This window comes from Maylandia zebra, linkage group LG7 (genome assembly GCF_041146795.1).
Source record: "Maylandia zebra isolate NMK-2024a linkage group LG7, Mzebra_GT3a, whole genome shotgun sequence".
In the NCBI taxonomy this organism is placed as follows: domain Eukaryota; kingdom Metazoa; phylum Chordata; class Actinopteri; order Cichliformes; family Cichlidae; genus Maylandia; species Maylandia zebra.
The window spans coordinates 28,619,371-28,680,318 of record NC_135173.1 but is presented as its reverse complement, the minus strand read 5'-3'; the positions used below and the strand labels follow the sequence as shown (position 1 = coordinate 28,680,318).

At 40.2% G+C, this 60,948-nt stretch overlaps 2 protein-coding genes across 5 annotated transcripts; one reads left to right on the top strand and one right to left on the bottom strand.

The window, feature by feature from the left end:
* The first annotated feature begins 22,251 nt into the window (after positions 1 to 22,251).
* Positions 22,252 to 36,318, top strand: dnaaf4 (dynein axonemal assembly factor 4). 2 transcript variants are annotated; one of them, XM_004556197.3, is made up of 9 exons: positions 22,252 to 22,507; positions 26,807 to 26,954; positions 28,898 to 29,028; positions 29,118 to 29,334; positions 29,909 to 30,054; positions 32,885 to 32,994; positions 33,447 to 33,600; positions 35,492 to 35,597; positions 35,825 to 36,318. In XM_004556197.3, exons 1-9 carry the CDS (start codon positions 22,385 to 22,387, stop codon positions 35,947 to 35,949), a joined length of 1,260 nt encoding a protein of 419 aa, XP_004556254.2. In that variant the 5' UTR covers positions 22,252 to 22,384; the 3' UTR covers positions 35,950 to 36,318. The 2 variants fall into 2 exon arrangements, with proteins under 2 accessions (XP_004556254.2, XP_076742302.1); XM_076886187.1 differs by lacking the exons at positions 28,898 to 29,028; positions 29,118 to 29,334.
* Positions 36,319 to 38,635: 2,317 nt separating this feature from the next.
* LOC101484524 (homeobox protein DBX1-B-like) lies at positions 38,636 to 48,503 on the bottom strand. Of its 3 annotated transcripts, XM_076886186.1 has the most exons (5): positions 47,836 to 48,503; positions 47,195 to 47,278; positions 42,435 to 42,637; positions 41,800 to 41,939; positions 39,335 to 39,457 (listed from the first exon to the last, which is right to left on the bottom strand). In XM_076886186.1, exons 1-5 carry the CDS (start codon positions 48,188 to 48,190, stop codon positions 39,454 to 39,456), a joined length of 786 nt encoding a protein of 261 aa, XP_076742301.1. In that variant the 5' UTR covers positions 48,191 to 48,503; the 3' UTR covers positions 39,335 to 39,453. The 3 variants fall into 3 exon arrangements, with proteins under 3 accessions (XP_004556255.2, XP_076742301.1, XP_076742300.1); XM_004556198.2 differs by lacking the exon at positions 41,800 to 41,939 and having other exon boundaries at positions 38,636 to 39,457; XM_076886185.1 differs by lacking the exon at positions 39,335 to 39,457 and having other exon boundaries at positions 41,594 to 41,939.
* Positions 48,504 to 60,948: the final 12,445 nt, after the last annotated feature.

Here is a 60,948-nt window from a genome sequence, read left to right as displayed (position 1 = left end):
AACTGGAAAAATCCAGGAGAAATTGCTGCAGAGAACCACCGTCGGCAATAATAACACTCAAAGTCAGCAGAAGGAGCAACATCTGTGTAGAGATGAACGTCATTGGTGTGGGGTAGCTGATCATCATACAAGAAAGTGATCCCATTCAGTCGGTGATGAGAAGTTGTCAAAGCTACAGTTCAGAGCAACTGTCTTTTAGAACAAGAGGGAGCAAGGAGAATGTTTTGAAGGAGAGGATTAATGTGATTGAGATTTTTGATGGGCAGTGAAGCTTGGAACTGCATGGTAGCAAGGGTTATGCCAAAGACCTCCAGGGATGTAGAAGGGCGCTCTGTTTTCTCTTATATCAAAATGGACACCAGGTTCATTGAAAACTGACTTCATGGTAGATAACCTGGGAGTCGGAGGTGATGTGGGAGGAGATGTGACCAGAAAATCATCAAGAAGATGGACCAGTCAGATGGGCAGTCAATGGTTATTGGAGAGAGCTCAACACAAGGCTTCAGAGAGTGAGTCAAACAGTTTAGGGCTGCTTGTGCAATCAAAAGTTAGCCAAAATGCAAAATAATAGGCATCCTTCTACTTGACTCCAAACAAGCACCAGAAGTCAGGGTGACTTAGCAGGACTTTGAAAGCACTTCTAATGTCAGCTTTTGAAAGCCAGGCACCTCTGCCAGTGAGTTTTACAAAGGAAATGGCATGGTTTACTGTGGAGTTTTTAGGAGAAAACCATCACTGGAAATAAGGTCGGTATATGGCTGCCATGAAATGCTGATCAATCTATGATGACAATGATGAGTGTCTGAGGTAAATTATCTATAAGGAGGGATGAATAAATGCTGGGTTCTGGAAAAATCTAAACCCTTGCCCAATTTAAATTTGACTAATCTCATGATCAAAATCATCTAGCTGTGCATTTCTGGGTCCTTTTCGTTCTGACTGTTAGTCCAATTATATCTGTCGTATTCCTGCCTTTGTAATGTGTACTGTGTCACCTCCAGTGTGTGAAAATGGTGATCCTTCAACTTGATGTTCATTTTTGGCTAAGATAACTCCTCAATTAATATATAACCTTGGGGGAAGATTTCATTGTGCACTACCACTGGAGATGAAAGAGAGCGGACCCAAATGCAGACACACAAAACGGAACTGTTTTGTGTGTCTCTGCTGTTTAACAAAACGTGAGCCTTTATTGTTGGAGCTTAAGTATCGGAATTTCAGGAGCGGGTCCACTCCTCCAAACACGCTCCTTCCAGTTCTCATCTATATAGCTTCCCCCAGTCCTACAAGCTGTTCATTCTCACTTACGTGCCCCACCCTCCCTCCCCTTTTCAATTCTTTAACTTCTATTTAGTGCATGGGGATCTGCCAGGCCTGGGAGTCATCGCCAGTCTCCTTCGAGGCCTTCCCCAAACTGCAGCTCAATTCATGTCCAAGCCATTCACCTTTAACCTAACCCTACTAAAACGCTGTCTAACATAAAATGAGGATGTGGGCCCAGCTAGTGAATTGGCTGCACAAACACTACAAAACAAGAGGCAAACGGGGAATTGAAAAATACCAAGACAAACCTCACCTGGAAAAGCTAAACACAAAACCTGAAACCTGAGAGCAAGAACTAGAAAAACCTGAAACCTGCAAACATGGGTAGAGAAGCGCAGGGGGAGATTCACAGGGGTTGATGAACACACAATCTGACAACAAACAGAGGAATACCACGGTTAGCAAAACGATCCAGCAAAGAATCAGGCCTTAAGTAGGACAAAAGTAATCACACGTGATGGATGGCAGGTGAGTGATGCTGCACAGGTGAGGACTGAGGCGAGGACGAGACTCTGACTGTGCCCTGGTGGCGAGGAGTGAGAAAAGACAGCAAAAATACCCAGAAAAACCTTGGACCATGACAGGAAGCCTGGTAGCTCCATGGCTGGTAACTAGCTTTATCACACACTGCTGTGGAATCGCATACAATTTTTCATCAAGTAACCAAGTGTGGCTGTGTTGGTCACACTGGCATGAACAGCATGCCCAAACTGATCCTACAAGGAGTTTGGTCCCAGACCAAACCAAGTATCTCGAGATTGCCACTGGTTTGCAGAATGTCATCTTAAGATCTCTCTGTACTGAGATTACCTCCAATGATGACAAGCCTTGTTTTTCAAGTGAGTGAGATCCGACCCCACACCATCATACTGCCTCCACCAAAAGCTGTTACTCTACTGTTGCAGCAATTACCATGATGTGTCGTCTCCTGTGTAACCAAAAGCTCAAAGGAAGATTCATAGGATAATAAACTTTTTAGCATCAGCAGAAAAGGTATAATATGTTTTTCATGGGGACAACCCACTCTTTTTTTGTAAAAGGTAATCCTCCATTAAACGCAAGCTCATTAATCTAAAATGTATTTTTAACACTGAAATATAATTATTGATGCTATCCATGAATTCTCTTTTACAATACAATTGAGTTCTCTTTTACAGAAAGGCAGAAAAAAATGTAACATACATCCAACCTTTGGATAATTCTTTGATTAAGATGTCAAATTACAGTTATTGACTTGTATTCTGAATAGAAAATTTTTGTTTCAGTGATTAAATATTATCCTTGAATATTTTTTTTATATCTCAGAGATGCCCAGTGTGCCACCTGAAATTTGGGTATATAAAATGCAACATTCACCAGTAAAGAGAAATCTTGACCACCAGGGGGTGACTGTGATTTCATGTCCTTCAGTTTTCAGTATGACAGAATGATTTTTCAAAGCTGTTTCTAAACAAAACTTCCCAATGGTGAAAATGGAGCTATGTGTTGGCATGTTTGAGCACAACAGAGCCACCTGACAGGACTGCCAGCCAGTAGAACTTCACCTCAGTGCTTTCAGAAAGTTGCTTTATGTGTGTTCTGCAGGCAACCAAGAAGGAGAGTGTAGAAAGGCCCTAAAGAAAAAGAGTCTGCAAAGTGGAACTCCAAGCTGTAACTCAGAGTTTCCTAGCAACATGCTCTGCAAGATGAAGCTGAACCAAACTTTCTTGATCTTTGTTTTTCACTCCTGTTTTGTTGTGTTTTTACTGAAGCTTGATTTTATTAGGTGAACATCATAGTATAATCACTTGAAATTCGCATCCTGCAACATAATTTTCTTTCTCACTGAATTTTCAACTGAAGCATTTGAAGCACAGTTTGCATGTGTAATTTCTTCACTGTAAGCTCTCTCAGACTCAGACCTGTTGAATGTTAAACCTTACAGCGCCCCTATTCTGGTCTCCCAAAGGAAAAAAAAAGAATGAAGACAAAAGCATGAATGCATAATTAATATAGTGAAGCATTTTTAATTGTTGCTGGTCTTCAAAGTTTTCTGGTGGTATTGTCTCTTGGTTATGGGCCGGCTGCTTCCAATGGCAAAGATTCATTCAGATCCTTTCAGGGCCTGAGCGCTGCAGAAGCACCAGCAGACAACAGCTCCAAGCTCGCCTTTTTCCCAGAGTGTCTGCCCACACAATAGACTTCCTTAGCCTGCACACAAAAGAGGCTGGTGCATGAAAAAACACCCAAATTCAATGGCATTCTTGTCCACAATTCACTCTGAGAATACGTGCCTCCCCTCTTTCCCTCTTTTTCTTTCAGTGATGTATTAAGATGAAATGTGAGGACCAGGAAGTGATTTAAAAAAACAAAAACAAAATTGTATAAATCTAGACTGTATGTAAAAAATTAGCAGCCTGAAAAGTGAGACCAGTGTAGAAATGCCTTGCCCTCCTTTCATTCTCATGCCAAGTAAAAAGGAACCTTTATAACATCAAAACACAACAACAGTCAATTCAAGGCATTTTATGTTGTAAGGTAAAGACCCTACGATAATACAGAAAGCACTTAGCAACAGTGGGAAGGAAATGCTCCATTTTAACCGGAAGAATTCTTCAGCAGAATCAGGCTCAGGGAGGGGCAGCCCTCTGTCATGACTGACTGATGGTGAGGGGAGGAAGAGAGGACAAAAGACACACTGTGAAAGAGAGCCAGCGATTAATTATAACTAATGATTATGTTATGTGATAAGAAGGATTTAAAATTTGAGTCTGGAGAATCAAATCTAGAGATCCAATCAAGAAAAGCCAATACGGGAGAAATATATGCTCTTTTTCAGTTTTCAGTTTTATTTGTCATATGCAAGTTAGCACAGGGTCAACATTGCAATGAAATGTGTTTCTAGTCCCTGTCAGTACTATTGCTGCAGCATTTGGGATCAGCTGAAGCTTTTTCAGTAAGTTAAGTTTCTTGATTGGATACTCTATTGAAAAATTACACTACTGCTCACTTGATTATTGACATCAGAAAAGACTTGTTACTGATTTTGCGGTTTTAGTCAATTTAAGTCTAAAAGAATGATATTAATTTAATAAAAAATAGTTGTACTTAAACAAAAACAGATGATAAAGCAGAGTATAATTTAAGTTGTGGTTGTTGTATTGCTGGCCTACAGCCTGTGGTCATAAAAAATATATAGCTATTTATGATATTACCACATTTGCCATATTAACAATATGGTGTATAAAAAGTGTTAAAAAAAAATCAAGCACCTAGGCATGCAGACTGCTTCTACAAAAAGCTTTTGGGAGCTAAGGGAATTCCAGCATGATAGAATGCCACCTGTGCAAAAGTCATATAATTTCCTCAGTACTAAATATTCCACAGTCCATTCTTACTGACATTATAACAAATCAGAATCAGAATCAGAATACTTTATTGATCCCTGGGGGAAATTATTTTTTGTTACAGTGCTCCATTTTAAACCAACATTAAGACAAGACAGACAATACGCTAACTAAGAATAGTACAATATATACATATATATACATACATACATACATACATACATACATACATACATAAGTCACTTATAAATAAATATTTGGAAAAGAAACATGTGTAGTTGTAGCAGCAAACAGTGTGTTAAGTGGATGCGTTGTACAGGGAGATGGCCACAGGCAGGAATGATTTCCTGTGTCGTTCAGTGGTGCTTTTCGGTAATCTCAGTCTCTCACTGAACGAGCTCCTGTGACTGACCAGCATGTCATGGAGTGGGTGGGAGGTGTTATCCAACATTGTCTTTATCTTGGACAGCATCCGCCTCTCCGACACCACCTTGAGGGAGTCCAGCTCCATCCCCACAACATTGCTGGCCTTACGGATCAGTTTATTAAGTCTGTTGGCATCTGCGACCCTGTGGAAACAACTGGGAATGACAGCAACTCAACCATTTAGTGGTAGACCACGTAAAATCACAGAGCAGGGTCAGTGGATGCTAAGGCAGAGGTTAAAAGCTTTTGGCAGATTCAGTCACTACAGACTTCATGTGGCCTTCAGATTACCTCAAGAACAGCATGTAGAAAGCTTTATGAAATGGGTCTCCACAGCCAAGCAGCTGCGTCCAAACCTTGCATCATCAGGCTGAATGCAAAGTGCTGGATGCAGTGGCGTAAAGCACATTGGCACTAGAATGAGCAGTGAAGATGTCTTCTTTGAAGTGACGACTGACGCTTGTGCGTCTGGCAGTTTGATGGATGAGTCTGGGTTTGATGGTTGCCAAGAAAACCATCCTTGTCTGACTGCACTGTGTTGTAAACTGTTCCTATTCATTGCTTTTCCAAGGAATACCCTTTTCCAAGGGTATTTTTGTCCAAGGGCGAGTGTCTGCTGGCTGGGCTTTAGTCCATGGGGCCTGGCCGGGCACAGCCCGAAAAAGGAACATGGGCCCATCCTCCTGTAGGCCCACAACCTGCAGGAGGCGCTCTGGTGCAGTGTTTGTCAGGTGGCAGCTTGGAGCGGAGGCCCTGGAGGATGGATCCCTGGCTACCAAGACCTGTGTGGCGGGGTGTCCGCAGTCATGCCCTGCAGACTTAAGTATTGCACTGGGTCCTGTGGTTTGGGTTGTTGTTGGTCTGTAGAGCTGGCAGTGGGAGAGCTGCAGCTCTCTGACCGTGTGTATTAATAAAGCTCATCAAAATGTGTCCAGGTCTGTCGTGGTCATTCACAGTGGTGCCGAAACCCAGGAGGGAAGACAAGGCAGAACCAGGACTGGGCCAGCAAAGGTAGGAGCTGGCGCAAATGTTGGATGAGCTGGCAGCCACGCAGTGGCAGCAGGCGGGAGTGTGGCTCCATGGCCTGGAAGAGCTGCAGGACCAGACTGAGGACCACCTGCAGATGACCACCTGGCGGCTCTAATCCAGTCCTGGCCAACACCGCCGCCACCCCCACTGGCGTTCCCTGACGGCGCTGGGTTGGAGGAGATCCCGACTGTTCCGGCGCCCGTGCCGGCCCCCAGGTTGCGACCAGCTGGGTGGGAGCAGCTCTGCCCGGTGGGGGCTTGCGCCCATCCCTGCTCCCCAGAGGAGGGCTGTGGAGCAACTGCTGGGCTCTCCACCAGCTCACCCACCTGCTCAGCCGGGGCCGGAGGTCAGCACACGGAGAGTGTGGGAGGAACCTGCGAAGCTGTCGCTGGAGGTGTGCGATGGGCTGTTCCAGCCGGTGGTGAAGGAGGCACGTGAAGCTCCGTGCTTTGTATCCTCATTAGTTCATTTCCCTTGTGTCCAGCAATAAAGCTGCTTTGATTTACTTTTCTTACCAGGGGACAAGCTGTTTGTGTGTCTCAGTTATATGTTTAGATTGTGGGACGATGTGTTGCTTGAGATCTTTTAGCCTGCTTCACTTAGAAGCTAAAACTCAAGTAATAAGAAAACCTGTACACTAGGAAACTTGGAGACACAAGGAGGGATTGCAGACGCACCAGCAAGGGACAAGGGGAAACTGACACAATACACACGGGTGATTAGGGAAGAGGAAACAAATGGGAACACAGCTGGGAAAAATTAGACCTGACGGAACAGGGAAGAAAAAAACAAGCACACTGAACATGGGATTAAAGACTGCCAAAGTAAAACAGAAAGTACACAAACACACGACCTTGACAGAGAAACAGGGATAAACAGGGAGACAAAAGGTGAAACACAAGGAGATTGATAAGAAAATATAATCGATGAAATTATACTAGAAAATAGGCCTCTGTCTGAGAGGCCCATGTAGAAATGACTTTGAAGGCTCTGTGTGAGGAAGGATATGAGTGAGTGAGCTTACTTTTTAAATGTATGAGTTAATGAAAGAAAGGCATTCATGGAGTAAAAGAGATGTTCATGTGAGGATGGCCTGAGGAGAAATTTAATTGAGAGACTGCATAAAGTGAATAAAAAATGAAGTGAAGTATATAATATGTATCGCGCCTCTTGCCCTATGACAGCTATGATAGACTCCAGACCTTGAACTGGATAAGGGGGGAAAATAAACTGATGGACCTCATAGAGTGTAGAGCCCCGTTGTTCTCACACGATTGTGGCCCCACTGACACACATTCTGACCAACAACACCAAGATGGTTATCTGAGTGGCATTACATACTCTATGTGTTGAGTTACAGAGAGTGAGGATGAGTGAATTGTGGGACTTGCTCGACCATTGTTGGGGTACACGTTGAGGCCAGCTGGCACTCTGACCAACAGCTTACCACCCCGAGGCTGCTAGGAGCTACATGGGGCCACAACTGAAGACGAGTGAAGCTGGACAATATAGCCAAAGCCTGCAGCCTAATCCTTCTGCTCAGACATCTGCAGCAGTCTTATTTCAAAAGCTAGGCCCCCTGGCCCTGTTTTTTCACTAAATCCCCCCTCCTCTCTTCATGTCCCACCTCTTCTTTTCTCTGTGTTATTCTGCAGCAGGAAAAAAGGCTGGCTTTTAAAGTGGCCCGTAGTATCACCCAGATACAAGACCTGAGGCTGCCAGTCATCAAATGGAAGCTCTCTGGGCCTTTCATAGTGCTCACTTTGCTCTTGTCCACTCAAGGACAAGCGGAAACTCTTATTTTATCATGTGAAATGGCTCCAGACAAGGAACAGAAGGCCAGCTGTTAAAATCAGACCTAGCTGATTTTGAAAGCAGGGGACCAGTGTTTGTCTTGATATTAGCATCATCTTTACAAGAAAGAGACTGAATAAATTAAATGAGTCAGCACGTTTCACAAGGCTTCACAAGATAAACTTACTCTGGTAATCCTCTCAGATCCTACTAGAGAAATTGAGACATAGAAAAGTGAAAAGTAAAATGGCCATTATTTGCTACTGCAGTCAGTCATCAACATGAACCAATTAGCTTTCAGAAATAATGCAAAAAATGGCTATATATAAAATTCTGATTTCAGTGGAAGAAATAAGTCTGTTTTGGGTTTATACAAGTAACGTTCTTTGTCTTAGGTTTAATGTCAGAAAACGCAAGATCTATCTTCCATTCTACAGAGCAATGTCCTAAATCTCTCTCAAGTAATTATCGATAAAAATTAATAACTAAATAAAAGGGTTCCTATGAATTTGTGCTACAAACATTCACACTATTCATTAAACCAGTGGTTCCCAAACTTTCTTTGCAAGGCCCCCTTTTGTTTTACAAGAAAAATGTTCCCCCCCTGCGCGCACACGGACGCGCACAAATACATCCTTTAACCACACACACATATTTTGCTCCACTGCGATTCATTTCACACCTCAAACATTTAGTAAACAATTAGGCAAATACACGTAATCTGCAATAAATTACAGGTAGTAAGGAAATAAACTACTAACTCTTTTACGAGATGTCCACACCTACATGGGTATTTTTGAAAACGCAGCTGTTTCGTCCACATGTAAACGGCGTTTCGAATCACCGAAAACTGAGACTTTTTTAAAACTCGTTTTTTGCGTTTACATGTGGACGAGAAATACAGAGTTCGTCATGCAACGTCAGAGGTATGTGCCTTTTTTCACGTCACGCTGTGCGCCAAGTTATTGTTTACATGAGAGGAATTGCAGAATGGCAGATAGTCAGATTAACAGTGACGGTATTTTGTCTCTATCTTCAGGTTTTACACGCTTACATATAAACACGCAGTTACTGTCCCTCCATTTAGAAAGGCAGAGGCGTTACGGTGTGATTATTTTACATGTAGTTGTGTTTTTTCCTGTGTAATAATATTCAACATTGCTATCAATACATTTTTCAAAAAATGCCTCTCTGTGCAAAATGGGTTTAAAAACATAAACAGCTGTGGGATACTGTCTGTCTCTGATTTAGGCAGGGGGAACAAATTGTGGCAGGATCAGCCTGATATTATTTGTATCCAGCTGTAACTTTACTGTATAAAGAGCTAACATCTGCAAAATGTCACAACAAGTAATGAACTAAAAATCAAGAATGTGGGATACTGTTTGTCCCCCAGCGCTGCTCCCGACGAAGGGAAAACCAATTCTGCAGGGGAGACCTACCTCGGCACTTGTGCAGGTGAAGCCAAAGGTAAGATTTGCTTCACCATATTTTCTAGTCTTTGGCATAGAATGAAGTTGGTTTGGAAACATATTCAGCAATGCTTCATCTCCTGCTTTGCGTTTGTTCTAGCAGTGTCCAAGTGTTTTTTTCCCCCTTTTTCATACCGCGCCCCCCCTGCAATGGCTTTGCGCCCCTCCTAGGGGGCGGGCCCCACACTTTGGGAAGGTTTGCATTAAACTAACACAACAATTGCCTATCTTCCAACCACAGTTTAAGAGGTCAGCCACTTTGACAAACTTTACAAAAATATCTTAATATCTTAAATATCTTAAGTCTTTAACTTAAATTTAAAGACAACCACAGTTGATGCTTGCCTGAGGTAACCTGGTAAGTGTCATGGCACTGGGTCTGTACAGTGTTCATATGTTTTTGGATTTTGTTAACATTCTCAGACTTAGTATCATCATTCGTGATTTTGGTTTTCTTAATTGTTTTCTGCTCATGTTATATTTATAATTTCTGGTCTTTAGTTTTCTTACCTATGTTCCACATTTCTCCTTTAGTTACTCTCTTTTTTTCTTTTCTTTTCTTTTTTTTTTACTCTCATCTCCCAGCCTTGCGTGCCTTAGTCCTCATCTGTCAATGTCCTGGGTTGGTGACCCAGTGTTTTGGTTTCTGTATTATTATTGATCTTTGTTGTTATCTGATTCCTATTGTGATGGTTTCTGTTTTTGTTTCTCTAGTTCTTAGGTTTTGGTTCTCGTACTCCATCTCGCCTGTGTAGTTTCCAGTTGGTGTTACCTCAGGAAATCACATGATGGGGTGGGGCTAGGTTTCACAATGAACTCATGCAAAACTTTGGCTGATTGTGACCTACACCAGTTTTCACACCTTGGCTCATGTGATTAGGTAGAGGATCATCAGGGGTCCACTGTCCCTCTTGGGGGGATACTCCCACAGGGCTTAAATCTGGGACTTCTCGGATGAGAGGTGAAACGTCTTCAAGCAACTTGAAGTCCAGGAAGTCCAAGAAGTCCAGACACTTTTCTTTCCAAGCTCCTTAGACTACGATCACCTGGATGACTGAGAACCTTCACAGGCATTTTGTAGTGTTTCTTTTCAGTCACAAATAAAGGCTCGTTTTCAGTTTGAAACATTCTCTCCTGCATCATTGTCTACGCCTGAGTCCATCCCTCTCAATCTTCACTCTGTTTGTCTTGCAAACCATGACAGTACCCTCTGACAATAACATGGACCCAGCAGACCGCAGGCTGTACGAGCGGCAGGAGGCAGCCATCGCCCAGCTGGAGGAGGAGCGCCACTTGAGGCCATGGCGCACTCTAGAGGAACTCGACTGGCTCTTGGCGGCCCCCAGAGTGGTCCCCCGGAGCTACCGAAAGCCCCCACCAAGCTGTGGGAATTCTCCGCCTTTCTTCGGATGTTCACGCTCCAGCCTCAGTGTCACCATTCTGCGCGCCAGAGGCTCAGCTGTTTACCCTGCTTCCACTTCCCGGAGAAAGCAGCGTTCATGCCGTCGCCATATGGACTCTGCTGAGCAACTCCTGGTGGTGGGTGATTATGACTGTTTTTCACACTCTGCTGCTGAGTCCACAAACAAAACAAGCAATAGACTCAGCACAGATAGGTTTGGTGTTTCTCTGCTGGATGATGATGTGGACTGGGAAAACCTTTTTGCTCCCTCTGAGCAGGGAAGGATAAAAGACCATTATCACTCTCCAAAAAAGTCAAAGGCAAAGACTGTTGGTTCAAGTTCTGTCCGTTCAGGTTTAGTCAATTTTGGTACTGTCATTCCTAGGGATGGGTATTGATAAGATTTTCACGATTCTGATTCCATTTTCGATTCTGTTTAACAATTCGATTCTTTATCGATTCTCTTATCGATTCTTTTTTTTTTTTTTTTTTTTAAAGGACAACACTAAGGTAGATTAGCTTAGAACTTTGTTTTATATCTTCTCTTTGAACAAGATAGAAATTTAGGAGAAGCATGGCCTTACAAACCCAGCAGTGAGATCTTATGAGATCCTTAAGAGATCCAGCCTATGGCTCTTCAATGGGATGTCACAGGGTCCCCGGGGGAAAAAATTGTAAATGTAAAATAATAAAATAAATATTCTTCTGTAGCAATAACAAAGTATAACATAAATTATTCTGTAGCAATTACACAAGAATATCCAGAAATGTCCCTGCCTACAATTAAACACATTCACTTACCGACAATCGAGGGCATCTGCTGTGGCAAATGGGTGCAAGCCTTTTACCACAAACTTAGTCACTGCTCGGTGACATTCGTCTATCCTGGACTAAAAGGTAGACTGCAGCGAGAACTGCCAGCATCTGAGCCAGACTCTGTCTGTCTCTCTCATCATGGTCACCTAAATGCACAGTAATGGCAGGTTTTGTAATAAGGCAGATCGCACTAACATAATATGCACTGTTAGTTGATTATTTACCTGCCGCATTAACGGGAGAGGACGTGCAAACGTTACCGCTGCTGCTGGGTTGAGATTCACGAGTCCGGAGCAGAATTAAAAACACAACATTCATTTACAGTTTTTTACAGACGCTAGGACACATATATCAATACTTAGGTCACTTTTGCAAAACTCTTCACACAATCCTCCTAACTGACCGTCAGCTTGGCAAAGCAGTTCATTTCACATTCAAAATGCACTACAACTACCAAAACACTTCATTCAGGTCTCAAATAAACTCATTCTTCCAGAACACTAGCAAAGGTTGACAGCCGACAAACACACTTTGTCACCCACAAAACAATGACCTAAAAAACACTAACAACATGTAGCATTACACAGTGTTTTCTTGTGTAAAACAAGGACACATCTCTGTTTATAATTTCAATATATGTTACTGGAATGAATCAGACATCATGCAGAATTCGTTAATATTTGTTTATGTATTTTTTATTTTTTTGCACTAAGTAATCCCAAAATACAAGAATTTGTATACACACCATCCACTGATACACATACAATAGTAATGCTAATCTACTCGGTCTCCTCCATTTGGCCACAGGTTCTCATCCACATCACATCTTATGCCATCTAGGCCAATACACCTAGGAAAGAATCTTCTGGCTGCCAGAATTGAAGGAGTTGAAAAATTGAAGGAGTAACACCTGTGTAGATGTTCATCTACAATGAGAATCAGCTGTGGCTGGTTAAACTGCATTTTTAGATTTAAAATATGTTTCAATAAAATATTGCTGTTGGATTTTGCTGTCTTTTCAAGTTTTGCATTGTGTTATTGTTTTGGCCATAAGTTTAACAGTTTTGAAAACAGTATGTAAGCACATGCAAAATGTCCTGTACGTACAAAGATTTTTGGCAGTTGTTGTGTCTGAGTGAGAAGATAATTCATGAAATTTGAGAGATGTAGTCATTGAATGCATTTTGTGCCAAAACAATGATAACTGGTCCTCAGTTTAGCCCACATAGACTTCTGTTGTGCTCACTGTGTGAGGAGTTTTGCAAACGTGACCTAAGTATTGAGAAATGTGTCCTAGCGTCTGTAAAAAACTGTAAGGTCATCGCGTGTTTTGTGAGCAAATGCTTTTGCATATTCATAGTGTTTCCTCCCTTAAATGAAAGATCTACTATGCAAGTATTGCAAGTTGCCCTGTTGTCATCCGTTCTCGTAAAGTATGACCAAACTTTTGAGCGTTTGAGCCGCTTGTTTCCTGCGAGGTAAATGACGCTCCGCAACGTGGTGATGTCATTCAGGGCGACTGGAATCGATAAGGGAATCGTTGCGAAAATGGCAAACAATTCCAAGGAATTGAAACAGTGGGAACCGGTTCTCAACAAGAACCGGTTTTCGATACCCATCCCTAGTCATTCCTGAGTTGAATAACTCTGAGACTGTGTCTCCAAAGATTGTTAAATCAGAGACTGTTTTTTCAAAGACTGTTAATCTTGGTGGTAAAAATGCAAAACCCACTTTGGATAAGTCTTTGTTTGCCTTCTCCTTTGCCTCTCTGTGTTCCTGCAAAGGAAAAGAGGCAAAGGAAAAGCACCCTCCAGCACCCGTACCTACTCCTCAGGTGGGAGTGGCTGGTGTCCAGTCTGCCCCGGCACCCGTGCTGGTCCCCAGGGTGAGGTCAGCCACGACACAGCTTACTTCTGCACCCATACCTACTCCTCGGGTGGGAGTGGCTAGTGTCCGGCAGGTGCCTGCACCTGTTCCTGTTTTCTGCTGGAGGCTCTGGCGAGCCGGTCCAGCCCCTGTCCTCGTGTCCTAGAAGCTCAGAAAGGTTAGCTCAACAACCATCACCACCATTACTACAACCATCATTACCGCATACACTACAGCCTTTGCTTCAGTCCCTAGCTCTGTCATTAACTCAGCTATTAGCTCAGTTTCCTGTTTTGTTACCAGCTTAGTCTTCAGCTCAGTCGACAGCTCTGTTACCAGGTCAGGCATCTGTTCTGTTACTAGTTCACTCACTAGCTCTGTTGTCTGCTCAGCCATTAGCTCACTCCTTTGCTCACCCACCTGTTCTGTCACCATGTTCATCAGCTGAGAGCTCTGAACTCCCTCAGCCTCCCCCAGCTACTTCTCCTGAGAGTTCTACCAGGCCATCTCAGTTTTCTGTCTCTGCTGAGAGCCCATACGAGCCTTCCCAGCAGTCCACAGCAGCTTCCATTGAGAGCTCTGCAGGGTTGTCTCAGCCTCCTGTCTCCGATGAGAGCTTGTGCGAGCCATCTCTACAGTCTGCAGCAGCCTTCACCGAGGGCTCAGGCGAGCTCATCCTGCCTGCAATGGACTATGCATTGCCGCAGCCTGAAAGGCAACCTGAGCGTGGAAGTAGAACAAGCTGTTCCCTGAGTCCAGCACCACCTTCGTCGTTGCCGTGTTCTTTGGAGCTCCACCCTGTCATACCAACCGGGTCAGAAGGTGTAGTTATCTACAAAAAACATCCCATTACAAACTGAATCCAAGACACCTGCCCTCTGTTTCATTGGTCTGTTTTTTTTTTTTTGTTTTTTTTTTTAACTTTTAATTGCAAAGCAGGGAAACAGCAGTCACCAGCATATACACACACAGGACAAAGATGCATCTACATGTATAGCAGGACGTGGGAGGCAGAAAGAGAAAGCCAACAGCAATATTCATAAACAATGAAAAAGGTTAACAATCGTCCCTTTGTTGCCAGGCTAAATCCCGTAAGCCCGATTTCAACCTCTGAGCAGAAGGAGTGTTCAGGTGGGCCAAAAAAGGGTCCCATATGCGATAGAAAAGGAAAGGTTTGTCCTTAAGTGCTGTAGAGAAGGCTTCCATTGGCATGATACATATCACAGACTGTAGCCACTGGTTGACAGATGGGGCCTTATCAGAAATCCACAGTACCATAATGCACTTTCGAGCGTAGTGTAGCAGTATGTGAAGGAGATCTTTGCTGCGAAAGCCGGCAGGTAGCTCATCGTTCAGTCCTAACAGGCAAGTCCTTGGACCCAGATGCAGTCGGCAATTAAATATAGTACATAGCTTGTCTATGAGTGATCTCCAAAACTGTAGAATAACAGGGCAGCTCCCATTGGTCTGTTTGAGGTCCTGTCAATGATCGACCCTTTATCTGTCCATCCTAACGTACCTTGTAATATGAGAAACAACTCTTTCCATGTCTCCCAGCTCTAACTAGCCCATTGTTGGGTGTGTGTTCTCACCTTTGTGAGGCATCGGGACCTTGGTAAAGTTCCCACTCTGGAGCCACTCGCATCTGCTGTTAATCACACTCACCTGGGTCTGATGATCTCTTCACAGGGGCACTATTTAACAGTGTGGCTGAGGTTCAGTCGGAGCTGGGTCTTTGAATGACTCGAGTTAGTGAAAAAGGTGAACTTACTGTGTCTTTTCTTGGTGAAGAAAACTAACTGTTGTCCCCTTTGTATTGTACTCTGTGCAGAGTATTGGAGGGAACTCTCAGCTTTTGTAAATGTTTCTGTGGAAACCGTGTATCTCAAGGAATAATTGCACTGGTAACTGACAACTGACACTGGGACAATGACTACGGAAGGAATCACCTTTTGTTGGCACTGTTTGCACCTTGTTTTTTGCACTGTAAGTAAACTCACTGTCACTGTTCAGGAAGTCCTGTGACTGGGTCCTGCTTTTCTGCCATTTGGCAAACCTGACACTTTGCTTATTGTTCTCTGCTTAACTGATAGTCAAACAGAAAATAACTTGGTGACATGGTGATGTAATGTAATTAAATTGACTATGACTTGGTTAGCTTTAAGATATGCTGCTTTGTTTCATTATATACATATAAATATTATAATTGATACTCCCTCTGAGAGGGTTGATGTTGCTGCAATTTAAAGTTAGTGATCCCAATAGTTGGCCAAATGTACTATTGTTTAGCAGTTATTTCTATAGATGTTATGGCTTTACAAGAGTTGGTGAACGAAAATAATATAGACAAAAAATAGAAAATATAGCACTGTTGAACGGCTGCCGGTTGTGCAACCGTGGACAGTGTAATGGGGACAATGCAGGCATGATGAAGCAACACAGAAAGCCCTAATCCAAAGTCTAAAAATATAACAAACAGAAGATCACAAATCATGGTAATAATCTGAACTAACAGTTAATTACTTAAACATAAAGCCTTGGGTCTGCGACCCAGTGCTGTGACAGACAATAATTACAAGAGGTTAACCAGGGAATGAGGACCAGGAGGGAAACACAGCTAGAACTAATTACACACATACATGAGGTAGCAAAATAGAATACACTAACACAAGACGAGGAAATATCAAAGTAAAACAGGAAACCTAAGACACGCTGAGACACGGGCTAGACTTAGGGACTGGGAAAGAACAGACATGAAAACATAACTGAGTAAACAAGACACAAGAAACACAGGGAAGGCACTGTAAAAAAAAAACCCTAAGAACTACAGACCAGATAACTAGAAATACAACAGACTAAACTATTAGAAACACTAAATCAAAGAATATAGATAATCAAAACATAAACACTGGGTCACTAGACCCGGGTCCCCCCCACCTGTCAGGACTATGCCTCCTCCCAGGCCACAAAAAACAAACCAAAGATCAGAAAACATCTTTAAAAAAAACATGACTTAAAAACAACATAATATCCACAACTGCATCAAAGTATAAAACAGTAAAATATGGATTATTTAACACAGGGTCTCTCTCTTCTAGGTCCCTGTTAGTACATGAATTAATAATTGATCAACAAATTGATTTACTTGACTTACAGAAACCTGGTTACAGCAGGATTATTATGCTAGTTTGATTGAATCAACACCACCAAGTTAACTAACTGCCCCAGCTCCTGTCAGGGTTGGTCTGGTAAACGCCAGATTGATAAAAATCTTTTATCGTGAAGGAGTTATTCACCTCCTGGAACCTGGACTTCATGTGTGTCACTAAGATTTGGTGGAACACTGATGAGTTCCAGTATTTTATTATTCAGTATTCTGTGCTTTTACATTTAAAAAGATTTTAAATGTAAACAGTGCTTTTTACAGCCTTCATCTTCCAGCTTTGCTGACATGTTTTGAAGTCGATCGCTCTAACTCTGTGCCTATTGCTGGTATTTATTGCCCCCCTAAATACAATAAGAAGTCAAACTAGTTCAGGAGTTCAGAAAGAACTTCAGAATTTCTAGCTGGGACTATGTGCAACTATGATCACTTTCTTATTGCGTGAGATTTTAATACACATGTCTGCTGTCCTGACAAACTTATGATGAAAGCTTTTTTTCATCCTTACTGACTCTTAATCTGGTCCAGTCCGTACCTGGTCCCACACATGAACATGGACACATATTAGACCAGGTTTTCTCGCACAGTCTGCCTGTGTCTAATGTGGAAATCTCAGCAAGGTTTTTTCTAAACATATGGCTGTATTATTTGATGCTATGTTTTCGCACACTGTAGTTCAAACCAGCGCTACCATTCGCCACTGCCAGATCATTAACCCTTAAACTGCCGCACAGTTCTCTGCCTTTAGCCAGCTTTCTGTCCCCGCTGATCTCACTCCCTTGGACGCAGAGGTCCTCAACTCCTGGTTTAAATCTTCCTGCCAAACTATCCTGAAATCTGTGGCACCATTAAAAACTGGGTAGCCTAAGACTGAAACTTAGCCTTGGTTTAATGACACCACTTGGGCTGTGAGGTGGGAGTATCGTAGAGCTGAATAGAGATAGAACATTTTACTGTCTCATTTACACCATCACCAGCATTGAACTGGCTTAGGTCTTATCTGTCTGATAGAATTTTTAGTGGTAGTTACCACTAAAAATTTGGGGTAGGAGTCCTTTTCTGCTGCTCTTCAGTTTGGGGTCCCGCAGGGCTCAATTCTAGGGCATCTGCGTTTTTCATTGTATTTACAGCCATTGAGAGCAAACCTTAGAGAGCATGGAATGTGCTTCTACTGTTATGCCGACAACTGTCAGATTTATCTGCCTCGGAAGCAGAAAGATCTTTCTCTATTAAACCCCTTCAAGCAAAACAGAGGTGATCGTGTTTGGTCCTAGAAGACCTTATGGTTCTTCCTCCATTGATTCGGGACTCCTGGCAGAGTAATTACAACTTGTTGTTACTAACTTGGGTTCTAAAGTGGACAGTGATTTTATATTGGACACAAAAATTAGGGCTACTGTCAAGTCCACTTTTTATCATTTAAGGCGCTTGACAAAGGTAAGACCAATTTTATCCAGGCTGGATTCTGAAACAGTAATCTATGCTTTTATTTAATCTCGTTAGGATTGCTGTAATGCTCTGTATTTTTGGAGTTAGTCAGTGTCTTCTCAATCTTCTACAGCTAGTCCAAAATGCTGCTGCACGACTTTTAACCAGAACTCGCAAAAGAAAGAAAAGGAAGAAAGCCCATCCTGGCTTTACTCCATTGGCTGCCTGTATATCTTAGAGTTCATTTTAAAAGTCTAATGTTTGTTTTTAAACACTAAACAGTCTTGACCCACCTTAACTCTCCGAGCTTCTTCATCCTTATTCACCCCCAGGTTTCTCAGGTCAGGTGACAATCTGCTCTTGGAGCTACCCAGGTCCAAGAGGAAGCTCAGAGGGGACAGGATCTTCTCTATTGCTGGTCCTAACCTCTGGAATAACCTGCCCCTGCACATTAGAGAGGCTCCTTCATTGTCCATTTTTAAAACACATCTTAAAACCAATTTTTATTCCTTGACACAGTTTGACCCTGATTTTACTGCTTTGATTTAATCTAATGTGCTGATTTTATTATTTTAATCTAATCAATGTTTTTAATTTAAGATTTTTTTTTTTTTTTTAATTTAATTGTCGGGGGGTTTTTTTGTTTTGGGTTGTTTTTGGGTTTTTTTTGTCATGTTAAGTGTACAGGACTTTGTAGTTGTCTGGAAGTGCTATTTAAATATTTTTTTCCTTGCTTGCTAACAGGTAAACTCAAAAATCAGTTTTATTCCTTGTTATCTGTTGACCACCTATTCCTTACAGAGTTTCTGTCTGATTTTCAGACTATTTTTAATCTGATTCAGGGCTTTGCTCAGATAAAATATTTATTGTCTGAGATTTTAACATCCATGTAGATACTGAAAATGACAGCATTAACACTGCATTTTAAGCTATTATTAGACCCATTATGGGAAGGCCTCTTCTCTTAAAATGTTTAAGAACCCACCAAAAACTTTAATCCTCCTTTAGTTATGCTGCATTAGGTCTAGGGTGCTGGGTCATTCCCGTAATGCATATTTTTTTCCACTTACCTTGTTTTTCAATCACTATGTGTTTATACACAACTTTGCATTTAATTATTAGCTATTATTCAGTTCTGGATCTCTTCCACAACAGTTATAGTATTCTGTAAACATTATTAGCCTGATAAAAGCCCCTTTCTGATAAGCTAGACCACCCCTAGACCACCTTTTTACTGTCATACTTTTAGTTAACATATTTTGTTTTGCACTAAGCATATTTTATATGTCATTACGACATTGTGGAAATTGTAGGAACTATTGTACTGCATGTTGGTTCCCCTGGTGCCCCTGAGTGAGATGCACACCCATGTTGAAGTATGAGGATGGCGAGCTTAATGGCAACCCCAAGTTTGTACAACTCACATTAAAGCACAGGTGAAAGTGGTAGTTGAACTCGGACCTGCATGATTCCCGGCCCCCTGGTGGCAATTTTGTGTCACTGCACCAAGGACCAGCCCGCTGCAAATAATAATGGACACACAGGTTCACCAGTTGTTTCTTCATAAAGATATCCTGAAGCCAATCGTTAAAGTTCTGTTTGGAAAAGTGACACAAGGAGAGAGAAACAATAAGAAACTGTGTGAAGCCTGACAACAACAGCACCAAACGGTAACAAGAAGGGAATTAATGCAATCAAGTTCATAATTCATTTCTAAAGTCAAGTTAAAAGGAGATTAAGAAATAAGTGCATAACATTTCAAGAAAAACAAAAATGTCACAAACAAATGAAACAGAAATTGAAGTTTCCAGTGCAGAACAAATGGATGAAACCTGTTTAGAGCAAAGAGTGGAAGTAGAGAAGCATAGAAGTGAAAGGCCTCACATGCTCACAGAAAACGGAAAAGAATTCCATAAAGAAAGGTTACAATGGCTTCAACACTGCTTTGACAGTATTTATGACTGTCAAAGCAGTCTGTTTTAAAAGGAGATCTACTTGACATTCTTGAAGGTCACATGAACATTGTACAAAGAGAAGTAGCCAAGCTTAATGATATTTATGATGACTATAGAGCAATGGATGGACCCTCTGATATGCATTCCAAGCTATACAAATCCACCTCAGTGACTACAGTAATTTTACAAAACATCAAAGTTCACACTGAAGGAGAAAAGCAAGAGGAGAATGTATGGCCTGATGCCAGCTGTATATTTACATCCTCTTGCTCTGTTAGTGTCTCAGTTCATAGCCAGTTTAAAGCTAATAGAGTTATCTCTAATGCCTCCTCCACCAAAAGACAAGAAGCTGCAGCGCAGTATGAAGCCACAAAGGCTTTGCTTCAGATTAAGACTGAATAAGAGAAATACAGAGAAAGAGTACAATTGCGTGAAGAAGAAAAGAAACGCTTTACTGCAGGACAAGATGCTGCTGCAATGTCACAATGCCTCCTAGAGGAGAAGGAGGAAACTGAGGCATGTTAAAAGAGAAAAGAAGAAAGCAGCTGTGATAAAGAGACAACAAGAGGGAAGTGCTGCATTAAGAAAGTCATTTGAGGACTTGAAAAGAGAAATTGAAAGATGGAAAATCTGAAAGGATTCAAGGCAGCAAAAGCAAAACTACAAGTTTACGAGGAAGGTTACATTTCAGTGAAGCAAGAAAGAGTCACTCCTGCAACTGCCCCTGCAAATGTACAGGTAACAGAGTTCAACAATGCTACTAATCAACCCTCACAACAACAAACAGAGTTAAACATGACTCATTGGAGCGCAGGTGAGCTTGTAAAGGTTTTGGCAGAAGCAATGTCAGCTAATAGACTACCTATCCCAGAGCCCTCTGTATTTAGTGGGCATTCACTTAAGTCTAAGCATTGGAAAGCATCTTTTCAGACTCCAATGTTGTGAAGGAACATTTCCACTGCAGAAAAGATATTTGTCTTACAGAAGTATGTTGGCAGCTGTGTTAAAGAAGCCTTAGATGGGTATTTTCTGATTGGCTCTGAATATCCATATGAGGCAGCATGAACGTTATGGAGAGCCTTTTGTCAATAGCTAACGCCTTTAGGGACAATTTACACTCTTGGCCAAAGGTCACAGGAAAAGATGTATTGCATGTAATCCCATTACATCATACCAAGCCATAAGACAAAGTGACTTTAACAAATCAAACACAAAACCTCAACCTAGTATCTGTAAAATGCTCATTTCTGCCTCTAAGCATGGGTCAGTTGGTGAGGTATGTTTTATATGTTATATAGATAATTTTATGTCTCTATTTTACCCATTTTACTATTGTTGTTTTATGTTGTTAATTGTATGTTGTGTTTTAGCTCAATCAGTTTGTGATCAAGGTCATGCTTTAACAATATCATCCCCATGATCCTGATCACCAGTGACAAGGTAACTGAAACCAGATAATGTAATGATACCCTCGGTATGTTGAATTTGCTCTGTAGCATACGGCACTAGTCTTTACTCCAGCCACCTTCATTTGCTGTTTGCTACTGCTCTAGACAGCCTTCAGTGACTAACTTGAGTATTTAAGACTATCTTATTAGTTAGCCTAGGGAAACGTTTAGGTTGCATTGGGTCATTATCCATTTGCACCGTCAAGCACCATCTGAATAGTTTTGTAGCATTTAGCTGAATCTGAGAAGACAGGAGCTGATTAACAGTAACAACATTTGAAGTGAGTTATGAGAACCACTGAGTCTGGGTCTGGTAGCTTCTCCTCTTTGAAAGGAGATCTTAGAGTTAAGCTTCAGTGAAAAAACTTTCTATTAAATTAACCTCAAAGATGAGGTTGTTATGAAAGAGCATTAGGGCCACTGGCAAACAAAATTTGTGTGAGTCTTTTGTTTGGGGGTTTTGTTGTTGTTTGTTTGTTTGTTTTCCAGAATTCTAAGGGGGGAAAAGCCTGAATTCTCCGTGTCCAATCCAGTTGAAGAAACAGATTTTTTTTCAGGATTCTGGAAATACAACAACAACAAACAAATAGAAATGATTCCCCCACTTTTTTGTCAGCACCTTTAATCCTCTTACGTAGGTTGAGTGCACTTCCTGTGAAAGGTTATGGATTTCGGCTTTGTGGATTTTTATAGAAGAATATATAAAAATGTTTAATGCATTGTGGTTATGCGTTACGAATTTCAGTTTAGGTTTTTCCGACAAACTCAAAGTCAGCATTTTGTTTATGGTTACCATAGTAACATGGCGAGGTGCGACGGGACTTCACGTCGGACACGTTTATGAAAGGAAATAGAGCGATTTTTTTTAATCAAAGCACAACCTTCTGGCTCTTCTAAAATCAGGTGAATCAAACAGTGAGCTCAGTTGTCCCAAAAATGCCTCTGGTCGTGATGGACTACGTCTGGACCCAGACGGAGACGACGCTTTACATTAATGTGCCTCTAAAAGGAACGAATGCCGGGAAGGTAGACATTGTCTGTACGGACGATTACCTCAAGGTAAAGTTCTGAATAAAGGAGTTTTGTATTTTTACTGTTTGTGTATCAAATACTATATCTATGGGACTCGTCTCAGTCAGAGACTAAGCTAGACTGCATAGCATTTTTTTTCTGTGTCACACAGAATTGAGACATATTGAAACGATGTACGGCAGTTTGATCAAGTTTGTGAGCAGCAGCCAACTCAGCTGCCGTATATATTTTCGAGCGCTTTTATCAATGCTTTTGTTGCCATCTACGTGAAAAGGAAAAGAAGGAAAAGAAATATATAAATATAAATTGACATGACCATATTAAGCTTTCTGCATGAGTTTTTCCAAATGCATCATTAAAGCCCCCCCTCCCAACCGGATACTTTTCTACCGTCCCCCTCTGTCTGCATAAAAGCAGTGTCGGAACACACTGTACCATACCCTCGAGAAAAAGGCAAATAACAATGGAAGAGAGACAGACCATCATAACACTTAAAAATGTAGGTCTTTCCTATAGAGAAATTGCAAGAAAGTCAAAGTGTCACTGAGTACAGTTTCCTTCACCATCAAAAGGCATTTAAAAACTGGGGCACACTCTGATAGGAATAGGTCTGGCAGACCCAAAGCCACAACTGAACCAGAGGACAAGTTTCTGAGAGTTAACAGCTTGCGTGATAGGACAACAGCTTCAAGCACAGCTTAATAGTGGTTGTAGTAAACAAGTCTTAGTTTCAACTGAGAAGAGAAGAGTTCAAGCTGCAGGTTTGACGGACGAGTTGCAGCAAGAAAAAGCCATTGCTAAGACATCATAATAATTATATATATATATATATATATATATACAGGGAGTGCAGAATTATTAGGCAAATGAGTATTTTGTCCACATCATCCTCTTCATGCATGTTGTCTTACTCCAAGCTGTATAGGCTCGAAAGCCTACTACCAATTAAGCATATTAGGTGATGTGCATCTCTGTAATGAGAAGGGGTGTGGTCTAATGACATCAACACCCTATATCAGGTGTGCATAATTATTAGGCAACGTCCTTTCCTTTGGCAAAATGGGTCAAAAGAAGGACTTGACAGGCTCAGAAAAGTCAAAAATAGTGAGATATCTTGCAGAGGGATGCAGTAGTCTCAAAATTGCAAAGCTTCTGAAGCGTGATCATCGAACAATCAAGCGGTTCATTCAAAATAGTCAACAGGGTCGCAAGAAGCGTGTGGAAAAACCAAGGCGCAAAATAACTGCCCATGAACTGAGAAAAGTCAAGCATGCAGCTGCCAAGATGCCACTTGCCACCAGTTTGGCCATATTTCAGAGCTGCAACATCACTGGAGTGCCCAAAAGCACAAGGTGTGCAATACTCAGAGAAAGTATTGGTAAGAAAGGCTGAAAGACGACCACCACTGAACAAGACACACAAGCTGAATCGTCAAGACTGGGCCAAGAAATATCTCAAGACTGGTTTTTCTAAGGTTTTATGGACTGATGAAATGAGAGTGAGTCTTGATGGGCCAGATGGATGGGCCCATGGCTGGATTGGTAAAGGGCAGAGAGCTCCAGTCTGACTCAGACCCCAGCAAGGTGGAGGTGGAGTACTGGTTTGGGCTGGTATCATCAAAGATGAGCTTGTGGGGCCTTTTCGGGTTGAGGATGGAGTCAAGCTCAACTCCCAGTCCTACTGCCAGTTTCTGGAAGACACCTTCTTCAAGCAGTGGTACAGGAAGAAGTCTGCATCCTTCAAGAAAAACATGATTTTCATGCAGGACAATGCTCCATCACACGCGTCCAAGTACTCCACAACGTGGCTGGCAAGAAAGGGTATAAAAGAAGAAAAACTAATGACATGGCCACCTTGTTCACCTGATCTGAACCCCATTGAGAACCTGTGGGCCATCATCAAATGTGAGATTTACAAGGAGGGAAAACAGTACACCTCTCTGAACAGTGTCTGGGAGGCTGTGGTTGCTGCTGCACGCAATGTTGATGGTGAACAGATCAAAACACTGACAGAATCCATGGATGGCAGGCTTTTGAGTGTCCTTGCAAAGAAAGGTGGCTATATTGGTCGCTGATTTGTTTTTGTTTTGTTTTTGAATGTCAGAAATGTATATTTGTGAATGTGGAGATGTTATATTGGTTTTACTGGTAAAAATAAATAATTGAAATGGGTATATATTTGTTTTTTGTTAAGTTGCCTAATAATTATGCACAGTAATAGTCAGCTGCACACACAGATATCCCCCTAAAATAGCTAAAACTAAAAACAAACTAAAAACTACTTCCAAAAACATTCAGCTTTGATATTAATGAGTTTTTTGGGTTCATTGAGCACATGGTTGTTGTTCAATAATAAAATTATTCCTCAAAAATACAACTTGCCTAATAATTCTGCACTCCCTGTACAGTGGGGCAAAAAAGTATTTAGTCAGCCACCGATTGTGCAAGTTCCCCCACTTAAAATGATGACAGAGGTCAGTAATTTGCACCAGAGGTACACTTCAACTGTGAGAGACAGAATGTGGGAAAAAAAATCCATGAATCCACATGGTAGGATTTGTAAAGAATTTATTCGTAAATCAGGGTGGAAAATAAGTCTTTGGTCAATAACAAAAATACAACTCAATACTTTGTAACATAACCTTTGTTGGCAATAACAGAGGTCAAACGTTTACTATAGGTCTTTACCAGGTTTGCACACACAGTAGCTGGTATTTTGGCCCATTCCTCCATGCAGATCTTCTCGAGAGCAGTGATGTTTTGGGGCTGTCGCCGAGCAACACGGACTTTCAACTCCCGCCACAGATTTTCTATGGGGTTGAGGTCTGGAGACTGGCTAGGCCACTCCAGGACTTTCAAATGCTTCTTACGGAGCCACTCCTTTGTTGCCCGGGCGGTGTGTTTTGGATCATTGTCATGTTGGAAGACCCAGCCTCGTTTAATCTTCAAAGTTCTCACTGATGGAAGGAGGTTTTGGCTCAAAATCTCACGATACATGGCCCCATTCATTCTGTCCTTAACACGGATCAGTCGTCCTGTCCCCTTGGCAGAAAAACAGTCCCATAGCATGATGTTTCCACCCCCATGCTTCACAGTAGGTATGGTGTTCTTGGGATGCAACTCAGTATTCTTCTTCCTCCAAACACGACGAGTTGAGTTTATACCAAAAAGTTCTACTTTGGTTTCATCTGACCACATGACATTCTCCCAATCCTCTGCTGTATCATCCATGTGCTCTCTGGCAAACTTCAGACGGGCCTGGACATGCACTGGCTTCAGCAGCGGAACACGTCTGGCACTGCGGGATTTGATTCCCTGCCGTTGTAGTGTGTTACTGATGGTGACCTTTGTTACTTTGGTCCCAGCTCTCTGCAGGTCATTCACCAGGTCCCCCCGTGTGGTTCTGGGATCTTTGCTCACCGTTCTCATGATCATTTTGACCCCACGGGATGAGATCTTGCGTGGAGCCCCAGATCGAGGGAGATTATCAGTGGTCTTGTATGTCTTCCATTTTCTGATGATTGCTCCCACAGTTGATTTTTTCACATCAAGCTGCTTGCCTATTGTAGATTCACTCTTCCCAGTCTGGTGCAGGTCTACAATACTTTTCCTGGTGTCCTTTGAAAGCTCTTTGGTCTTGGCCATGGCGGAGTTTGGAGTCTGACTGTTTGAGGCTGTGGACAGGTGTCTTTTATACAGATGATGAGTTCAAACAGGTGCCATTCATACAGGTAACGAGTGGGGGACAGAAAAGCTTCTTACAGAAGACGTTACAGGTCTGTGAGAGCCAGAGATTTTCCTTGTTTGAGTTGACCAAATACTTATTTTCCACCCTGATTTACGAATAAATTCTTTACAAATCCTACCATGTGAATTCATGGATTTTTTTTTCACATTCTGTCTCTCACAGTTGAAGTGTACCTCTGGTGCAAATTACTGACCTCTGTCATCATTTTAAGTGGGGGAACTTGCACAATCGGTGGCTGACTAAATACTTTTTTGCCCCACTGTATGTATGTGTGTGTGTGTATATATCTATATATATATATATATATATATATATATATATATATATATATATGTATATATATATATGTATGTATGTATGTATGTATGTATGTATGTATGTATGTGTGTGTGTGTGTGTGTGTGTGTGTGTGTGTGTGTGTGTGTGTGTGTGTGTGTGTGTGTGTATGTATAAAAAAAAATATATCTGTACATATAAATTCAAAATTCAATTCAAATTAATCGCTAAACAAGAACCAGAAGATGGTCTTACATTTCTCTTAACAACAATTCTTACAGTATAATATGTATTCATTCACAGGTGCATTTCCCGCCTTATCTGTTTGAAGCCTTCTTGTTTGAGCCTGTTGATGATGACAGAATCGCAGTAAGGGTTGCAAATGGATGTGCAGTCATCACTTTGCCAAAAAGGACCAACAAAGTGTGGAAGCATCTGATGATAAGTACGGGTAAGAGCTTCAACTTGTGGTCATTTCAGTAAACAACAAGGCTCTGGTCTTCTGAACCCATGATAATGTATCATAATACATTTGTACATGTGACAGTTCAAGAAGAGACAGAGTTGGTCATGCAGCAGTCCTGAAGTTTTTGATGTGGTAAGCTGGATGTTTTCCTGTGAACAGTGTCTCTTGAGGGCTTTTATCTGGCAATTACAAGCTTGTAAAATTATGTAAAATTGACTTGAAACACTTCCTGTATTAAGGCTAATTTACATCATGGAGCCCTGGTTTCATAAACTGACAAGGATATAAAACTTACTGTGTAGCTGGATTTAAAACATAAGTGCTGAAAGTTAAAGTTATCAAAACATGTTTAGCATGACATCATTGGATTCCCAATTATGCCTCGATAAGAAACATAGTTATGTTTGTAGTGTGAGGCACATGTAGTAACCTGATATGTTGTTAACTGTTTGAGTGTTCTTGGGATAGAGAGACTATTTTATTGCATAAAATAGCGCTGATCACATCAGCTGATTGCACCTCTCTGTACATCCAGCCACACAAGGAAAAAACAGTTTCTGACTCCAGCTTGTCCATCCAGCGAACCACCTGTCACCTGACTCAAACAGGCTCCCCTCCACACTGTTCCGATTCATAAAATGGTTTATAAAAACGAAAATTATGGCTAACAGGTGGATTTTTCTGTCTCAGTGCAGCTAGTCCAATGAAGAAACGCTTACTGCTTAAGAGACAGAGTGAAAGTGAACAGTATATTCTTGGTTTCTTAAGATAAACATTGTTGCAGCTCGGGGCAGTACAAAGGTGGCCCCCTAAGGCCCCCTAAGGGGTCACCTTTGTACTGCCTTCCCTTGTCTTCCCTTGAGTTATTGGTTCTGTTAAAATTAGCTAACATAAACTAATGTGAGTGTATTGACTGCAACCAACCAAGAAACCTGATGATGTCATGTTCTGTACTAGCACAAGATGGCAGTAAACATTTTTTAAGAACTTAAACTCTAAGCACGTATTTCTTAAATCTAGCTACACAGGCAGTGTTAAATCTATATCAGTTTTTGAGAGTGGGGTGTAAATTAGCCTTTATACATCTGACGTTGCTATCACTTGGTATAGCTACGTCTGTCATTACGGCCATCTTTCTCTGCTTGTCTATGTCTGGTTGGTTAGCCATCACCAGTTTGTGCATCTGTTATCTCATGAGACAACAAAGATCCATGAGTTGTGGCTTTCCTAGCGGCCTCTTCATGGTTCCCATTTATCTGCGGGATTCCCAGAATCCAACTATACTTCTAGCTGTACATCTGTCAGTGAGTCGATGTCTTTTTCACTCCTGGCATACAGCTTGATGCCATCCATGTAGGGGATATGGCTAACGACTGCTCCATTTCGTAGTCCATGATTGACAAAGTACAAACTGTTAATGTTGAAAACAACATGAAAACAATAGTAGTGTCCATAAAAACAATGACAAAAGCTATTATGGGTGGGGAAATGCATTACTGATTTGAGAGCTGCACTAAGAGTAGTGAGAATGTTTTTCTGCTGTGAAATCAAGAAAAACTGTGATACCAACTGGTAGGCTTATTTTTTCAAACAGTGCTTGTGCATTTTTGCAGGGGTTTTGTTAGGTAAGCCATGTCATTGTTTATCTCATTTTATCTCATGTTCCTTGTTTGTTCCTCTGCTGATGCTCTGTGCACAGCTTCTATCAAAATTGGAAATCACTGCATATTTTTCTACCCTTTCTGTGCCCTGCCTGTTCAGTATTCATAAACGTGTTGGGCACATGAAGTTACTTCAGCTTTAGTATTACTTCAGTTCAGTTGTTGATAGATATTCGCCCAGTTGCCCAACCAACCCTAGCAGGCTTTACTTGGGATTTTAATCTTAGTGAAATTACTCGATTAAATTAAGTTCATAATGTTTTTCAGATAATAAAGAAAAAATGGAGATCAGACAGAGGGCCCTGTTAAAATACCACGAAAAGCTTTCTTCAGAGTCTAGAAACAAGGCAGCAAAACAACAAGAAGAGAACAAATATGCTCTGGAGACAGTGATAAAGGTAATTTTCCACTCTGTTTAATCACCAAATTCTCCTGTTTGATCCTGAAAAGAGCCTCTAGTGTTTTGTTATATTTTCCTTGAGTTCAGCTTGAAAAAGAGGAACGAGACAGTATCCAGAAGATAAAGGACACAGAACAAGAGAAAACCACACAAGAGTTGACTGCATGGCATTTCAGACAACAACAAAAAGCAGAGCAGGATGTCCAGCTAAAATTGCAAAATCAAAAAGCCAAAGCACGCCAACTAAGAACAGAGACAGAGAGGCAAAAATGTGGACCTCCCAACCAAGAAAAAATGAAATTGGGTGAGTAAAAAAAAAACACAAATAAACAAAAAAGCAGGAAATGCAACTCTTGAGGTGACATAGGCAGCATTCACCTAGGATGTTTTGCAAGGACAGGAAAAACTATGCAAGCACATGGCGAGCCTGCAGTCCACGGAAAGGGCCTCCAACTGGGTTTGAACCCAGGACCCTCTTGCTCTGAATTAACATTGTTAACCTCAAGCCATCATTACACTTCTTTTAGGTAGCATGGTGTCATGGTTAGAGCTGTTGCCTCATAGCAAGAAGGTTCCTGGTTTGAGTCTCAGCTCCACACAGAAAGACTCCCAGAGTTTTTCTGTGTGGGGTTTGCATCTTATCCTGTGTCTGCCTTCCTCTGAGTACTTCAGCTTTACCACATAGTCCAAAAACATGTATATTAGGTTAATTGGTAATTATAAATTGGCCATGGATGTGAGGTAGGCAAAGTGCTTAAAGTGAAGCTTCATAGAATGACAAATGGTCCAATTTTGTCTTGCAGTCTACATTGTTTTTTCCTGGTGCTTAGATTTGGCGTTATACAGGCTGATATTAATGAACATACTCCTGCTTGCAGATCAAAGAAGCAACAGTAATGCAAAGAGCAAGAAAGCCCAACATGAACTCCCTCCTCCAAGACTCAGTGGAAACATTCAAGTTACATTCACCCCAAGAATCTTTCCAACAGCTCTCAGAGAGTCCAGACTTCCAGAGGAGGAGGAGGTGAGTTCCTGAATGCTGTGAAAACCAATACCACCACCAAAAAGAATTATGGAGTATGGAGTTTAAATAACCACTTTAAGAGAGTATTTGAACAACAATAACATGGACTGTGGCTCCAGTCTAAGAGTTAGGATTTTAATCACACTTAACATACATATGTACAGAGTGTAGCAAATAAATTATTGCATGATCATTTATATAATACAAAATGTGGTTGTTCATTCGGGTATTTGGATAACTGTACACTCCCTTGGTCCCCAAAGATAACATTAATCCACTGGGGGGGAAAAACTGAAATAGAAAAAAAATAATATGGAGTATTTTTGCATCTTAGCTGTACTGACTGTATGACAGATGGATGCCATGGCTTCACTACTTCCCACTGTGCACTTGTGAGGGCTACCATGTGGAATTTTTTAAAGCCAGAATCTGCCCAGTAGGACTGAGATGCTGCGTCACACTCCCATCCACTCACACGCTGGTGACTGCAAAAGTGCCCCCATGCACTTCACACATGGGGTCTTTTAATGCACTGCATTAAAGGTTTGTTGTTGGCTAGTTAGCCATGCTACACACCTTTGTTGCTGTCATTATGTTTGAATAATTCATCACTCCTTAGTTTTTTTTATCCTCGTTTTATAACTGGAGACGACATCAACTGCACACTCCACAGAGGCCCAGAGTTACTGTAAATATCTGAATAATCTGCAAATTAGATGTTGTCTTTTGTGATTTGAACATAAGACTGGGGATGACATAAACAAAGAGAGTCCACAATATTATCAGCAGCTAAATTCACCCTGGGGAAAAACAAGCTGCAGAAACCATTAGGACCAAAGCTGGTCTGGATTTCCTGGGTTAAGGCCAGCTTGGTCCTAGTAGTATGAAGCTTGCTAAACAACAAAACAAACACTCCAGTTTACAATTCTTAATGTGTCTTTCTTTATAAGTTATATAGATGATTAATCCCTTTTTGCCTTTAGCTTTCTCAGTAAAACACCTACAGCTTTCACTGACAGTACATCATTTGGTACCTTTAGCTTTTTTTGATCAGTTAATTTATGAGTTATGACAAATTTACTCCAAGATTAAATGAGCATATATAGTGTGATTTATCTGTTATCACTGGATGGTTCTGAGGTCTGAATCTGAGGGCAGATCATATTACCACAAAGAAAAAAGAATCATCACCAAATGTCAAATGTGCAGTTCAGTTTATCTCTCAAACCGAAATAAAGTGGATCTTCACTCTACCGACAGGTAATGTTTTCTTCACATTTCGTGAGTCTACAGTTCTGCTGACAGCTGACATGTAAAAAAAAATATAAATAAATATAAACAGCTGGTGCTGAAAAATTAATTAGTGGAGAAATTAAACATACAATTTGTTTTAACACACCAAATGTTTATATTTGGTTTCAGCACAGCATATTAGACTTTGTTATATTTTTCACACTTTTTTTTTCCAATTAATCTTGTGTCTTTTATTTAGTTAAAATCAGTTGTGTTATCAAGAAACAGAAGTTACAAACTGGAAGTGATATTACAGCCAGTCATTGTGAAGAATACAGTGGCAACATTTTCAGTCCTCTCAGTACTTCATCTTCTGTTAAAACTGTGTTAAACGTGCTGTTTATGAGGGATTGAAGTATACAATATTTTGAAACATTCAAACATACAGTAGGTTTTTTTTCAGGTTAATTTGATTGATAAGGATAAGGATAAGCTTTATTTGATATGCATGGATTAGTAAACTAACACCAGCTTTCCCCAACAGCTGACTGTTCATTTTAGCACGATAGCTAAGGACTAATTACTGATTAGCTTACAAACACCTTTAGCTTAACAAAAAAGGGTGATGATGCCACACGTCTTTCTGACAGTTAGTGCAGTTTACTGCAGAACACCTCAGGCTGTCAGTGTAGAGCAGACAGTCGCTGTCAAAGATGCAGGACTTACAGGCAAACTAAACAGGAAGTACGAGAAACACACACACTGAGACACATAACAGAGCGAGAGACAGAGGGTGAGAGACGCACACAGAGTCACAACTGGTAAAACAGACAACTAGGCAAACAAACATGAAGACAAGACTGACTAAACTGGGAAACAGTTTATACATACGTCTCATCCTTTGTATTTCCATACTTTTCTTTTTCTATGTATGGAAATACAAAGGATGAAACTAAAAAGCACAAGAAAACTAAGCAATACCAAATAAAGACTAAGAAACGTGGAACATTATAACGATAAACAAGGTCCAAAAAGTCCAATAACCAAAACACTGGGTGGTACCCTAACATTTGACTCTGTTGGAAAGTAAATACTGGACCACCTCTCAAAATTCAGGCTTTATCTGCAGTTTCCAAGCAGAGATGCGCAGGTTTCTTAGTGATTGCAAAGCAACTTGGTGAAGCAACTTTTGATTTAGTTTGACAGTTTGACCCCAGTGTTATCTGCTAACATGGAAGACATGGGGTTTATGATTAATACTGCAGTCAGGCACCAGGGGGCAATAGAGATGCTTTGGATTCATTTTGGGGGAGCTGTCAGGTTGTACATGTTTTCTACAGTCACTGCTATTTGATCACTTATGTAGATCTGGCTTTTGTTTGTAAAACAGATAACATTACTGCTGGCCCTGCTATTGAGAATAATTTCAAATACTGAAGATCACCCAGTAGGATGGAAGACACACCTTTGTCACTTTTTTATATGCTTTTTTTGTTTGTTTGTTTGTTTGTTTGTTTGTTTGTTTGTTTGTTTGTTTGTTTGTTTGTTTGTTTGTTTGTTTGTTTGTTTGTTTGTTTGTTTGTTTTTAACCAACTAGTGGCTGAGAAAACAAGCTGAAACCCGACGAAAAGTGAATGTGGATGTTGGTGAGCTAAAAGACCTGAAGGAAGAGGAGAGGAACCCTTACTGGTTAAAGGACAAAGGAGAGTGAGTGAAGTGTGTCAGCAAACAGAGTTTAGTTTAAAAAAAACATTTAAATTATTTTTTTTATAATTTTTAGTAACTTTCAAGATTTTCTTTCCAATTTCAGTTCAGTTTAGTTTCCAGGGTGGATGTCCTTTTTTAGTCTGGTTATTATTAGTTTAGTGTTAGTTTGGGTTTTTTGATTTTGTTTTTTATTGATTGAAATATTTTCTAGGGGCAGAGTTTAACAAGCTCCAAAACATTTTTTTAACAGTTTGACTGTTAACTAACTGTTTTCCTTACCTGTACTTTCAAAGTGTCTCTAAGGAGGTTTACTTTTTTGTTATTTTTCTAAGTACAAACTATTGTTATTTTTGGGGTAACTGAAATTTTTTTTTTTTCGTGCTTAATTTCACTGTTTAATTAATTGTATTTTCCTTGTTATCAGCTCTGTTTAACAGAACTTTATTTTTTAGCAAATGTTTTGCCACTGGGGACTTCCTGGGAGCAGTGAATGCCTATAGCTTGGCTATCAGGGTTATGGGGAAGATCCCTGCTTTGCATTCGAACAGGGCCGCATGCCATCTGAAGTTAAGAAATTTTCACAAGGCCATTGAAGACTCCTCTCAGGTATTTTTTCTTTTATAGCTTTTTTAATTTTTACTTTTACCTTTTTTAGTCTTTTTTGTGATAGACAGGCAGAAAGCTGGGAGTTGCATTAAATGGCCTCAGAGCAGATTTGAACTAGGATCACTGCATTATATCCTGTATTGCGAACAGTATTCGCTCATCAACCAATGTATATGAACTTACGTTTTAACATCCCAGTCTTAATCCATAGGGTTTGATATGATGATAAGGTCCCTTTGCTGATATAACAGCTTTAACTCTTCTGGGAAGGCTTTCCACAATGTTTAGGAGTGTGTTTATAGAAATTTTTGACCATTATTTCAAAAGTGCATTTATGAGTTCAGACATTAATTGGGAGTCAGCACAAGGATAAGTAGACCTGGGAAGAATTAGTCTCTGCACTAATTAATTACAAGGGTGTTCTGTACGTTGAGATCTGGACTCGCTGCAGGCCTATAAAGTTCTTCCACACCAAACATCTTCATCCATGTCTTTAAGGACCTTGGTTTGTGTGCTGGTGTGCAGTTATGTTGGAACACTTGGGGACCATCCCCAAACTGTTCTCATGAAGTTGGGAGCATGAAATTGCCCAAAATGTCTTAGTATGCTGAAGCATTAAGAGTTTCAACACCTGAAAAATAACCCCACACCATAATCCCGCCTTCACCAAACTTTACACTTGCAGTCAGACAAGTACTGTTCTGCTGACACAAACCAAAACTCATCCATCGGATTGCCAGATGGAGAAGGGGTGTCTGTGGTTTAGGGGGTAAACCAGGCCATCTACTATTCAGAAGGACCTTGGCTGCCTCAGTCTACATGACAATTATCCTTGGACAAGATACTAACCGCAAGGTATTCTCTGAAGCATCCAATGGGGTCAGGGTGTAGGTAGGATCTGGACCCAAACACGGGACTCTTCTGAGAGAAAATAGTGAATTTATTTACAGTGAAAAACAACAGGTAAAATATATACAAGTCCCGGCAAGGTGATCTTCTTCAAAATCCCCACACAGTGCTTGTGTTCGTGAACAGTGAAATGGAAAACTCCCATGCAATCCGTGACTCTGCTCCTGTGAAAACACACTCTGCTCCCGATTCCTAGTGAAGATAAACACAGTGAGTTAGCTAGGCAATCCATCTCCAGAGCGAGGTTTTTCAAAAGCAAGTCCACGGCTGTACTGATGAGGTAAACTCAACGATCCAGCCACACTGTTAGGGCGCTCTCAATCAGCTGCAGCTGGCGGCAGCTGATGAGCGACAGGTGTGGCTGCCTCCACAGCAGGAACACTTTTGGATCGAATGATCATTGGGGATCCTAAACTTCCGGGAGCACGAACGTCAACATAAACACACATAACGGGGAAACGGGGAAAAGGAGGGAGAACAAAAAACACCACAAACATGGACACAACGGGCAGGTCTGCCGGTGAGAACTGCCAGACCATGACAATTGGAGTATGAGTGTGAATGTGTGAATCTTAGATACAAAGCACTCAAGTAAAAAAATTTGCTTTTATGAATGGGTGAAAGAGGCATGTTGTGTAAAGCACTTTGAGTGCTCCAGTGGAACATATAAAAGACCAATCCACTGCTCTAATGGTAAATAAACAGACTCTGCAGAACTTCTGTGTATCGGCTGACCCTGCTCGGTTGATTTACGTGGTCTGCCACTTTGTGGCTGAAGTTGCTGTTGTTCCCAGTGGCTTCCACTTTGTTATAAAACCACAAACATTGACTTTAGCAGCGAGAAAATTTCACAACTGGATTTGTTGCACAGGTGGACTGACAGATGCTCTGGATGGTCCAACTCTGACAATGAATGGTCAAGATTTATTTACTTTCCAGAGGAATAGCATACAGTAAACATCTGCCCACTTTTTTACTGCAGGCACTTGATCTGCTGACTCCACCAGTCCCTGCCAATGCAGCTGCCAGAGTTCGAGCTTTTGTCCGTCGAGGATCTGCCTTCTGCGAGCTGCAGGCCTATCCAGAAGGTTTGTTGCTTTAAAATGTCAATAAGTTGATGTGTTGCACTCAGTGATTTGTTTCGGACTTTACTTAGAACTTGTTAGCCATGACTCAAGGCTTGAGTTGTAACTTGCATGACAGTAACTTTGTCCTACCTAAGGGCAAGGGTAAGGTCAAATATGTGGAGCGTGTTTTTTACAGTGACTCAAAAGGTGTCCAGGTCTCAGCTGATCTACCTACAATTTAATTTCAGGGCTCCAAGACTTCCTTGCTGCTCTGAAGATTGACCCTAATAATGAAGCGCTGTTGGTGGATACACAGAGAATCAGAGACATCATTCAAGGATCTGCTGTCAATCCTCCCAGTGAGACAGAGTGACACACGACATTTGCTTTGTACGTTATGTTCATGAAATGTTTTACAGAGGGCTGGTTTCAGGTTCTTTATTAAATATTAAAAATTCTTGTATTTTATTTACAAAGGTCATACATTTTTATCCATCCTTAGCTTTTAAATGTATTCTGTACATCCTTTGTAAACAACATCCTTTGAAAAATACAGACTTTTGAATTGTATCATAGGTAAAGCCAGGCTACTTTTGTAGTGTCTAGTGTCTCATTAAGTAATACCATTCTTAGTTTTAAATGATTTTCATGATCAGTTAATTGTATATTATATAAAATGTTGGGGGAAAAAAGAAATCCATGTTGATGTCATATTGTGTCCAGTAAAGTCCAGCATATTCAGTTCACAAAAATCCATTTTTTTTGTTTTGTATATCCAATTCATGGTCACAGTGTCTCTGGAACTATTACAGTCATAGGGTAAGAGGCAGGTTACACCTTGGAGAGGTTGTTAGCTTGTTACAGGGTCAGAGTCACACATTACAAACAAACATTTATGCCACCAGCCAGTTTAGAAGCACCAGTTAAAAGGGAACAGTTAAACGTGAGCTTTTTAAAGGAATAGGTAAACTAAGGAATAGAGCAAGAGATAAATAATAATTAATAATTAAAGTGGTGTATAAACACACAGTAAGTGAAAAAGGTGACTGAAGAAGAAACAGTCACTACATCATGCACCAGCCAAGAGATATCTCTCCAGTGTGTCCAGGGTCTGCCCTGGAGGCTCCTTCTGGTGGGACATCCTCAGAACATCTCAGGCAGGAGGTACCCAGGAGGAATCCTTGTCAGTGTCACTTCTACTGGCTCATTTCGATGTGGAAGAATAGTGGTTCTACTCTGAGCCCCTCCAAAATGGCCAAGCTCCTCACTCTATCTCTAAGGGAGAGGCCAGCCTACCCTTCGAGTAAGCTCATTTCCACAGATTGTGCAGTCCCGATCAAAAGTTTAAGAACACTGGGAAAAATGGCAAAAAAATCATATTTTGCATAGTTGGATCTTAACAAGGTTCCAAGGAGAGCTTCAACATGCAACAAGAAGAAATCGAAGTGAGAGAAAACATTTTTTGAGCATACAATTTATTGAAAACAGCAAGGCCATGTCCACACTAATACGTTTATATTTGAAAAGACATCATTTTTCTCTCCTTTTTGGCCTTCCGTCCACACTGAGCTCTCCAAAGCGGATACATTTGAAAATGCCATTTTCACATCACAGTGTGGACTGCATAACCACAGGCTTCCGGAAACGATGACGCATTTTAGTCAAATGATGCAGTCATGTGACCAATTAAACTAAGACAGCGGAGGGCATTATACTGCATTTGTTTTGTTTGCTCTCAGATTTGACAGCACTAGACAAGATTAATATCAGTTTGTACATGCTCCAGATAGCTTTTCTTCAAATTCTTTAACTCTCACTCGCTTTTGCAACTTTGTACTTTTGTGTTACTCGCAGCGACAACTCCACCTCATTGTCAGACCATTTAAAAAACTCGGTGATTTTCTCAACATTTTAGCATGACCTTTCAAAGAGCCGGAAAGTAAATAAACAACAGACAGAAATGACGCAGGTCGAATTGTCCTTCGTTTCATGCATGCACAAAACAGGAATGTAAGCGTTTTCCGTCGTTTCGGTGTGGATAATAACTGTTTGGAAACGATTGAAAATGATAGTGTTAGCCGTTTTCAAATTTATCCAGATTAGTGTACACGTAGCCTTAAACTGAAACAAGCTGTTGTACAGCTGATTAACAGTTTAGGACCACGCATCCAAAAAAAACCAGACTCCCCAGACTGCCGAAGCACCTTGCACAGAATACTCTGAGGGACACAGTCAAATGTCTTTTCCAAGTCCACAAAACGCATGTAGGGTGGTTGGGCAAACACCCAAGCTTCAGGAACTCATCCACTTACAGGCCCTGCAACCAAGGAGCTGTTTAGGTGCCTCCGCGACTTCACTCCTACCACCACCTAACAATGCCCTCAGTTGAAGCAACAGCAGCACTCCACCATGTTGGTAGAGCAGGACTTTCCTGAGTCACCTGATGGTTTGCCATAATTGCTTTGAGGCCTTACGAAAGTCTCAAAGCAATTACTTAGGCCATAGAAAAACTTTTCTCCCACACCCAAGTTTTTGCTTCTCTGATGGCTCCCTTCACCTCTGGTGTCCACCAGCTTGCACCAACCACGTGCTAGGAGTAATTTATGTTATACATGATTCCCTTAGTGAGTATCATTAGAAGATATAGCATGTATTTTCACTGCCATTCAAAATAAGCCTAACTTTACCCATCCATTAATCCAAATAACCATACTAATTATTAAACTGCATGAATGTCTTAAAGGCATAAAGAACAGATGACCTCTAATTTCATCCATCCATTCGCTTCCGCTTATCCTTTTCAGGGTCGCGGGGGGCGCTGGAGCCTATCCCAGCTGTCATAGGGCGAAAGGCGGGGTACACCCTGGACAGGTCGCCAGTCTGTCGCAGGGCTAACACACAGGGACAGACAACCATTCGCACTCACATTCACTCGCACATTCACACCTAGTGACAATTTGGATTAATCAATTAACCTATCCCCTCAATTAACCTATCCCCTATCCTCTAATTTCATGCTTCTAAATTCAGATAAAGCTGAGGATACTGTACTTGGCCCTAATAACCTTTAAAATATGGTATCTAACCAGATGCTTACTCTTTGCCTCGCCCTCCAGTAATGTTGGAGTCACATATTGATTGTTCGCTGTTGTGGTGTAATTTTCTGCTACCCTCCCTCTCCTTGGAATCAACCTACCTGCTTCTACAGTAGAATCATAGAGCAGATTGTTTTAAAAACCCTTTGGATTGTTTTTCCGACTTTCTTTGTGTTGTTGGCATTGTGTTCATAATTTGGTAAGGTAGACAGGACACCTGCATGACATTTTAGATGAGTTTTTTTTATTTTTCTATTTCTTTTGTGTGTGTGAGAGAATGCAACAAATACAAATACGAATGAAAGAACATTTTGTATATTTAAAGTAAAAAAAAACCCTACAAATATTAAATCTAAAAGTGCTCAGTATACTTTAATTAGTGTGTGCAGATATGCTATAAAGGTAATATACACAACACTGTACAAAAAATAGAGGGCAAAATGGAGAGCTAATTCATTTACTTCCATCATCTTCTAGGAATACTCCATTAATCTGAATCTCTTATAAAACTGTGATTTCTTCACTGTCTGACTGTGACAGTTCTGATTGTTTGCCTGACTCTGATAGAGTCGAAGGGTTACGATGATGACAACAGAGATGCGACTCGTGGTTGTATGGTGCAATCCTGCTCAGCCTGTGGCTGTACGTGCTGCCCACATCAGTGAGATCTGGGTGGGGATTGGTTTTGGTGGGGAGGGTTTGCTGCCGACAGCCGCCCGTTGACAGCAGCTCCCTCTCCTTGGAGTTTCTCCATTTCATCCTGCGGTTTTGGAACCAGATTTTCACCTTCACATGACACAAAAAATAGGTTAACATCAAGTAGAAAATATCTCTGTGATTCAAGTTTGAACTACTAATGGTGGCCAGCTGGTAAGTTCCTGCTCTTTAGTATTTAATGTATACTTTTTTTCATATGCAAACCAAAGAAAAGAACCAAACCATATTCCGTACTTCTCTTTTCTCTGATTTATTTCCCCTCACCCTCCTACAGGCCAGAAAGATAACAGACTCTCCCTGAGCAGATAATATTCTATGAGCAAATAGTTGGCAACAGTGGAGAGAACCTACACCACTTTAAAAGAAATTTAAATAAAGGAGAGACCGTAGGTTTTTTATTTATTATGTACTGTACATCCATCCATTTTCTACAACTTATCTGGGTTTGTGTTTGCAATCACCTTAAACAGAGAATCCTAAACTTCCATAACCCCAGTCACCTCTTCAAGTGGTTTCACAGCCAGTCTAGAAATACAATCTCTCCAGCGAGACCTGGATCTGCCTCAGGACCTCCTTTCCGTAGGGTATGGCTGAAACAGCTTACCTAGGAGGAGTCAAGGAATCATCCTTTTTGATGTGGAAGAGCAGCTGCTCTACTCTTCACCTTCTCTTAAGGGACAGCCCAGCCACCCTTTGTAGGAAACTACACTTGTATCCACAACCTCATTCTTTCTCTCCGAGTTCATGAGCTTATGATTACAGTTGAGGGTAGGAGCATAAACTGACTGGTAAATCAACAGCTTCACCTTTAAACTAAGGTCTCTTTGCACCACAACACATTAGTACAGCCTGTGCAGAGCCAATCCATCTGTTAGTCTCATGCTTCACTCTACCCTCACTTGTGAACAACACCCCAAGATTCCTAAAATTTGAACAAATACTTTTCTAAGTAGGCTGAGGAATGTGATCTCCCTGTAATTTGAGCACACCCTCCAGTACCCTTCCTTTAAAAAGGGGGACCAACATCCCAGTATGCCCATCCATAGCCACCGCTTCAGACCTGCACACAGCATTGGGAAGACATGTAAACCAGGACAGCCACACAACATCCCGAGATTTAAAGAAGTCTGGGCAAACATCATCTATCCCAGGGGCCCTGTTACTGAGCAGTTGATCAACTAAATTTGTGGCATCACTCCCAGTAAGAGGCCACTATTCCCCTTCATCCACAGACTCTGCTTCTATTACACATATCTTGACACTGGGATTGAGGAGATCCTTAGTGTGTTTCTTCCACCACTTTACTATATCCTCAGTTGAGGTCAGTAGCGTCCCCAGGACAGTTGTATTAAGTGTGAGTAGAGCACCAGTTCCCCCTTCTGAGTTGTCTGAAAGTTTGCCAGAATTGCTGTGAGGTCGACCAAAAGTATTTTTCCATGGTCTACCGAAACTTCTCCCACATCTGATTTTTCGCATCAGCCACTGCCAGAGCTGAACTCCACTTAGCTTACAGCTACCTCTACAGACCCACAGTCTAACCAAGCCCAATCCTTCTTCAGCCTAAAAGCTCCCTTCACCTCCACTGTCCACCACCTGATTCTCAGATTATCACAATGATAGTCACTAGCAACAGTGCAGCTGCAACTCCTTGGCAATAGAGGTGTGGAACATGCTCCACCCAGACATTGAGTCTGGGTGGAGCATGACCCTGGCAGTGCTTTGACTGCATTCAGGCTGAAATGAAAAATATGTACATATCTAAGATATGTACATGAAGGTTCTCAGTCATCCAGTTCATCGTAGTCTAACTTCTTTAAGTTGTTTGAAGACGTTTCACCTCTCATCCGAGAAGCTTCTTGAGTTCTAGGGTCAAATGGTGGAAAGTCCCAGATTTAAACCCCATGAAGGTGGCTCTTCTATGTTGTGCCATGCGCTTGTGAAGTGGCTGTTTTGTTTCTCCAATGTAGAAGTCAGGGCATTCTGGACAAAACTCCAAAACACAAACTTTACAACCTGGTATATGCTGTACAGTGCAGCGAGGAATGCCCAGACCTCTACATTGAAGAAACAAAACAGCCACTTCACAAGCGCATGGCACAACATAGAAGAGCCACCTTCATGGGGTTTAAATCTGGGACTCTCCACCATTTGACCCTAGAACTGAAGAAGCTTCTCGGATGAGAGGTGAAAGGTCTTCAAGCAACTTAAAGAAGTCCAGACGCTTTTCTCTCCAAGCTCCTTAGACTACGATGACCTGGATGACTGAGAACCTTCACAGACACATTTTTTTCATTATTGTGATTATTATAATAATTATCCTATGAGTTTCATTTTGCATTATTCAGAAATATCAATATATACCATTGATCAATGGTCATAACAATTTGCATATTATTGATCAAGGAACTGACCTCACAGCCCATTGTTCGCCACTGGTGCTAGTTTCAGTCATTATGCAAATGCAGTGTTTAAAAGGTTGGGGAAACCTGCAGTCAGCTGAGACTGAAGAAGTCACTTGGATGAATGATGAAAGTTTCTCCCACTGAAAACGCTACGTCCAGATGAACAGAATCAACTTCTTGGGATAAGATTTATTGTTATACATGTTTTTATTTTATACAGTGTCAAATGAATAACTAAAAAAAACTACTAAAACTAGAACTTGAACCACTGTTCCCACATAAACATGTTTTAATAGCACAAATACCATTTACTGAAATTTGTAATCATCTCATAACCTTTATCACTATTCCAAAGAAAATAACTTTGGCATCTAGTCTAAGGAGCTTGGAAAGAAAAGCATCTGGACTTCTTTAAGTTTCTTGAAGATGCTCCGGATGTTTTTCTTTCCAAGCTCCTTAGACTACAATGCCCTGGATGACTGAGAACCTTTACAGACAACTTTTGCATGTCTTCCAAAAATATAATCAACCGAGTGTTAATTTTTTTTTTTACTATTGTACAAGATTCCTCATGGCCATGACTGAATAAATAAATGTCAAATCACAGTGTTAGTAATGGTCCAAAACCATGATGTGGTGTGTACCTGGGTGTCTTTAAGATCCAGTTTACTGGCGAGCTTCTTCCTGTCTGGTTTGCTAATATATTTTTGCTTCTCGAAGGTTCTCTCCAAACCTTTTCTTTGGAGGTCTGAGAACACAGCCCGCCGCAGCATGCCCCTCCTGGGCTTCCCTCTGGGGCTTAGGGGCCATGAAAATGTTCCTGGGACAGGAACCACAGAGGCAGAGGCTAGATGGACAAAACATAAGAGAAACAGGAGATTTTAAGAGTCGGGCAATGATTGGGTAGTCTCGACATCTAAAAGAAAAAAAAATGCAACAAGAAAATGGGAGTGCAACAGGCTGTTTTACAGCTGATCAAAAGTTTAAGACCACATGCCTTTTTTTTGAGCACGTGGTCCTAAACTTTTCATCGGTGGTAAAACAGCATAGTTCAGTTTAAGGGTTGTTTTCAATAAATTGCATGCTCAAAAAAATGTTTTGTCTCACTCCAATTTCTTCTTGTTGCATGTCGAAGCTCAACTTGGAAACTTGTTAACGTCCAACCATGCAAAATATGATTTTTTGCCATTTTTCAAATGTTTTTAAACTTTTTACCGGGACTGCATAATGCACAGAGGCTCTTGACTTATAATAATGTTCTATGCAGTCCTGTGGAAAGTTATATATTTAAAATATATATATATTATACATTATATTTTCCTCTCTGATTACTCTGGTACAAAATGACCGAATTACTTTACCTTAAATTAACACACTCCCGGAAGAACACAGTAAGAGAATTCCAGATAAAACTTTTAAATTCAACATACAAATTAACCTTTGACCTGCCATCGGGTTTTATTACGTGCTGTCGGGGAAAATTTCAAGTCTTCTTCATGCAGATGACTAGTCTCAGGTCTGAGATCAGCAGCTTTCTTAAAACACCAAACTAAGTAATTACTTACGCTCCTATATAGTGACACAGTTACATGGATGATTAATCCCTTTGACTCTTTGTTTTTAATGTTATCAATAAAACAATTGCAGCTTTCACTGACAGCACGCAATGTGGTACTTTAGTCTTTACACTTTTTAAAAGTTAGAATACAAAGTGAACATATAGGAAGATTTGTCTGTTGTCACTGGGTGATGCTGAGGTCTGAATCTGAGGGTAGCTCCTCAGAGCACTGCACATGTAACGTTGTAAACAATACCTCATTAAGAATAATCCAAACGTGGTTTCAAATATTCAGGTAAAAAAAAAACTCTTTAAAAGAATCTATAAATAAAACTACAGAATCTGTGCTGTAAAATTCATCAGAGGAAAAATTCAACATAGATTTTGACTACATAAATATTAGGCACTGCTATTTTAATCCAGCTTCTTTTACTTTGTATACATAAGCTGTGTTAGTGACAAACTAAGATATCAGAACCTGGAACTTATTTTACAGGCAGTTTGAGTGAACAATACTACAGAAACATTTTCAGTCCTCAGTTATTCATCTTCCGTTAAAACTATGTTAAATCCGCCGTTAATGGGGGTTGTTGAAGTGTAGGCTTTTTAAATGTGGTGTTACTGTGCTTACAGATGTGGAGAGTGAGAAAAGATGCTGCTGTTTGCACATATTTAATAATAACCTCTGCACAGGAGCTGAACAAGAGTCCAGCTTGTTGCTCTTACAGTATAATACTCATAAAAAAAACAGAGTAATGGTAATTAGTTAGTGACTGAATAGACCAGTGACATTTCTCTGTTTCTTATAAAGACCATTTCAATGTCTCATCTTCAGCTACTGGACTGAACCTACTTCAGTTCATTACAGTCAGAGCAGCAGAGCAAATGTCTGAACTACAGCACTGACTTTAACGAGCCTTCAAGTTCACAGTGGTTTCTTGTTTCAAGTCAAGGAGGTGATGTGAAAAGAGAAAACCATCTCCGAATTGAGGAGGGGCCTAAGGGTACATCTTTTGTCATTGTATTACAACTACCAACAAAATAAAATCAACTACTAACATTTAAAAATCAAGTGCCCTCATGCAGTTATGTGAATAAGAGCATGTAAAATCTCAGCTGGTGTCATAGCCTTTGGATGGGTCAGAACTCGTTACCCAGAAAAATTAGGTTTTGTAAACTGTAAAAGGGCATTTTTAAAATTAAATAATGATTGTCTACTAAATAATATATAATGAGTAGAATAATAGATAATGAGGAGAAAGAAGAAGAAAAACAAACCAAACAAAAACACACGAGACTTCAACTTTAGTATTGTGGTATAAAGGCACGTGTATTTGTGCTATCACCACTCCATGTGCTCCTCTGAAATTCAGATGGTTGGTACTAACAACCAATGCAACTTAGCTGGAAGACTTGTCGGCTTTATGACAAAGGAATGTTGTGTACCAGAACTGCAATTGTGTAACGGTGTACTGTTTTTATGTATTATGGTAAACTGACTGTTTATTATATAGCACTTTTCTACCTAAGCACTCAAAGCACTTGAGCACAAAATGCCTCGTTCACCCATTCATACCGGCAATTTTTCCCATGCTTAAGTGTTTTCTATCTAACATTCACACAGCCAGATGGAAGAATCAGAGAACAACTTCGGGTTAGTATCTTGCCCAAGGATATTTAGCATGCAAACTGGATCAGCCAGGGATCAAACCACCAACCTTTCGATTAGTAGATGACCTGCTCTACCTCCTGAGCTACAGCCAACCCGATCATTATGTAACTCAAGTTCATGCATGCATTTTGGGTTATTTAGACCAAAATACTCAATTTTGCTCTACAAGGGCCTGATATCCACTTACAAGGACATTATACTGACACTGTTCTATCAAAATTTTAAACAAATATCCTCATATGTGGCTCTTATTTGTCTTAAAAACCAAAATAAGGTGAAAAAAAATCTGGTAATTCTTTGTTTTTACAAATATATGCCCAAATATCAAAGAGAAATTAAAAATGCATGCAGTGGAAGAGTTCAGGTCTTAGGAGGTTAAGGCTTTTTGGACCATTAGACAGCTAACGTGTTGTAAAAAAAACCAACACAAACTCCCAAATTTCCAGATCTAAACTTGCCTTATAATGGATTTACACACTAAACATGTTGCATTTCTGTTTCATCCTAAAATTCATCCTAAAAAAAGTTCGACATTAACCGATGATGGTCCTGGTGCTGATGTTTTCAAACAAGAAAAGTAAAAAGCAGAGATTTTGCGTTCATCCTGTTCTGGAATTCTCATGAGAAGGCAGCAGCAGTTGAAAATGTCATAGTTTGATGCAGGAGTTGAAGGTGTATCAAAGCCGCTTTCACACATATTTCAGGACGCCAATGGGGCAGTTTGAGCCTTTGTTGGCAGAGTTCAGACCACATCTGAGGAGGCAGAGATATCATTTCGGAGACCCAGAGTATCATCTAGCAGTGTGTCTGAAGTAAAATAGTATTGGAAATGCCGCACATTTCCATTTCCTTTTTTTTTTTTTTTTGTCCAGTGAAATTACACAGTCGGTGTGAATGGCTGCATTAAAGGGTGTCTCCTTTTAAGTGTACTGCTGAAAAGGAATAAACTGACACATGTGGCTTTGAGGCAGTTTTATTAATTTGCAACCAGTTTGCTACATGTGTCAGTTGGTCTTTTTTAGCAAAACAATTAAAAGTAAATTCATCAGTCACTCAGCATCATCTGATATCATTGTAGTATCTGGATGCACATAACTAAGCTGGCTTGTTAGCTTGGGCAAAGAGTGTAACAGGGGAATGAGTGCTAGTGCAGCGCCACTGCATTGGTGTGTTATAGTAGAGAGAGATTTGATGAAGCTGTCAATAGACTAGTCAGTCTATGTTGCTACCCTAACTTAAGACCAGACACTGTGGGTAATAATTAAAATAATATGATTGTGTGTACATGCATCAGAGATTAGTTTCACATTTGGAGAAAAGGGTGAGGAACTTTGTCATTTGAAGGTCAGATCATGATCTGACCTTCTGCAGAGCCACTGTTTCTCTACACTGAAAGGAACCAGCTCTAATGATTGAGGCATCTGAATCTGGCCTACCTCTTTAATTTAATTAATACCATCTTTATTACTCAAAATAAATGAAAGAAGGGATACATTACATTAAATTAAACTGAATAAACAAAAGACACCAATTCTGTGTGAATAAAATCAATTACATATTATTAGCACAAATATTTGGTGCCATCATTTTAATTTAAAGCCTTCTTATTTTAGTTGGCTATAACTGGTTGTATAAGATTATACTCCCAAATGTTACAGGGAAGAATTCTCCATGAATAACTGAGGTGTTCTAAAATCTTTCATCTCTGCATCACAGTATCTTGGAAAATGGATGTGATATTTCCATAGGTAAATATCAGCCTGATATCAGTTAGCTACAAAACTATATGTCAACATCTCTAATGTTAAATAATTTCTTTGGAGGCGCCGATGCCAAAGGATCATGAAATGCAAAAAATCCAGGCCCATTAGTTTCCAGGCATTTCATTTCATTTAGTGTCCGTTTGTAGCCATATGATGTGCGTGTGAATATGGTAACAAAGTGAATGCATTTCTTTTCTCACTGAACAATCAAAACACTTTAAGTGGACATCAAGTATCCTTTAGTTAGAGCCCATCAGAAAGTAAATGTGATTATGAGTCAAGAGTCAAAGTCATGTTTTCTCCCTTATATCTTCAAATCACACACATTATATAGTAGTTTACAAGCTGCAAAAATCAAAATCAAAAATCCTTTGTTTAAAAAGACAACATAAACATTCCTAGTCCACCTACCTGTGAAATCAGAGGCTCTGATGTAAGGATAAAGGCTTCTGTCTAAAAAAGGCAGAGAGAGCGACTTTGTCTGAAGATTCTGGACTGGAAACAGAAAACAGATTCGCATCCACAGGCAGATTAGGATTTTAACATGAAAAGAGATATATATACACAGATGACTGTTAATAGCAGTGCCACTGAAAGGGCAGCTCAGATCTAACCTCATCAGACGACTGTATTGGACGATTGGTGTTCACGTGTCCATTGCTTAACTTTTATTAAATTGGTTAAAAGTTAAAAACTTTGCTTTTACTTTTGAATGAAGGCCTGAATTCGTCACCGCTACTTTCACCATTTTTTTTTAACTTTTAATTACGTGGTAGTGAAATACACTGCTAATTGTTTGTAGAAATTAAAAAAAAATCATAAGACAATAATAATAAACAATATTTTTATGCTAATTCATTCACTAACAGCACTTTTCAAGTCTCCGATAAGTCAATACAGATCGCTGTGTGTGTGTGTGTGTGTGTGTGTGTGTGTGTGTGTGTGTGTGTGTGTGTGTGTGTGTGTGTGTGTGTGTGTGTGTGTGTGTGTGAATATATATGTTAAATTTATGGAGAGAGGGGCAGAGAAAGAGATCGGTATCAGAAACTCACGACTCCATGTAGAAGGTGCCAGGATCGTACCGACGCCGAACTTCAGGTAGTCCGGGCTGGCTGCGTACACAGATCCGGGGCTGCTGCGGCTGAGTTGACCGGATGTCTCCGTGCTTGGTTCTGTTGTACGTGGAAAGGACCTTGACCCCGCACTGAACGGCAGAATGTCTCCGGAACTAAGGGACGAGAAAGTTCGATTTATGTAGCCGACATGTTGGCTTATGTGATCTTCTACCAGAAAGCCGGTTCCTCTTCCCTGAGCCGCCGATTCGCTCAGTGACGCGGAGAGAGTAGCAGGGACACGCAGGAAACCCGGGTAAAGAGTAGGCGACAGAGCAGCGCAGGGAAACATCATAGTTGTCCCAACAAAATTCCTGTTGTCCAGCAGAGATTTCTTCAGGAGAAATAGGGAAGTCCAGCGACCTGCTCGGTGGCTCTTCGTCCTCGTAGGGTTTTATACCGATTCCACAAACAAAAACGCACACACTTGTGCACGAACGTGTGCGCGCGGACAAGTTCAACCCTCAGCCCATCTCTCTGCCTCATTGGAGAGTTTACACCCTTTATGGGAGTGCTCAAACACCCATAAATTTCATCACAGGACCTCTAAAAATAAAACTTTTCAAATGTTATATTCCAGTTTCTCTGCTGGAGCCAGTAGAGATTACAACTCAAGTCCAGTGTTCTTGATGTCAGGGTATTACTAATGCACTCACGCCTGCGCCAACATCTACACAGTGGCTTGTAATTGATAAATAAGATGTCCCCACAAAAAAGGAGATGAAGAGGCACATCTGTTATTCAGTTTCGGAACACATTTTACCTGTAAGCATTAGCCAGGAAAAATGCAGATTGTTCTGTTAATGCAGGCCATTGCTGTGAAGTAACAAAAAAGAAAAAAGAAGAAAAAAGTGTTGGTTTGTTCTCTAAACAGCCTAAAAATGTTACCTTTTTGGACTAGATTGTTAGAGAATATTAGCTAATTTTACCTTTCTGAGCTGAATGTCTGCTGGTGTATGTTAGTTGCAAGCCAGGAGCTCATGTAACATCTCAGTTTCCTATTCTGGTCCAACAATCATGGTTGTTTGTTTACAGTACAGGAGCGCTATAGAGAGCAAATCAAAGGCATGTTACCGTCAATGGCCGACAGCAGACTATATTCAGTTAGAACATTGTTATAAAGTGATTATAAATCAACTTTTGTTGGGTTGTAAATTCTGTTTCACCATTACATTTACATTTTGGTGACAGCTATAATTAAAGTAAAATGAGCTGTGTTTATATTGTTAAGAGACAGAGAAAAATATCCTCTCATCTGCTTTGGTACAAATTGTTCTTTAACTTAGTTTGGAAAAAACAACATAATCAACATGATTGAGCCTTTTTTAAAGCCTCTTGCAGCTTTTGCATTTAGACTTATGATCCGAATGCACTGTTGTGCCAAACACGTTTTTCCAAGAAACACTCTATAAACTCTCCTTGCTTTTGTTTTTCTTTTATTTATCTATTTATGTATTATTTATGTTATTATTATTTACATTGATGCATGTGGAAAATAACAATGTCAGAGCTGAAAAAAGACAGAAAGAAAAAAGAAAGTGGATGAAAAAAGAAGAAATACCATAAGAAAAAAAGCACAACGGGTCACCAACCTCTGACCCTGTGCGAAAAAACATAAAATAAACAAACAGCACCTGGAAGAGAAAAAAATGCAAATAAACAAATCAGCAGTCTTGTTGTGTTTTGTGTGTGTGTGTCATGAAATTTACTTGATAATGAGGTTAACAACATCTGACTACACTGTGACTTGATAAGCCAACAGGGCTACAGTGTTTCTTCAGAACCCCTAGCAACAATGAAATCCTAAAGCAAACAATTCAGTTCAGTTTTATTTATATACATTGTTGCATCAAGATACTTTATATTGCAAGGTAAGATAAGGATGAAGACAGGACAAAGACATGCTGTGGAAGACAAGAAAACACTGTCTCTCCACCTCGTTCCTCTGCTATCCTGGTTTGTGTGTGTGCATGTGTGTCTGTGTGTGCTAGTTTTTGTGCAGTGGCGGAACTTTTTGAAATTTTTGTTACATACACCTGCTGGCAATCACACACCTGCCTGCAATGACCCTGTCAAGAGCCATTATTTAAGGGAGTGGCTGAGCAGCAGACAAATTGGATTATGGAATGATTTACAAATTGTAAATACCAACTGAGCTGCACCATTTTGGAGAAGAATCACTGGCACTCAGGAGTAGGGACTGAATCAATTTTTAAGTATAGATGCATTTTGTCATAAAGGTCAGAATCTCAGTCTAAAGCTCACAAAACTATTTCAACAACCGCCAAAGAGCTAAAACAGCAAATGAGAGCAGGTAAACAGATTTCACGAAAAGCTCCTTAGACTAAGGACGACTGAGAACCTTCACAGACATAAAATAAACATCTTACTATAAAATCCTCACTTACTATTGTCCAGCCCCATGAATTTCTATCAACCAGAAGACAGTGTACAAATGTTCTTGGCATATTGAATTCATACAATAAAATCAAAACTTGACCAAAGCACTTAGCTCATCTTACTGACAAATATGAGAAATTCTTGCCTCAGTGTCTCCATCACACTTGTGACACAGGGCACGCTCACTGAATGCTCATTTGTAGATTGGTCATGGGAGCTCAGACCAGCACATCACTGTGCTAACAGTCTTTCACATTATAAAAGCTTTCATTCTTCTATTCACGGCCCATTTTGCACTAATCATATTGGAGTCTCAACATTCTACAGCCCTTCAGCAGGAGGCTTAACACACCTGGTAGGTTGTTTAGAGGGGTGCTTGTAAATGCCTGAGATTAAAAGGGGTGAAAACACAAGCCAAGCTCTACTGGGGAAATGAGGAGGGGGATGAAAAAAGTAATCAGATTACAGTAACGCGTTACTGCCCATCTCTGCCAAAGACATCCTGGTAAAAAATAATTTGGACATCAGAAATCACAAGTAAACAGTTTAGTATACATTACAGATGAGTGGTGGTCAATTACTTTGATTCTGTGTGGTGAGAAATACAGTATTGTTTATTTGTTAAATCATAAAAAAATTATTTTGCTAAAACTTCAGACACTTTTGCAAGGCTCACAGCCAGAGCACTGTGTCGTGGTCCTGGGTCGTTGCCCCAGCGTTTCTGTGTTTGGACTATTGGGGGGTTTTGATTCTGAGTCTGAGGTCTGAGTTCCAGTTTTGGGTTCTCTGCATAGTTCTAATGTCTTAGTGTTTTATCATTTGTTTTTTGTTGTTTGGCTTTTACTCTGTGCTTAGCATTTAAATTTCAGCCCTCCTTAGTTTTAGCTTTCTGGGTTCTGTTTTTGGTGTTAATTTGATGATATCCACTGTGCTTTCTTGTCAAGTTTTTTGTCTGTTAGCGATTCTGAGTTTAGTTACTTGCTGTTTGGAGACATGTTCCCGCTCCTGAAATTCAGATAATTTATCTCCAAATCTTTAGACTGTAGGAGAAAGCTGGAGTACCCAAACATGCAAACTTTGCACTCCACACTGCCCCCGGCCAGATAGCTACTTTAGTCAGTATTTTCAAATAAATATAAATTTAACAAAGCAAATAAACAACTTTGATAAGAGTCATTAGATGATGGTTTCAAGATTGCTTTCCTAGATTGCTTTTGTTGCCTGCTGTGTAAACCAAAAAAGGGATTGCATTTGCCAAAAGGCAATCTTATTCTCACTCTCAAATGCTGCGGTTTTGTGGTGATTACCTGTGTTGCCTCACAGCAAGAAGGCCAACCAGCTGTGGGCTATATGTGTGGACATTGTTGGTTCTCACTGTGCCTGTGTGGGTTTCCTCTGGGTGTTCTGATTTCCTCCCACAGTCCCAAACACATTCATGTTAGATTAAGTGATTCTAAATCGGTCAGAGATGTGAGCTAGATAAAACACTTGAAGTCGGTTGGGTCACGTGACAGTAGTGGATAGCGGTGTATAGAATAAAGCAGTGTATGGTTAAAAATGTGACTGCTCAGGTGACCATGTGTTGCAGAAAAAAATGCAGTGGCTTGGGTTCGACTCCAATCTGAGACCCTCTGCTCTGCGTATTCTTTCTTCAAAGAGCCTTTATTCAATACGGATTTGTAGAGGTGAATAAGACAAGAAAAACACTATATAAATACAAATACATTACATTAGCCAAAACTTGATTGGTAACTAGAAGTCTGACTACAAGTTGACTATAAATGCAAACTAGAATGATCCCAGCACTATAGATCCTACCTCTTGTCTGCAGGTTTGCTATATTCATATGCAGATATCCATTTATAGAGATTATTATTATTGTTGCCATGGTGCCAGGTCTCTCTTGGAAATGAGATTTTTAATCTCAATGAGATTTTTTACCTGGATAAATAAAGGATTAATAAATTATTGTTAAGGAAACTTAATCCAAGCGTATTAGATGGATGTGGCCATAATATTTATGGAAAGACTGACAAATCTATGAATGTAAAGACTAAATGGAGGTCAGGGGATTTCTTGAAAATAAGAAGAGAAAGAAAAAATAAAATGCAGGGCGTCACAAATTTACATGAAGGCTAAAACACCAATAATTACACAACTTTGAATAAAATGTAACTGTACTTAATGCAGGATCAGTCAGAGGTAAAATTATATTTACAAGTGTACATGAGATATATGTACAATATAGCATGACGAGTGGGTACATCAACACTAACAAACATTTGGCTAGCATACCAAAAGGACAAAATTCTTACCGAAGATTTAGGAACCCTTCAGTTGTATAACTTATACAATAACTTTTCACAATTTACATGATTAGATGCTTTAAGAGGCGTCAATAAAACACATAAAAATTGTGGCATTGCGCCTGTTATACAAATCCCCAATCTCCTTCAAGGCAAAAATACACGTCTGCTTAGATTTAAAACTGAACTGGTTATCAGAGGTTAAGACAAAATGTTCTATTCTGTTTAAAATAGTCCTTTAAAAGACCTTTGACAAAATACTAGATAGTGTTATAGGCCAATAATTATCCCTGTTGTTTATTTTGCCAGTTTTTTCTTTTACCTTGGGCACTAACATAGGCGATAGAATTGAATCGGGCAGAATTCCATGTACTAAGAACCAGTAAAACAAAGTTTTCTACTGGCAAATTTTAAATGTTCAGCAGATATCTTATCCATCCCCAAGCCTTATTGCCTTTTAATGTTCTAATTGCATCATAAATTTCTTGTGAAGAGACTATAACATCTTCCTTATTATCAGTTTCACCCACTCAATGATCTTTGATTAGTGGTTGCTGATCAAAGGTCATGACAATTTGAATATTAATGATCAAGAAACTGACCTCAGAGCCCATTGTTCTTTCATTCATTCAGTCATTGTGCAAAGGTACTGTTTATAAGGTTGGGGAAGCCTGCAGTCAGTTGAGGCTGAAAAAGTCACTTGGATGAGTGATGAAACATTTCTCCCACTGAAGTCCAGATGAACAGAATCACATTTTTGGAATAAGTAAGGATTAAATGCAGAGTGGTAATCTCAGCACCCTGGACCTATTGCAGCATAACTAAGGGAGGATTCATTGCCACCTGGTCAAGCCCTAACTAGAGAGGCTGTCTGTCTCCTGAATCCAAACTGGAAGCTGGTCCCATAGAAGAGTGGCCTGAGACTTGAAGGCTCTGCCCCCATTCTACTTTTAAATACTCTAGAAGTGGGTGCTGGTTTAGTCAGTGGAATGAACGGGTGACCATACGCCGTACGGTGGTAGAGCACTAGCCCTGGGTTTGAGTCTGACCTGCCGCCCTTGGCTGCATGTCTTTCTCTCTTTCTCTCTGCTTTCCCATCCTTCTACACGGTTCCTATCAAATGGCAAAAAGTACTCTAGGAACCACATAATGAATTACTTTAAGTAATAATTAAATCTTGTGGTTTCCTCACAGCAAAGTAGGAGCAGTATTGCAAAGTAAATCAGTCTTTATAACCCATCTCCTCACAACTGCTCTTTATAAATTCTTTGATAATGCAGTACTAAATTGTCATCAGTTTTTAATCATCTCACAGCCCAAACCTGATTTCCTGCGAAATGTGCCCACTGATTGAACAGAAAGACAAACATTTTCCACATATACAACAGTTCCTGTCTTAGTGCTCTGTGCATATTTTTATAAATGGCTAATAACTTCTCCAGCTGGCTTGGCCCCTTTGAGTAGTTCACAGTGAATCCAGGCCTCTGGACAAGGTGCGTCCTTGTCCAGAGGCCTGGATTAAGCTAGGCTGAGGGGTTGAGTATAGACTTGAGGGCTATGACTCAGAGCTAGCTGCGGAGAAGAGAGCAAGGTCAGTGCTAGGCTTGAAGATGAATGCAGCTAGTCTTATTTCTTAGACATTCTGAATACAAGGACGCCAATGCAGCACTCCGTGGATAGCAGGTATTGAGGCGGGCCACGCTACATAATTGGATTGAATGCTGGCCATGGTATTTATGTCACTTCTTGTCTTGTCAATCTCATAACAGGCATGGCAATGGCGTGGGGATTTGAATGGAAAGAAAAGAACAAAGCATTATTTAATTCACATTTAATTCTCACTCATACAATTTTAAGAGCTGGTGTTATTTGCATAACAGGGGAAAAAGGACTCTGCCTTTTCAGTAGCTAGGCTAATATATGCATATGCTGAGGGACAAGCGTTCTCACATGGATCAGCACACAGAGAGATTGTGTTGCTCATGTATATTGCTTTTTATCTACAGATTACTACAGATCTAAAGAGCTCTACATTTTTGGTTTTCCACAGTGAACAAATACAAAACTATTTTGCCAAAGAAATTCTGTCTTAATAGAAAAAAAATCACTTTCAAATATTTAGCAACAGTTATTGAAATCATACAAAAAATAACATTTATAAAGGAAATTAAGATTAAATTTGTTTTGAAGATTAAAAGACTGAATGAAAACACAAGCACGCTTTTTCTGACATTAATTTTGTAACAAAAGGCCTGAAACAGTTAATATTTACAGTAAAATACTCACATTAAGAACAGATATAAAGCATTTATATGACAAATTTGCAGCAGTATGCAAAGAGTCTTCACAGAAACATTAACCAAGACCCAGAGACACCCATGAGAGACACAGGGATGTCTCTGGGTTAGGGATTCAAAACCACAACAGAAACAATATGAAGGACTCAAAAAAGAAAGACCTAAGAAAAAACTTGTCAGTGTCAGAAAATACACAGTACCTGTTATATTAATCAGGCACACCCCCTCTCTTTTGCTGTATCCCCACCCCTATGAAAAAAATTTGGAGGCACCCCACCAGACACTGCAGATTAGGACTTTAGATTTAGGTAAAGTCAGTGGGTCAGTATATATTTGCGCTTTATATTTAACCCTCTCGAGGCAGGCGTTGCCGATTTGCAACAGTTAAAAACTAACAACCTGATTACCCCACATACATATTTTATGAGTTTTCTTTACTCAGAAGTACCACTGCAGGTCTTGGTTGTGCATTAACATCAAAAAGTTTAATTTGAGCCTGAGAGGGTTGCAAGTCGGACTCAAACTCGGGCTGCTACCTTCTGGCCATGTGGCACATGTGTGCCTGCTCACCTGCTGAACTAAACTGGTGCCAACATAAACGCTTTAATAGACTTTACATTCATGACAAAAAAACTTCAAACTTTCAAACCACTTTGTTGTTACTGAAAAGAAAGGGAACACATCTGAGATTTCTTCTTTCCATGTATTTAACTTATATTATAAATGCAGATGAACAGGCTGTAAAAAGATGATAAAATTCTGATCATTATCCACAGTGTCACCTGGATAATTCGGATTATTTGAACACTTATTCAAGTAAAAATGACAGACACTACTATTAGCTATATAAAAGAAAGGAAAATCAACAGCTTCAAAACTACAGACTTCCACTGACACCCCAGTTTTAAGCGTCATAGACAGCGTACTTTTTTCTTAGTATGTCTTTTGTCTTTATGAGAAAACATTACACCGTCACATGAGATATTTGATGACACAGAACTTAATCTTTTCAGATGGAGCCTGGGAAAAAAACAAAATAAATTGACTGATTAATTTTGGACTAAACTATGGCAAGAGTTGTTTTTGGGGTTTTTTTTGTTTTTTTTTAAAGTTTAGTTACAGGTTTGTATGTTTTTTATGTTTTTAAACAGAAATCCCACCAAGAGTTTCCTTATCATCAAAAATAAATCTTTCATTTGTGAAAGGGGGATGTTTTAATAACTTTTGATAAGTGAAAAAATAAAGATTTCATTAAGTCCTTGGTTTCTTTCTGTCATTGGCTCATTATTGCAATAGTGTTCATAGCACCAACAAAACAGGCAGAATTTTATGCCCTTCTGTGAAGTGGCACAGATGATTTTACTAAATATATTAAAATTGCATTTCATTTGAAATATTTAGTAAAATCATCTGGGCATATCTCAGGATCTGCCATGTATTAAAATGGTATTTCATTTGAGGGGCAACACAGTGGTTCAACCTAACTACCCCACTGACTCCAAGCTCCTTTATCTCAGCCATATAATGTTTGTGTACTGTGTTAATGTGTTGTGTTAGAATAATCACCCAGTCGGTTATTCCAACAAACAGATTTTCCTTTGAATTTGTAGGCTTGGATTTTCTTGGAAATAACCTTACATTTACATCTAAATACAAAGTATTGTTGTGATAATTATAGTAAAACCTTCCAGAAAACAAGTTGAAAATCCAATAAAGTAATTACTTTTGTATTTTGAATACAGGTTACAAAGCAGAAGATCTCTTCTGAGCACTGAAAATCATCTCCTCAAGCCCCCATGGCTCTTTCTAAAATGTCCCATGCCCACCTCTTTCACTCAGAACTAATCCCACCTTTGATTTTAACTTCATGTTTCTCTTTTGATCTGGCCATCTGTCCAAGCCTAGAAGGACTGAGGTGGGGCTGACTGAGTGACTACTCAGCTTCCCACCTCTCTCTTTTTGTTCTGTGTTGTTGTTCAGCCCTTCTGCTCCCTACATGTACATGCACATCTTAGCATATGCACAATAACCTCATATTGTGTAGGCACATATATAGCCGCATGTGTGGTTTGATCTGGTGTCCTGGTGTACAAAGGGCAGGGAACAGCTAATCCAGTCATATCCGGCCTAGTCGGAGATCTGCTCACATAATGTGACTGGACTGGAGCTTAAAATGTCTGAATTTTCAAACATAGAGCACTGACAAATGAATGTGTAATGGACACTGAGAATACAGTTATGTTAAAAAATGCATAATATAATATTTTTAACATTTCAAATATTAAAGTAATATACAATGCCAAATGATGTAAGAAGCTAAGATTTTATGGTATAATTCAAATATTTTAATTAGTTATAAATAATAAATAAACAACTGCTATTTGGAAGGTTCAATCCTGGCCTCCTCCAACTGAAGTGGCCCAGGTGAAAGACACTGAGCACAAATTACCCAATCAAGTTTTTAAATTAACCTAAGCCCACTAACTAAAAGTATTTTGACTGTGGGAGGGAGCCAGAGTACCGTGGGAGAACATGCAAACTCCACATAGAAAGGGCCCCGCCAGATGGTGGAGTCAAAACTCAGGAGGACCTTCTTGCTGTGAGACAACAGTGCTAACCACAGCACCACTGTGCTGCCAAGATTACACTGTCATTTACAAAAAATAATAACAGTTATTAAGTATATTAAGTCTATAATATAGACTGAAAGAACCACGTTTGCTGCAAACAAATCAGCAATGTGTTAGGAAAAGCACTGTAATGCAAGATTTCTATGAATGTGTGTGCAAACATCAAGTGATTTAAAACTGCAAGTGCTGCTAACCTACAGGCTCAGGGAGGAGCGGCCATCTGCTGCGATTGGTTGGGGTGAGAGAAGGAAGACAGGATAAAGACATGATGTGGAAGAGAGACAGAGGTTAATAACAGGTATGATTCAATGCAGAGAGGTCTGTTAACACATGGTGATTGAAAAAGGTGACTGAAAAGGAAAAGGAAAAACTCCAGTCCCCCAGCAGCCTACGTCTATTGCAGCATAACTAAGGGAGGATTCAGGGTCACCTTATCCAGCCCTGACTATATGATTTAACAAAAAGTAATCTTAAAAGTAGAGATAGTGTCTGTCTCCCGAATCCAAACTGGTAGCTGGTTCCACAGAAGAGGGGCCTGAAAACTGAAGGCTATGCCTGCCAGTCTACTTTTAAATACTCTAGGAACAACAAGTAGGCCTGCAGAGCGAGAGCGAAGTGCTCTAATAGGGTGATATGGTACTACAAGGTCATTGAGATAAGATGGGGCCTGATTATTTAAGACCTTGTATGTGAGGAGCAGGATTTTGAATTCAATTCTGGATTTAACAGGAAGCCAATGAAGGGAAGCCAAAACAGGAGAAATCTGCTCTCTCTTTCTAGTCCCTGTCAGGACTCTTGCTGCAGCATTTTGGATCAACTGAAGGGTTTTCAGGGAGTTTTTGGACATCCTGATAATAATGAATTACAGTCGTCCAGCCTGGAAGTAATAAATGCATGAACTAGTTTTTCAGCGTCGCTCTGAGACAGGATGTTTCTAATTTTAGAGATGTTGTGCACATGGAAAAAAAACAGTCTTACATATTTGTTTAATATGTGCGTTGAAGCACATGTCTTGGTCAAAAATGAAGGTTCCTCACAGTGTTACTGAAAGCCAAGGTAATGCCATCCAGAGTAAGAATCTGGTTAGATACCATATTTCTAAGATTTTTTTGAACACAGGTTTGTTATATAAAATGTACGTTGAGTTGGTTCCTGGGAAAAAAACAGGCTTAAAATTACTGACCAATTACAGTTTTTCTGTATTGCTAAAACAATTTGTGAAACATCCACCCATTTTCTCAAAACCTTAAACACGAATACAAAAATCTTAATGTACATTCAGAAAACCCCAGACTTTTCTTAAAATCAAACTATCAGTTATCCTGTGTTCAAAACCAAACAATGTGTTCACATCATACACACAGTAAGTGAAAATATATTCACCACAGAACATTTGTTAGACACTACATGAAATAATTGAAGACACAGCATTCAGAGCATGTAGTTAACAGGAAATAGTTTTTGTAAGTGTATTTAACAAAAAAAACAAAAAAACATGATTAGAGTAATACGAAGAGCTGAATGTAGATAACAACAAAACAAGACCCAAATGCAAAGCACCACATCATCATGTCTTTGCACAAATGACACTCAGGACCTGTTCCCTGACCTGAAGGCACGAGTAACAAAGCCTTTCATCCACCAGAAAAATCCTTAACGTGCAGGCAGCAAGCCAAGGGGATACCAGGATACCGACCACGTCCCCAACAGGTTTATTGCCTAATTACTTGGTGTAATATGTAATATGAATGGCCATAAGGGAGGTTTTTATCAGTAGGAAAAGCTGTAAAACTTGTGAAAATAAACCTATGAATGTGCTTGTGTGTGGTGATCAGCAGTTTAAACAAGTTAAGAATTATAAATGGCTTCAAGCGCACATTCAGGTCTGTGAGACTCATTTAGACACACTGAGCCATGCCTCTGTGCTACATGCACACATTTCTGCATCTCTGCCATTCAAGGACACTTTGCATATAGTTTATGTAATATTCAGTACAGAACTGTAACTTTACTCTTTTTCAAGAAAGCGATTTTTAATTCAGTGTTTTTATATGAGCCTTATTTTTAATGGATTTCCTACTACTAGGGAGAACACACATTAGGTTTAAGGCCTGGACTAGTCTGAAATCTTTTGTCACCCACAATGGAAAGTGACTGAAAATAAAAATAGGAATCACTTTATTCTGCTCCTAATTTTTAAATCCTGCACTCAGCTTTGCAGTCTCCAATATCACTGAAATGCAGTTATGGCCTGGACCACTACACTTGCTGTCTTGGAATGTCTGATTCCAGTCAGTCTTTGCATGTGATTGGCTGCATGGTGTGCCAATCAAAATAAAGTCCTACACCTGCCCTGGTCTCCCTTACTCAATTTTCCCCCAGGGTGAAGGTATCTGTTGATAATAATGTGGACTCTGGGTCCTGTTGTTAAATGAAAAGAACAAATTACACTTCTATGAAACCTTCTGCTGTTGTGTTTGAAACCTGTTGTTTTATTTAAAGTTTCCATATTACCAGGCAAGAGAGTGCTAAGTGTAATGGATCTTCAGTTTAAAATCATCTGCAGTCTAGTGTTAAAATCTTTATGGACAACATTTCATTTCCAGATAATAATGATATTTAAATTAGTGCTGTCAGCGTTAATCTCGTTAAAATGACATTAATGCCATAACCGCATTAACGCCGCAGATCTCCGTCAGCGAGTTAGCGCGCCATGTCAACTCGTTAACGCGGTTAGGTCATTAACGGGTTAGCGTCGTGCTAACTCGCTAATGGAGAGTTGCCGTGTTAATGTGGTTATGGCATTAATGTCATTTTAAAGAGATTAACGCTGACAGCACTTATTTAAAGTAACTTTGGATTTTTCAAGGACTCTGTGTCTCACCCCTTGTTCTCTCATTCTGCCTCGCGTCCCTCGCGTCCCTCACTCTCTCCTCCCTCTGTTCCCTGGCTGGGATTCATTATTTTGCGTCTCAGTGTCTGTGCGTTCCCCATGTTTCCTGTTTTACTTTGATAGTCTGCTGTCTGGTGTGCAGTATGTTCAGTTTTGCTTCCACCTGTCTCATCTGTTAGATTGTTGCCAGCTGTGTTCCCCAGGTGTTTCTTCTTTGCCCTGATTCCCTCTCATATTTTCTGTCTGCGTCTCTGTCCTATGATCTCTCTCATTCTCCGACTGTGTGTTCTGCCTGTTATTTTACTTTCTTTCACACTGGTCTTTGTATTATTACATCCAGCATCTTGATGCATGCTCAATCATCCAGGTAAGTAAATCCCAAAAAGTTGGTTCTGTTGTGCAATGACAGCTTACATGAAAAGGGAAAGACAGTCTCTGAATAGAGGAGGGAGCCTAAGGGTACACCTTTCGCCATCTTACAATGCTGTGATTGCAGCATTTCCCCAACTCTCTGTGAATGGTACTCA

What these genes read in the sequence shown, in the direction of transcription:
- LOC101484524 (XM_004556198.2), bottom strand. Translation starts at nt 48,190, where the DNA reads ATGATGTTTCCCTGCGCTGCTCTGTCGCCTACTCTTTACCCGGGTTTC. An exon ending in GGCACCTTCTACATGGAGTC is followed by an intron (nt 47,279 to 47,835) that starts GTGAGTTTCTGA and finishes TTCTGTTTCCAG; the next exon opens with TCCAGAATCTTCAGACAAAG. An exon ending in CAGAGCCTCTGATTTCACAG is followed by an intron (nt 42,638 to 47,194) that starts GTAGGTGGACTA and finishes TTGTCCATCTAG; the next exon opens with CCTCTGCCTCTGTGGTTCCT.
- dnaaf4 (XM_004556197.3), top strand. Translation starts at nt 22,385, where the DNA reads ATGCCTCTGGTCGTGATGGACTACGTCTGGACCCAGACGGAGACGACG. An exon ending in GTACGGACGATTACCTCAAG is followed by an intron (nt 22,508 to 26,806) that starts GTAAAGTTCTGA and finishes ATTCATTCACAG; the next exon opens with GTGCATTTCCCGCCTTATCT. An exon ending in GCATCTGATGATAAGTACGG is followed by an intron (nt 26,955 to 28,897) that starts GTAAGAGCTTCA and finishes AATGTTTTTCAG; the next exon opens with ATAATAAAGAAAAAATGGAG.